The sequence below is a fragment of the Quercus lobata genome, chromosome 1 (genome assembly GCF_001633185.2).
Source record: "Quercus lobata isolate SW786 chromosome 1, ValleyOak3.0 Primary Assembly, whole genome shotgun sequence".
NCBI lineage: Eukaryota > Viridiplantae > Streptophyta > Magnoliopsida > Fagales > Fagaceae > Quercus > Quercus lobata.
The window spans coordinates 30,272,402-30,344,490 of record NC_044904.1 but is presented as its reverse complement, the minus strand read 5'-3'; the positions used below and the strand labels follow the sequence as shown (position 1 = coordinate 30,344,490).

Here is a 72,089-nt window from a genome sequence, read left to right as displayed (position 1 = left end):
CTTGTTATTCGATTTGGCCCATCTCTCACTTGCACACCATTCCTATTGAGAGATGTGGATTTTTGTATGCCCTTGTGACTAATGCTCCTATGTGTTTTCCGTCTCTTTTCATTCGTTCTTTAGTTGAGATTCATAGGAGTAGTTCTAAGTCACATGGTCTTTTCTTCCTTGCTTTTATCCAAAGGATTTTGTTACATTTAGGATTAGAGGATTTTCCTGCATCTGAACTTGTCCATATCATCGTTCCCATAGGTGCCACCTTTTTTAGGCAAAGAGCAGCTCAGATGAAAGTTAGCTCTAAATAGGGATGGCAATTTTTGCCCGACCCGTGGATACCCGGCCCGGTCCGATTAAAAATATGGTCGGGTTTGGGTTTTTTAAAAAAAACCCGAAGCGGGTCCGAGTTTTTACAAAAACCCGACCCGACCCGCTTAAAACTGAAATTACCAAAAAAAAAACCCTAGTATATATATAAACTTATAAACCCTAAATTATTCTCTCATTTCACTCAGCCAACTACCCTAGCCGCCCCTCCCACTCTCACTCACTCTCCTCTCCTCTCCTCTCCCAATCGTAGTCGTCGGCCATGCCTACTTCAGGGAAAGCAGTAGCAGCTTTGGGCGGTCCTTCTTGTTGTCTCCAAACCTGAGCATTATCGTTTATAGTGTGGAGCATCGACGATGATTTGTTGGAGATTTCACGGATGGGGTTCTTGAAGTCGTCGAAGTTGTTGAAGAAGTGAAAGTCTTTGCCGGAGGGTACGCCGTGAGAGGAGGCGGAGAGCTTAGACAGTGAGGAGGCTAGGGTTTGGGCCTTGTCGGCTTCGGCTTCGGCTTCGTCACGGTGGTGGTGATGCTCATTCGTCATCTTGAAATTTTGATTTTGATTCTTGGATGATAGATTTAGATTTGGTTGTTAAGATTTGATGTTCCTTGCATGTGCCTGTTTTAGATTTTGATTTCAAATGTATTTGGTTTCTGTGAATAGTTTGATTTTAGCCAGAATAGGTGCTGATCAAGAGGCAGGTTTCCTTTTGTTTTCCAGTCCACCTGTGGACTTGCTTAAGACCTTAGAGGATGATTGTAATGGAGTTTATTTCAACGGACTTTGTACTGATTTGGATGTAGTTGTTTAGTTTAATGATATTGTCGTTTTTAACCCAAAAAAAATAGTTTGATTTCAAATGTATTTGGTTTGTGAATAGGAAATTTGAATGGGTTTGGTGGATTTGATTTGAGATTTACTTGGATTTGTTGTTTGTGTTGCTGTGATTCTTTTTTCTCAGAAAACAATAATTTTTTTTTTTTTTTTTTATTGAGCCACTGTTTTCAGGGCCCTGGCTGGGCGGGGCCTGTGGAGCCCGCGGGGCCCGACGGGGCGGGTTTGGGCCCCGAGAAAAAAATCCATTTAATAAACGGGTTGGGTCCGAGCCGCGGATCCTAATCCGCGGGTCGGGTCCGGGTATGTAAAAACTCGGCCCGAACCCGACCCGTTGCCATCCGTAGCTCTAAACGCCCTAGAGTAGAGTCTTCCTCAAGTGCAACATCTGAGCCTCCTTCTATAACTGAGGAGTTTGTCGACTTCCGTTGTTGATCCTCCACCTTCTTCTTCGAGTGATTCATTCATTCGGAGTATGTTGGATACTGTCATGACCGTTCAGGTGGCACATGGACAGCTTTTGGTGGATGTGCTCATGGAGCTTCAAGTCTTGCGTACAGATTTGGCAAGTGCTCGGCGGTCTTGTCCACCACCTTCTTTTGATGATGAGCCTTAATTGTCCTTTGGAAATTTGTCACAAAAAGGGGGAGTACATATTGATGGAGATAGGGGGAGTTTTGTTAGATTGTATCTAGGAGTTTTATGGTGTATATTTTTTTTTGGCTCATGATGTATTTTTTTTGGTCTTGATGTATTTATTTTTATGGGTTGTATATGTTAGGGGGAGACACTTTGTTTTATATTTCTTTTATTGTTTCTTGTTTCACACGTGCTACATTGATTATTGATTTATATTACGAGGTTATTCATGGTATACGTCTTTTATTTTTTGCTTTGTGAAATCAAGAATTTTATTTTGTTTTACTTGTATTTTTCACACACGCGTTTAAGTGTTTGTTGAGTGTTTCATGAATATACAAGTTTATTCATTCGTGCTGTTGTCTGCACTGGCAACTGATAAATAGTAGTTAGGTTGAATTGTTTTTAGGCATGTTAATTTTTAAATGGGCTGTTTGTAACTTTTCAGTTTTGTTATATGTATTGTCATGGATTGCCAAAGGGGGAGTTTGTTAGGTTCTAAGACTTTAGGAACTAAATGTATTAGAACTTCAATGTGTATTGTGTTGGCAAACTGTGATCAAAACTTAAAGTCTAGATTTAGGCTGCTTAAAGTGTGTTTATGTGTAAAGTTGGAATTGAGTGATTGCAGAATTTACTGGACTAAATCTGTAAGGCTCGATTGATCAAAAATTAGACTCGATCGATCGAACCTCGTGCATATTGTTTTTTCTATAGAATTTCCAACTCGGCCTAAGCCCATATGACGTGTAGGATTTTATGTTTTGCTTTAAGTATAAAAGGAAAAACCCTAACCACGTTTTAGAGGTTGTTGATATGCTATGTGTGTGAATCTTCTGTGAGATCTAGTTTACATTCATATACACTTAGGGTTATCAAGATCAAGATTGATGTCAAGAACTTGGTGATCTCTTCAGTTCAAGAGCTTAAAGAAAAACACAAGTAGGAGAACTTGTGGTTGCTATGGATCAAAGAAAGAAGTAGTCCGTGGACTCGGAGCTGTCACGTGGTTGTGGTAGTAAGTTTTTTACTCGAGGTAGCAATAGGATGTTAGTGGTCTAAATCTTATTGTACAAACTTCAATTCTTTCATAGTGGATCTGTTTTACCTTGAGGATAGCTAGGTTAAATCATTTCCAGGTTTTTTACCGGTTTGGTTTTCCTAGGTTATCATATCGTGTGTTATTTATATTTCCGCACTATTTACATGATATAATTTGAATGTGTTTAACCTAGATCTTATTAATGAACTTGTTAATTAACTTGGCTTAATATTAGGTTAAACAACTTTTGGTTAAGGGATCTAAAAACGTACACTATTAAAAGTATGAATAGTAATGTTGGCACTCATATAGCTAAAGAGATTGGTAGTCCTCTATTAATTGATGCTCCTAAGAGTGGATTAGCTTAGGGTCCTTTCCTTCGTATAAGGGTGGATATTAAAGATGTGGGAGAAGGTTGGGTCTTTTTCAAATACAAAAGGTTACCTATATTTTGTTACCGCTGTGGTATACTAGGTCATTAGGATTGTGAATGTAAATAAATTATTAAAGGTTGTCTGTCTCCGGATGACGATGGATTTCAATTTGGTCCCTAGCTTCGTGCTTAAGCTCCAAAGATTAATCATAAGAAGAATGATTTTCAACAATCCAGATTGAGAGATGATGATGTTGTTGATTTCACTACCACTAGAGAGAATGAATCTGAATTGATTTTTTCCTCACCCAGCTGCCAATTGATTTGGTGGCTGGAAAAATTGATGAGCTAAAAAAAATTGATGAGTTGGCAGGTATACAGCAACTGGATGGCCCCACCCAAAATTCCACTGAGCGAGATAATTCCAAATCCAACAAATCAAAAGAAAGCCCTACTATTGAGCCTGCAACCTTTCCTGCTAAATTCAAAACACCTGTATCCCTTCTGTCGAAATTCAAAATACCTGATAACTCTATCCCCACTCCAAATTTAACTCCTAAAACACCAGAATATCCCCTCATAGATATCCCAGATTCTCCCAATGATCCTTTGGTTGTTATTTCGGATAAGCATAATCTGATTCCACCTATAGATTTTTCAAATAGGACGGACTCAGCCACAACAAAGCTAGATAGCTCTAAGTGTAGTAAGGGGAAAGCGTTGACAGATATGGATAACAACAATTCAAATGAGGATAATTCAAATATGGATATGGAGATGGATAGTATGTCCAATTATATTGGGGATTGGCTAGGCCAAAAAGAACATGCACTGAGATCATGGAAACATATTCTTCAAAGTTCCAATTTTCAAACTTCTGTCGAGAATTTGCCTAACCTTCTACACGCGGGTAAGCAACCTTCATCAACCTCGTCTTCTTTGAACTCTTCAATTCACAAAAAAAAAAAAAAAAAAAAAAAGCTATCTGTTTAGATAGTTTGAATGTTTCATAAACATTTGTTGGGGGTAATCTTCCACCCCCTCTCCAACATGAAGATTTTAAGCCTTAACTGTCGAGGGCTTGGGATCCTAGAGGTACGTAGTAGAATTGTAGAAGAACTCCACTGTTTGGTGAGAGAAAAATGTCCCAATTTTTTTTTTTTTTTTTATTATATAAAACTTGTTTGGATATGGATGGTTTTTTCGCAGATTAATGAAAAAATTGGAATTGACAGCTGATTTTACGGTATCCAGAATTGGATCTAGTGGTGGCTTGGCCCTCCTTTGGGCGGATAGTGTGGATTTAGATATCCTAATTTTTTCCTCACATCACATTGATGCTATAATAAATCAAGAGGGCGTTGTTTGATGCTTTTCTGGTTTTTATGGACATCCCGATGTTAGGAATGTTATAAGCATATGGATAATAATTGTTGTATTGAGATGTAGTTAGTTAGTTAGTTAGTTAGTTACAATTCCAAGCATGTTAATCACATTTAGCACATGTTGGAATTATTAATGCACATGGGGAATAATAGAACCAATAGGATAAGGCCATGTAGGCCAATGAGATTAGAGCTAGTCTCTTATAAATACATGATTGTAATTCAACATTGGATCAATGAAGAATAAACCAATTTGTTAGTGCATTAGTGCATCTCTCTCTCTCTCTCTCTGTCTCTCTCTCTTTTAATCTCTCTATTTCTCTATGGAGGGTGACTACTTCGAATTAAGTCAATTTCCCTACAATCCCCATCCATTCTCCTACAATTCCCATCAATCCCCATTAGGAACCACCGGGTTCCTAACAAGTGGTATCATAGCCGTTGATTTGGAGACGAGCAATTGTGATCAAAGAAAACATTTGAAAGAAATACAACAAATGTTGAACAAAGCCTTAGAAGAAGTCAAGGATATTTCAAAGAAGATGAAGGCCTTGGCTGAATCTAACATGGCCATGAAGGAAGAACTTTCAAGAGTGCAGGAGGATCTTGAGAATATGTCCGAAGAAGAGTTACAGCTTCTTGAAGGAACAAGTGAAAAGTTTCAGGTTCTTAACAGTGAAGATGCAAATGACAGTGAAGATGTGGCTGAACTTGCCCATGTTTTTGAAGATTCATGTGATAATCTTTGTTGTTCATTAAGCAAAAGTCCTAAGAAGCTCAAAGAACAAACAGTGGTTCTTGAGAATAGTAAACCGACTGTGTTTAGTGAACAAAGAAAATTGAATAATAGTTCCTTCGTGGGTTGTCATTTTGGTATAACTCCAACATTCTTTGTCAATGCGGATCACTTAGAGATCGAAATCACACCGGGTGCTTGTGGTCCATTACATGTGAAGGAGATTTGTCCAAAGGTGAGAAATTCTGAACCTTGTGATATAGTTGGTACTATGGAAATGTTTTGGATTGATATGTACTTCCCATTCACCAACCATTCATTTGAACACCCCTTGGCATTGAGAATGATGTGTGGGTGTGGAATATTGGCTACGTGGAAAGGTATAAAATGTTTCAAGTTCCTTGGTGCTTTGGCTATGGTCTACGCAAAAAAGGAAGATGATGTATACTACGGACAACAAAGAATGATAGAATTCGGTCTTATTGGTCCAGAGGGATACACTCTCGTATGTGATGGTGTACTAGTAAATTTTCTTGTTGGGATTGTTGTGCATGGCTTCAATCATCCAACAAATCAAAGGTCAAGGCTCTGTTGGGAGTGTTCATTTGCTGGTCTAATTCGAAATCAAACCTGTTTACTCAAATTTTGGGCTATGATTAATTGCTTTGGAGTTGTTGGCGTGTTCAGTGGTTAAGATGCCTTGAGTTTTTGGTGTAGTGGCCGATCACCCCTCATGAAGATTACAACAACACCTTGTGGGCAAGGTGTTTTCAAGGGGAGGGAAATGTTAGGAATGCTATAAGCATATGGATAATAATTGTTGTATTGAGATTTAGTTAGTTAGTTACAATTCCAAGCATGTTAATCACATTTAGCACATGTTGGAATTATTAATGCCCATGAGGAATAATAGAATCAATAGGATAAGGCCATGTGGGCCAATGAGATTAGAGCTAATCTCATATAAATACATGATTGTAATTCAACATTGGATCAATGAAGAATAAACCAATTTGTTAGTGCATTAGTGCATCTCTCTCTCTCTCTCTCTCTATGGAGGGTGACTACCTCGAATTAAGTCAATTTCCCTACAATCCCCATCCGTTCTCCTACAATTCCCATCAATCCCCATTAAGAACTCCTAACACCTGAAACGTCAAGCAGAGGAGAATCTTGGTATTTATGCATCAACTCCATGCATCTATCTCTTTTCCTTAGCTTTTATTAGGTGATTTCAACAAAATTTTGCATCCTGATGAGTATTGGGATAATGGATCTCGGCCTTGTAATCAAATTGCTAAGCTCACAAAGGTTGTGGATGATTGTTTATGGCTAGATGACTTGGGATATAGTGGAGATTGGCTTTGCTTTTTTGCCTAAGTATTAGTTTTTGCAAGGTGTCATTAGTTGTTTTTGTTTTTTTGTTTTTAATTTCTTTTCACCGTATACCTTTACGATGTAATCATGTTGTCATAGTTTTGGCTAGTGCTGTAAAGGAGGAAGAAGAGGCCATTGTTTGGTTAGAAGAATGCCCATCTTTTCTCTTCTTCATTATACAACATGATTTTTCATAAATAAAGTCTATTATTGTTTTTGCTAAAAAAAATAAAAAATAAAAAATTCAAATAAATTATTTCTAATGACACAGACAAAAGATTAAAAAAAGACAATGCCCACTTGATATAAGAATAGGGTCTGCTTTAAGCCTAGGCTTAAGGCCCCCAACGAGTCCATTAAAAAAAGGCCCCAATATTAATATAATAACTAATTGTTTTATTTTATTTTTTAAAAACTTAAATAGTTTTTTTTTGAGAAGAAAAAAGAACTTAAATAGTTTGTATGCCCTTTCATCCACATCTAAGAAAGGCCCTAAAATATTGGGCCATAAAAGTATAACCCAATTGAAACTCTAATTTAAAAAAAAAAAAAAAATTGTAAGTGGATCTAATCATCATTGACTATTAATTTTCATTAAAAGCTCGAAAAAATATAATTTTTATAAACTAATCTCTCACATGGTAGATTGTTAACATTAGCCACTTAATCTCCTACTATATGACTACTCACTAGACAATATATGTAAATATATTCAAATGCATGTTTTATTTACAAAATTTTATTAATAATAATGTTACCGTTGTTTCTGTGCAAAGAGAATTTTTAAAATTAGAAATGATAAAATTTTATTTAAGATTGATTATGTAACAAAAAGATTAAGACTAGATATTACTAATAAAAAAAGAGATGTAAAAAAAACCTTAATACAAAACTTAAAATTTTAATTTCAAGAAGTAAGAAAAATAATTTTTTTACATCTAGTTAACTAATGATATAGTTAAATAATATTATTTAATTAAAATTTAGACATAAAAAAAGATCTCACTTAATTTATCGCCTTTGAGATCAAACTCCATTGAATCGGTCCTAACACAATATAAAGTCTCTTATTTTATGTCTTTGTTTATAACTATTTATGTATTTGTTTATCATTTGAGATTTGTTGGGTCTATGGTGTTAATAGGAGAATTACATATAAAAGATCAAGGGTCAACCTTAGGCTTAGGTCATGGCCTAGGGGCCCTCATCAAATAAAGGCCCCAAAATTATAATATAAACAATTCACCGACTTTAATATTAGTTTTTTATTTTTTATTTTTAGAGAGTTTTAACTTATAGTGTTTGCTCATGATAATATCTCTTTATTATCAGATCAAAATACCAATCTGTTTTTATTGTAGGTAGAGATTAAACCCTATATCTTTTATTCAACCATCAGAAATACCACTTCAAATAATTGGAATTCACACTATGGTAGTTTGTTGAGTAAGCATGCAATCTGTTTGTTTGTTTTTTTTTTTGGGGTGGAACAGTGTTACATTACAGAGGGAATTGACTTGAGTTTTTATTGGTAGTTTGGTACACAATTTTTTGGGCCTTCTAATGTGTGGACTGAGAGCCTACAATTCAACCTAATGAAACCAATTATTGCCCCTGCAATTTGGGTCTTTTTCTACGGAGGTCCACTAAAAAAAACTAGGAGATTTTGATGGTCAAACATGTAATATAATAATTATTGATGTTTGGAAAGGACTATGTATATTTATATTCCGAATACATGTTATAGAATTTATTGAAAATATTTTTTATAATTATTTCTTCAGAAAATTATTTTACAAATTAAAATTGTTAAAATCCTACCTAAAATCAAATTTATCAAAAAATATCAAGTGAATTAGTCATATTATTAATTGAAAATGAGATGTTAGCAAATTTAAATACAAAAGAGTTAAATATTAATTTTACATCTAAAAAAAGTAAGAAGATTGGGTTTTAAATAAAAAATTACTCCATGAAATATATATATATATATATATATATTTATATATATTAATAGCTAAAGTTGAGAGAAAATTCAAATAAATTCTAAATTAGAGTTTAATTTTGCGTCATGTGTTTGTATGTCAAGTGAATTATTAGGTGCAAAAATCAAAGAGTCTAAATTCAATTATATTCTAAATTGAATTTTAATTGGAGTCAAATTTTGCGTTATATGTCCTATTTAATTTTTGTGACAAATGAATTATTGGGTGAAAAGACTGAAGAGTTTAGATCCACTAAGATTCTAAATTATATATATATATATATATATATATATATATATATATATATATATAATAATAGGTATAGTTAAGAGAAAATCTAATTAGATTTTAAAGTGGAATTAAATTAGAGTCTAATTTTAAGCCATGTGTCCCATCTAATCTAAATTTTTAAATTTTTGTGCCAAGTGAGTTAATTCAATGTAAAAATTGGATTTCAATTAGAATTTAATTTTGTGCCATGTGTCCCATCTAATCTAAGTTTTTTAATTTTTGTGTCAAATGGGTTAGTTTATTGTAAAAAACGAGGAGTCCAATATAAGTAAACCATAAAAAATATAATTTTTGAATGATTTTATATTTATGAGTTTTTTTTTTTTTTTTTTTTTTTTTTTTTTGTATAACTAAAAACAATTAAAGTTTATAAGTCATATATGAGTGTATATCATATCATATTATATATAATAAAAGTTGGGCTTAGACGCCGTGGTTGCGCCAAGTGGCAGCACCAAACTGAAGAAATTTTGTTGGATTTTTAGATTTTAAAAAGAAAAAATGGATATAATTTTTTTTTCTTATCTTCTTATTCTAAAATTTCTAAGTTGATAAAAATCTTAATTTAATTACAAACCAAATTCTTTTCTTCATCTATTTCTTCTTAATTTGATTACAATCCAAAATCTTCATCTTCATCTAATCATTTTTTTTTTTATTTTTAATTACTACACCTATTGCTACACGTAAAAAAAAAAAAAAAAAAAAAAAACGTGATATTGAAAAGCTTCTTAATTTGATTACAATCCAAAATCTTTATCTTCATCTAATCCTTTTTTTTTTTTTTTCATTTAAATTAATACACCTATTTGCTACACGTAAAAAAAAAAAAAAAAAAAAAAAAAAAAAAAAAAAAAAAAACAAAAACAAAAACGTGATATTGAAAAGTTGAATCCAAGAGAAATTGAGATAAGCTAAAACTCTAAGTCTACTAAATGGATATAATTTTTTTCCTTATCTTTTTCTCCTATTATTTCTAAGTTGATAAAAATCTTAATTTAACTACAATCCAAATTCTTTTCTTTATCTCTATTTCTTTTAATTTGATTACAATCCAAAATCTTCATCTTCATCTAATCCTTTTTTTTCTTTTAAATTACTACATCTATTGCTACACGTATATATAAATAAATAACTAAAACAGCAACGTGATATTTAATTGAGTTAACATGATTATTTTTATACCTCCACAAATTAAGTTTGAATCCAAGAGAAATTGAGTTAAACTAAAACTCTACTAAGTCTACTCTACTCTACTATTTAAGAATTAATTATTAGTATTATTTGTATTTGTTAAACGGAAGCCTCAGTGGATGATGTATTTACTTTTGGAATCTTTAGTCACACGCATCTATAGTATTGGAGGTGTTTTTGTAAATGATTTGAAGCTTGATTTTTAGCTGTCATTAGAGAGTATGTCATCGTCTCATGGTAATGTATATTAGATTCTTTTAGATTTGTAGTACTTCCACAGAAAGCAGCATCCAGTATGCTATCTCTTGGCATCAATAATGATGAATATCTTTTAATTTATGGAATTTTTATTTTGGTCAAAATTTTTTCATTGAATCTATTTGGGATGGAACTCATCTACCATATGAAATTAGGAGATTTATGTGAGAAGATATATCTTCAATTTTTTTTTTGAGTATCTATTTAATAATTTCTTAAATTATATGATTTTTTTTTAAAAAATTTTAGATAATGCAATTCAACTTGATTATTGATATAATTTTTTGATTTGGTGTTCTTAATTGACTAAGCAGATTATTTCCTCACTTATGGCCACATTAAAATGGCTATAACTGGTAATTTATAGGTAAACGTTTACATTGCAATCTAAATACTTACATTTTTGTAATTTATATAATTTGTTTTTGGTCATTTATACAAGAAATTTATATATGATTAGCACTTCTGCTACTATGCATACATGTTAGCAAGTATAATGGAAATATTTTCAAGTGCTATATATATATATATATAATTACAATTTTACTACCTAAGAGCTTTTAGAAATTTAAAACTTATCATAATTTTTAAAAATATTTTATAATATCTTTTTTGCAAAAAAAAAAAAAAAAAGTTACATAATATACATTTTCCATGCAACTTAATTTTTTAAAATATTTTTACTATTTTTTTATTGGATTTGATTATATTATCAAAAAATATATTTTTTTAGATAGAAACAACACAACCTAATTATTTTTATCAACTTTCTCAAAAAAAATTATATAGTTATTCTTATCAACTTTTTCTCTATTGTTTTATTAATTTTTTAGATAAATACAAAAGCTTAATTGTAGACATGAAATTTTTTAGGTTTTTCTTTATTCTTATCTTCTCCTTTTGTAATATATCTTCTTCTTTGTGAAATAAAAATCATGCCAAATTGTGAATCCCCAAATCCCCAAGGAAACGCCTCTTCCTCTAGCTACAAAAGTATGTATTTCTTTTCTTTTCTTTTCCATTTTTTTTTTCACAAAGCTGCATTCTAATTCATGAGTAAGGAGCAATAAATTCAATGATAATAATAAATAGAGCATTTGGTAAATCTATAAATGTTATTTTCTATGGGTGTATGTCTTTGGTACGTGTATACATATATATTGCGTCTTATATTGTTTATAGGACCTTTTGTTTTCTATACTTTGTGTTGTCTTACTCTTATTATGAGCTAGAAACCTAGAATTTGCATTTTATGAATTTGGAAGGACAAATTTTTAAACTCTTTTAAGAAATGTAGATTCATATGTTGGCTTACTTTCTAAATCATGAGTTATTCTCTTTTGATAAATAATTCTCATATATATATATATATATATATATAGAGAGAGAGAGAGAGAGAGAGAGAGAGAGAGAGAGAAATACACACATGTTGTGGTGGTTACCTAATGATGTACAATATAATTTATTCAAACACACTATATTTATTATGTATTAGGATAATTAATTTAGAGTTTCAAGTTTCTCACTACTTAATTAGTAGAGTATTTCATAAATAAACCCCATTTTTTTACATTCAATTCTAATTAAAATAAGTTTTCATTTTTTATAATCTATATTTAACATCAAAATATATATTTTAATTTATTTATGATTTTTTATCTAAGACATTTAATTCACATGTGATTTTTTTTATTAAACCGTGCATCGCACGGGCATAATACTAGTATATATTAATTGCCAAAATTAAGAGAAAATCTAATTAAATTCTAAATTGGAGTCTAATTTTGCGCCATGTGTCTCATCTAATTTTTAAATTTGTGTTTCAAGTGAATTATTAGGTGTAAAAATTAAAGAGTCTAAATTCAATTAAATTCTAAATTGAATTTTAATTGGAGTTCAATTTTGTGCATGTGTTCCATCTAATTTTTTAATTTTTGTCTCAAGTAAATTATTGAATGCAAAATCAGAAGAGTCTAGATCTAATTGGATTTTAAATTATATAATATATATATATATATATATATATACACGTATATATATATATATATACTAGTTGCTAACCCGTGCGATGCACGGGATAATTAAACAAAATTTATACACATTCACTTTTATTGGTACAATCATTTGAAAATAATTCTAACTAATACCCAAATGTAAGGGACACATTGACTTACTATTTAAAGTAGTCTTCTGAAGAATTTACACATATTGTGCAACTGAGCCTTAATTTCTCATCAACAATAAAAACATGGAAATTCAAAACATGGAAAGAAAATAAAAATTACAACAATTAATTCCATTATCTTTCATGCTATACTTTGTAATTGTACGGAATTAAGTCAACTCAATTTAAGTAGTTGTAATAAAATTGGCTTCTACTATTCTCTATTCTATAAAGATATGAACATATTGGATTTCTCAAACAATTACCGGTATTGCAATAAAATAATTTATTATTGAAAATAAGAAAAAAAAGAAAATCTGTCTATAGCTTAAGAAACACAATATAATAAAATTAAAAAGACAAAATTTTCGGAGGACAAAATATTATAGATAATTTTAGAAACAGGTTATACACTTAAAAGGGTTAGTAATTTATAGCACTTACCCCCCACTATTAGTATACAGATACCAAGTGCGATTGTCGTAACCCTTTGAAAGAACCTTCCCCAATTGGACCCTATCAAAAAAAAAAAACACCCAATTAACAAAATTGATCCAAAAGGGTCTAAAAAGCACACAAAATCAATTCAAAAAACAAAAATATGAGACAAAGTAATTACTTTCCACTGCTAATGAAATCGTCTTTTGTATTGCTGTTCCAAACTGCAACACTTATCTCTCTAAGGCCTTTAATTAACGAAAACACAAACTTTTCTTGGAATACCGGAGTATTATGACCATCTATACACACACACAAAAAAAACAAAATCAGCATAACTCACTATAACTCTATAGAAGCCTCAAAAATATAAAGAGAAATTAAAGGGGTTGAATTTGATATTTACGTTTGGAGAGAGAGAGTTTGCAGAAACTGTGGCTTTATATTTCTTAACTTGAGAGAGGGGTAAGGTTGCTAGGGTTTTGAGGGTAAGGTTGCTAGGGTTTTGAGGTGTTATAATGTTTTTATTTTTATTTTTTAAATATTGTGCTGACGTGGAAAATTGTGGTGCCAGCAGAGGCTTCGGTTTTATATATATATATATATATATAGATAATTGTGATTGTTTTTAAATATATCTGTGCATATGCATTAGATTACACACTAGTATATATTAATAGGTAAAACTGAGAGAAAATCTAATTAGATTTCAAATTAGAATTCAATTAGAGTCTAATTTTGTGCCACATGTCCCATCTAATTTAAGCTTTTAATTTTTTGTGTCAAGTGAGTTAATTCAATGTAAAAATTAGATTTCAATTAGAGTTTAATTTTGCACCACATGTCTCATTTAATCTAAAATTTTTAGTTTTTATGCCAAGTGAGTTAATTTAGTGTAGAAAATGAGGAGCCCAACATAAATAAATCATGAAAAAAAAAAAACAAAATTATGTATCTAACCCTATATACAAAATTAGAAGAAAAGAGAGTTTGAATGTTTTTATATTTCTGAGCCACTTTTTTTTTTTTGTGTAACAAAAAAGATTCAATTTTATAAGTTGTTTATGTAATAAATCATGACTATGTACGGTCTATTACTAATTAGAGAAAATTCAATTAGAATCAAAATTGAAATTTTCTTTTGTTAGCTTTTTATAGAAATTAAATTATTTAGATTTTTAGTGTTATTTTTTCTTTAAACTAATTAGCATATTTTTTATATTGTTTTTTTCCAGATATTTTGAATCCAAAGATCTTGAACCTAAAAAATTATATTAAGATGAATGATACCATGCACCCATTCTCATTCAATCTAGGAGATACTATTAGAGCAATCTATTCTTAATATTTTGTGTTGTATTGATAAGAATTTCAAGTACAATAATTGTGAACTGGTATTGTATACGTAGTATTAATAATGATTTTCAAAATTATATACATAATAGTAATGTAATAAGAAACTTGACGTAACTAATATTATAAAAATTGCAAGGAAAAACCATTTTAGTACCTTTAAAGCTAACATCAATAGCACTACTTTAATTTATCATTTCCTTGCGTAAACATGAGTTAGATACTAGTCTATATATAAAATAATAAGTGAAGCAGAGAGAAACTCAAATTGCAATTCCAAATTAAAACTCTAATTTTGTGCCATGTGTCTACAAATTATGTCATCATAATTATCTTTCTAATTGTTCAATTAAAATCTGAAATTGAAGTTTAATTTTGTTTCATTTGGCTAAATGTATGTGGGTCATTCTCATTAAAATCACTTCTATGTATCGGGTCAAGCTTTTTTTTTTATTGATTTTGCTGTCAAACGTGAAAACCAAAGAGCCTATTTTTATACCCGATGAAATCACTTATTTCACAAGAGACGGGGAGGGAGAGAGTCATAAGACACTATGAAGGAGAGATTGAGGACCACCACCAGGTCAGACCATCTCCCACCTTCAACCTAGCCTCTTGCCACCGATATATATTGCCTAAACCACTACTGATACAGGTATCTTTAAACAATAAAAATTGGTATCAAATATGATTTAGGTTTTGTTATTTTGGCTTGATTTTTATTAATTTAGGTATTTGAATGTCAATAGAGCTCAAACTTTCCCGTGCAAGTCGTATCTATCACCCTTCGGTAACTCATCTCTCTCTCTCATTCTCCATATACATGGATACCTACTATTTCTCTCTCTCTCTCTCTCTCTCTCTCTCTCTCTCTCTCTCTCTAAAAAGATGAGTATTGGAATTTCAGGAACCTCTGGAGGGAAAAATCATAGTGAAATCTTCTTCTTCCATTTCTCACTATGGTGTTCGTCTCATTGTCAATGGATCCGTCAATTTGCAGTGCGTTTGAATCAGTCCTCCGTTTGGTTTCCTAGAAAAAATGATGAAAAATATTGTTTTTAAACGAGATTCGTATTTTTTTTCCTTATTTCTCCGCAACCAAACAGAGCTATTTCTCTTTTCGTTTCTCTATCATAGTAAAATCTCAACTGGAATGCTTTTGTTTGTTTAAAGATTCGTGGAGGATCGGCTGGAATTATTGAGTCCTTATATGGTGTTGTCAAGCCTATCTCCATTTTGTAAGTTCAATCTTTGAGAAGCCCTAATTTTGCAAAGTTCATATTTTGAAAGCATAACTCAATTATACCTTTCAGTTTATGTGACTTCTGGTTCTTATATAATGTGTAATTGCAGTTTCTATGTTTGTTCTTGGTCTAAGTTAATTGTGTTTGTGATGTAATAAACTATTAATATTAATAGCTATTCCATTGAGCTACTTAGTTGATTGTTTCTTTCATGATAGTTAACTTTTATGTTTGCCTCATATGGAGATTTGTACAGATAATTTGTTTTCTCTTACTTCGAAACAGAAACAAGAGTACAGAGGTTAGACCTTCCGGGAAGATTGGTTCAGGTACAACAGAGGTACTACATCTCCAGAGAACTATTCTTTTTTTTTTTTTTACAATTCTTTACTTTGAAATTGATAAATTACCAATTGTCACAAAAGTTTAAACGGTTAGGAAATGGAAAATTTAATTACTTGACCATTATTTTCACACTCTCTCTTACATATGAACCATATTCTCTCTTGATAATTGGGGTCCAACATGAGATTTTTTACAATTTTTAAATGAGTAGTAGAGTGGAGACAGGGTTCGAACTTAAGACCATGATGAATTATTGATTATCCCAAAAACTTAAGTTATTAGGACATTGTGAATTTAGTTGTCTGATTAATATTCTACCAGACACAATATTATGATTTCAAAAATGGTGCAGGAGCAGCACTACTGATGAAACAGTTTAACTTTAAGGTCTTCTTTAATTGGCCTTTTCTATAGTTTATCTCTAGAAATGTGCAATGTTGTATCCTTGGGTATTGGGACTCAAGTATTAGTTATAAGTCTCCTAGGTTCTGCTATGGAAGTTCTCTCCTCATGTGTGATGCGAACTTCCCTTTTTACTCCCATCATGAATTTTGAATGCTTCTGTATAATTCTAAAATTTACTTAGGTAACATATTTTCTAGCTTAAATGTTCTGTTAGCCTCTCATAAAAAAAATAATAATTAAAGGGTTGAGTTACTTTTCTTCCCCTATCTGGTTTACGTCTTTAGTATCCTTATCTTTTCCACTCTCTTTCAAAGTCATGCTAAATGCATTTTGGTTTTGATCTTTGGTTTAGTTTGTTATTTGTTACAAATTTGTGAAATGCAAATTCCTCTTGTATCCTCTGTAATTTATAATTGTTCATGTATTGTGGCAGATACCATTTTCCATGTTTTTGAGACAGCCAGGAAAAGAAAACCTAGAAAGATTTTATGAGACCTGTAGGGGCCTTTTTTGTGTATGGTGTATTGGGCTGCCTCCTGCGGTAATGGGCTGGGCTGCCTCCTGCGGTGATGGGCCCGAATATTTCTAAGTAAGGGAGTTGGGGCCGGTCTAATTGTAACTCAACTTGGGTCGGTTTGTGCACAAACTTATGCCTTGTTTGCTAGGAGTAAACTTACGGCAAGCAGAACTGCTGCAGACGAGTTACGGCAGACAGATATAATAATAACCAAAACAGAGTATTCTGACTATTTAAATAAATGGCTATGTATTCCCTACTCATAAAGCATGATTACAGTCATAATGATATCAATCACAGAGAAAAATGAAGAAAATAATACTAACTAATCAAATGGGCATAAAGTAAGTTTTAAACTTAGTCTGCCGCAGTAAAGCCAAAGAGGAGAGAACGCCTCTTCTCAATGCAAATAATCCCCTAGGAAAAAGATCCTTCCGTGGGGGATTAATGGCTTTGAGGGAGTCAGACCTGAATGGTTATTGCCCAAAAAGGAGGAGTCCTTGTTTACGTTTTGGAAGAAAGTAAGATTTGAAGGGGAGAGAGGGAAACCGATCTATTGGTGCATGCCCATTGAACTAACTCTCCTTTTTCCTTAGTTTCCTTTCTTTTCTTCTCTGTTTTCTTTCTTATCTTTTTTCTTTTCTTCTTGCTCTGTTTTTCTTTTCACTCTGTAAAATACTCTGTTTTTCGATCGATTTTACAGGGCATGGCAAGAGCCTTTTTATAGTGCCTACCATGACCAAGGTTTTACCATTTTGCCCCTTAACCGCCTCTGTCTGGTCTGGACGTACTTGCCGACCACCAGAGGTGTGTGCCACTCACTCTTGCTAGATAGAAGAAGGTTTCATTTCTCCCTCTATCGCAGCACTTCTTTCCTGCCATGGTATAAATGCTCTCTCTCTCTCCACTCTCAAGGCATGTACCTAACGGTTCTCCCTCAAACTTGCCTCTTTTGGGTGGTCTGTCATCCCAGCAGGACGTCCCTCCCAAAAGGGCTTTGGGCAGGAGCTGTAAATAGACCTTTTCCCCTCTCCCCACCACCAAACCATACCCCCTTTACCTCTTACCTCTGGCCCATGGCCCCACCATGTCCTATATTGGCTGGGTACAGGTTGGTGGTGCCTGGGTCTTGCGCGTGCTTCCCTTTCAGATATGTTCAAGAGTCTGCCTGCTGCTCATGCGTCTGCCGTGATCTGGAGACTCTTCGTCTGCGTTTATTGACCCTTCATGTGGGCTTTTCTTTGGTTTCCCGCTCCATTCAGGAGCTAGGCTTCGTATGATGATGGGCCTTACATTTCTTTGGCCTACTTTTGATTTTCTTTATCGCCTACTACGTTGAACTATTATTCCTGCTGTAATAATTTAATCTTGCTGGACTTCTTTTTGGGCTAGCCGTTCATCCCTTTTCTCAGTGGCCTGTTATGGGCACTGTTTTCCTTTTACTCATAGGCTCCTATGTCCCTTTGGGCATCCATGGCCCGATTGCTTTCTTTGGGCTTCCTTGGCCCGTTTGCTAATTCCACACTCCCAAGGGCTTTTTACTAACTTCATTGGGCTTCCCCGGCCCAATAACCTTATTATTATCTTTGGGGTTCATGGGCCTGCCATAAACCCTTTACTCTCTTAGTTTGCATTGCCTTGGGCCTGCGGCGGCCCTTTCTCTCTTTTTTACCTCATACATTGCCCATGGGATACTATTTCTTTCTTTCCTGGCTTCTTTGAGCCCGCTTGCCTCTTCAAGACCCATTTATTTATTTGTTGGGCCTGTGATCCATTATTCCTGCCGCTTGGGCCTAATGGGTTTTTTGCTATTTATCTTTGTCAATTCTTTGCAGCCCTCATTATTGGGCTTTTCTGTCTGCCTGGGCATCCACAAATGGCCCTCAACAAGACCTTCCATGGAGCCAATATCAGTGCTCAGGTGAGTGTTTTTGTCTTAATAGAATCTCTGTAGGTTCACCTTTGTGTTTCTCTCTTTTTTCTCCCTTATTTAGGCATTGTTTTTCTTATACATTTAAGTGACAGTGGATGATTAACAACACTTTTGATAGTATCTGGTAACTGTAGATATAATAAGAGGATACCTACATAAAACATTATCTGCAACAGTGGTGTTCATAGTCGAAAGTGATAAAGGTATGATTCAGTCTTACTCTTTCTTTTATGTTATCTAGATAATAAAATTAAATGTTTGTCCTTTTGTTTTTTCATGCATTTAAAAGCCACATACTTGAATCTACTTCGGCATGATATTATATATATATATATATATGTATGTATGTATGTATGTATTGTATATATATGTATATATGTATATATGTATATGTATATGTATGTATGTATGTATGTACTTTTTTTTTTCTTACAAATAGCTCCGTTAAGTGCCTAATCTTAAATAAAAATAATGTGAATAACTAAACTCATGGTCAATCACTTCAGGTGTTGGATGACAGTGTGATTTGCACATAAGCATGAAAACAACTTGGATCTTGGGTACAATCATTTTCGCTTTGCATCCACTTAATTAACTAATTAGATAGAATAGTTATGAAAATCACAATTTCCTCTCATTCCATTGTCTAATTTTTGTTGTTTGAGCATTTAATTCCTGATTTTTTTTTGAATAATCCTTAATAGGTTGTTGCTGTTGCACTAAAGTGTGAAACAACCTAGGCACAATTTGACAACATGGCCACCAGGTAATGCCTTAGGCCGTGTAATATCTAATATTATCATTTTCATCATTTGCCATTTCCTCTATTATAGTGAATTGAAAAATTACATGAGTTTGCCTTTGTCTTCCTTGGTTCCCTCATCTTCTCAATTGGCAAAAGATAATGATTTTGCATTTATTAGAATATTAAATCTACACTTTCAAATTTAGCTTTCTATTAAGCACTATTCACCCCAGTTTGGATGTTATACTTATTTCTCATTTTCTTCAATGTCCTTGCAATGAATTAATTATTGCTCCTTTTTTTTTCCCTCTAATCTAGGTGCTCCTAGAACTCTTTTTGGTCTAAATTTCTACACAGATCTGCCAATTTGGTATGTCAAGACTTCATTTACACATTCTTCCTTTTTTATCTAAATTTCAATAACTATTACATGAACCATGTATGAGATAGAAAATTCTTAGCTCGATTGTGGAGCTTGGGTGATTTAGATATTGTCAAAAAGGCAATTGAAAGGCTTGAGTTTTTTGTTATGAAAACTAACGAACAACCCAAATACCATCTAGAGTCACAAAACTAACAAACCAGATAACACTGACCATAAAACATCTTTATGTTCTTTAACTATCAACTTAAGAATAAAAATTCTGATGATAAGCCTAGGAAATTAAATTATGAAAATAAGTTAAAAAAAAATTCACAATGGACTGTTTAGGTAGCACACTAGGAAGGTCTAATTGCACTAGAAGGAGGCCAGTAATAAAATTTTCAATTGTACTCCACCTTAGTTTTGACAATTTAACCTTCCATTATTGTATTGATAATTGCAATTTGGATAGCCAATTTTTCATCAGTAATATAATTTAACATGAATTAGCGCATTGTAGATCCAGAAGGTATCCCAAATGCCTAAAAGTCGCTAAGGATGGGATAAAGAGAAAGCTCATGGCATCCAGGAAAAAAGAAAACATTATTGGAAATTTTTAGTTTAAATTATTTGGTTTATGACATTGTCTATAACTATTTTATGTGGTTTATTACATTGTCAAGAACTATTTTATGATTTCTGAATATTGAAATGGTAATCTAAAAAATCAATATATTCATATTAGTTTAATGGATCACATGACCTATGAGCAAGGTTTTAGTAAGTTCACTAACAAGCTTGTGTAATATTTGATAGCGTGTGCATCCTTTATTACTGGTTTTGGTATACTAAACTTTGGCTGAAACAAAAAGACTTAGGTTACGCAGCACAACAAAGGTTCACTATTATATGCTTGAAAAAAATTGATGATTATTGATTTTTTTTTTTTATGGGTGATTATTAAAGCTTAATTTTGCTCACCAGAGGGCTTAGATATAGTCAACTAATTTTGATAATTTCATTTTCCTAACCTTTTGTATATTTTTTTACTTGCTTAAATTGCATGACATGTGTTCAAAATATTTTTCATTGCATACAAAAAATGATTGAAATTCAGTTGGATCTCAATTAGTTGAACCAACTAATAACCACTTATTTTTTTAAGAGGTATTTTTTTTTTACCCTATCCCTTCAACATTTACGTAATTTAGTTGTCTACATATTATTGGATGAAAATGGTCTTAGTCAATGGATTATGAAATTTTAGAGAATGTTTAGGATGTCAACCGATTAATAGCTAAAAAAAGGTAAAATAATAATAATTAAATTTCATGTACGGATTTAATCTTTTGAAGGATTGAGAAGAATTATCAAAGAAACAAGATAATGAAATTACTTTCGTTGTGTACATATGTAATGTGAAAATATTTTTTAATCTTCTTAAGTACATTCTCATATTTTATTATAAAATATAATTATCCATTTGCCTATCAAAATTCATGTATATTCAATTAAAAAGTCTAAAAACACATTATTATCATTTATTGTAATTTAATATGATCCTATGAATCTTTAAAAATCATTTTATTATAAATAGGGAATGAAATATTAGAACACTATTTCAAACCAAAAAGAAAAATATGAATACTTTACAAAATCTTCCAAATGACATGTTGGTGGAAATATTTTCAGAGGTGGGAAATGATTCAGCAACACTATAATTGGGAAATATCAAGTTAAGGTATAACAAAACAAATTTGATAGCTTGTGTAATATTTGATAGCGTGTGCATCCTTTATTACTGGTTTTGGTATACTAAACTTTGGCTGAAACAAAAAGACTTAGGTTATGCAGCACAACAAAGGTTCATTATTATATGCTTGAAAAAAATTGATGATTATTGATTTTTTTTTATGGGTGATTATTAAAGCTTAATTTTGCTCACCAGAGGGCTTAGATATAGTCAACTAATTTTGATAATTTCATTTTCCTAACCTTTTGTATATTTTTTTACTTGCTTAAATTGCATGACATGTGTTCAAAATATTTTTCATTGCATACAAAAAATGATTGAAATTCAGTTGGATCTCAATTAGTTGAACCAACTAATAACCACTTATTTTTTTAAGAGGTATTTTTTTTTACCCTATCCCTTCAACATTTACGTAATTTAGTTGTCTACATATTATTGGATGAAAATGGTCTTAGTCAATGGATTATGAAATTTTAGAGAATGTTTAGGATGTCAACCGATTAGTAGCTAAAAAAAGGTAAAATAATAATAATTAAATTTCATGTACAGATTTAATCTTTTGAAGGATTGAGAAGAATTATCAAAGAAACAAGATAATGAAATTACTTTCGTTGTGTACATATGTAATGTGAAAATATTTTTTAATCTTCTTAAGTACATTCTCATATTTTATTATAAAATATAATTATCCATTTGCCTATCAAAATTCATGTATATTCAATTAAAAAGTCTAAAAACACATTATTATCATTTATTGTAATTTAATATGATCCTATGAATCTTTAAAAATCATTTTATTATAAATAGGGAATGAAATATTAGAACACTATTTCAAACCAAAAAGAAAAATATGAATACTTTACAAAATCTTCCAAATGACATGTTAGTGGAAATATTTTCAGAGGTGGGAAATGATTCAGCAACACTATAATTGGGAAATATCAAGTTAAGGTATAACAAAACAAATTTTTCAGTGTATATATACTAATTATTTCCCTATATATAAGTTATGAAATCTATTAATTCAATTCTTTCCTTTTTCTTAATCAGATGCAAAAGCTTCAACAAATTAACAAAAAACAGATTAGTACTCCAAAGAATTGGACTCACTCCATATTTCAGTCACCCAACCCTACTAGATAACAAAGCAAAAAAATTGATATTTTTCATGTTATGAAGCAAAGAATCCCCATGCACTACTCATAATGGGTACAAAAAAATACTTCCTGAATGAAGAAGTCGTTGAAGGAAAAATATTGATTGAAGAAGCTGTTGCATGTGGTGATTTTATTGAAACATATATTCATGGAGTCATGCTGCTTTGTGAATCGAATCCTAAAGGCATAAGTAACCTTTTGAAAGTTTTGAATGATGAACATGGAAATCATAGGCTTCTAAAATGCCAAAGAATACTTCGACTACTTGTTGCAAGAACCGCCATGTATCAAAGTCCAAACTTTCAAGCTTGCCAAAAATCTAAAATGGAACATTGGAACCGTGATGAGCCGTATCCTTATGGTTATGAAGAATTTGTGGTTCCGTGCAAGAGATGCTTGATCGACCTTGAAATGTTTAAGTTGGTGAATAGGTTTATTTAAGTTTGACAATATATATATATATATATATATATATATATTAATGTCCCTTTATATATTTTTAATAATAAAATGCAATATTCTCTTCTTCTTTTTTTCATTGTAGCATCACTTAAATAATAAAATGCAATATTCGCTTTTTTTTTATTCACTATTTTATCTAATGCTATCCTCCGTATGATAAACCAAAAAAGAAAAAAAGAAAAAAAAAAGAAGAAGACCAATTGCATACTTAAATAATAAAATCCAATATATTTTTTTTCAATTGTTTTATCTAATTCTATCCTCCATGTGATAAACCCAAAAAAACAAAAAAAATTGACCAACATTATAACTACAATTAACCATTCCACACGGTTACATACTAGTCTATATATATATATATATATATATATATATATATATAAAACCGAAACCTCTGCTGGTACCACAATTTTTCACGTCAGCACAATATTTAAAAAATAAAAAATAAAAATAAAAACATTATAACACCTTAAAACCCTAGTAACCTTACCCCTCTCTCAAGTTAAGAAATATAAAGTCACAGTTTCTGCAAACTCTCTCTCTCCAAACGTAAATATCAAATTCAACCCCTTTAATTTCTCTTTATATTTTTGAGGCTTCTATAGAGTTATAGTGAGTTATGCTGATTTTGTTTTTTGTGTGTGTGTGTATAGATGGTCATAATACTCCGGTATTCCAAGAGAAGTTTGTGTTTTCGTTAATTGAAGGCCTTAGAGAGATAAGTGTTGCAGTTTGGAACATCAATACAAAAGACGATTTCATTGGCAGCGGAAAGTAATTACTTTGTCTCATATTTTTGTTTTTTGAATTGATTTTGTGTGCTTTTTAGACCTTTTTGGATCAATTTTGTTAATTGGGTGTTTTTTTTTTTTATAGGGTCCAATTGGGGAAGGTTCTTTCAAAGGGTTACGATGACCGCACTTGGTGTCTGTATAGTGGGGGGTAAGTGTTATAAATTACTAACCCTTTTAAGTGTATAATCTGTTTCTAAAATTATCTATAATATTTTGTCCTCTGAAAATTTTATCTCTTTAATTTTAGTATATTGTGTTTCTTAAGCTATAGACAGACTTTCTTTGTTTCTTATTTTCAATAATAAATCATTTTATTACAATACCGGTAATTGTTTGAAAAATCCAATATGTTCATATCTCTATAGAATAGAGAATAGTAGAAGCCAATTTTATTACAACTACTTAAATTGAGTTGACTTAATTCCATACAATAACAAAATATAGCATGAAAGATAATGGAATTAATTGTTGTAATTTTTATTTTCTTTCCATGTTTTTATAGTTGATGAGAAATTAAGGCTCAGTTGCACAATATGTGTAAATTCTTCAGAAAGCTACTTTAAATAGTAAGTCAATGTGTCTCTTACATTTGGGTATTAGTTAGAATTATTTTCAAATGATTGTACCAATAAAAGTGAATGTCTATAAATTTTGTTTAATTATCTCATGCATCGCACGGGTTAGCGACTAGTTTAAATAATAAAGAAACCTTACTTAAAATTAATGGCTTATTGCAAATTGAGCCGGCCATGTGTAAGAGGGATTGACTGCAAATAGCTTTTGTAGCAGTTAACCATTAATGCTCCAAGGCCTAGCAGCTGGGTCCGAGTTTGTTGTAGATAAAATGAGAGTTCTACCAAACGTTATATTATCAAATCTCACTGTCACAATAAATAGATCACTTTAAACAAGTAGATTGAAGTAAAGAGGGGAGTGGAGTACAAGGTTCCCTGATGTATGGGGCAAGTAATTTTTTCAACTTGTTTTACAAACGATATTGACTATCAGAATTGCATTTTGTGGCATCAAATTGACTAGACACTCATTTTAGTACCTCTAAAGCTAACATCAATAGCACTACTTTAATTTATCATTTCCATGCGTAAACATGAGTTACATACTAGTCTATATATATATATATATATATATATATACCTAAAAGCTGAAGCATAGTATTTATTGTTACTATGCTCCAGTTAAGCCACATCAGCATCATATCATCATTTATTTTCTTTCTTTCTTTTTTATTTTTTGTTTTACCGATTGCCATTTATTGAGTCTCTTTTTAAATTTAGGTGTTACTTTATCTCCATATCCATCGTGCGTCTCTCCATTAAGTCAGACTCTTGAGATGCCACTATTATATGGAATTCTTATAGTCACCGATACTTTATCTCCAAATCTATCGTGTGTTTCTCCATTAACCCAAACTCTTGAGATGCCGCTATTATATGGAATTTTTATAGTCACCGATAGATTGCAATCTCCTCACCTCTCAAAATTTTTTTTTTTCCTAATAAATTTTCAATTGTTCTCTAGTTACAAATTGATCGGTATGGCCTTCAATGCGATAGTTTCTTGAGTGTTTTTTCCGTTCTTTTGGTCATGGCTCAAGTTAGTCTTCCAAAACCCAATCAAATGAGTGCAAGAGACAGATAATGACTCTAGAGCTTGCAAACAAAACTGAAGCATATGAGAGGTGAACATTGGTAGCCTAGGTCCAAAGGGTATAAACTGAAAATAAGTTCTGTTATTTGTATTATTCTTTTTATTTTTATTTTTTTTAATTCCCATCTCATTATTAGGAAGGCTGAGTTTTCATGGTCTTAAAACTATTAAAAAATATATTTTTTCTTGTTTTAAAATTTATTTGAGTTGGGCATTTGATCAAGTTTGTTATAAATTATTTTATGGTTGCCCTTCTCTTAACAATAGGAATGTTACTCTCAATATGTTTGCTACAATGTATGATAATTAACTTCAATGTGATGTTTTTATTTTGGTCTTTGTTTTATAGTAAGAGTGTTATTCATTTTCATCAAAGAGATTGTATGATCAAGACTCGCAATCATTGGAGGTTTTTTAATCTATTGAAGGTCATACTAATCAATTGGTAACCATTCTTTTCTTAGAACATTTTGAAGGAAAGAGGAATAAATTTGTTGCTTTTCTTGGGTGGTGCTTGATAATTTTCTTTTTATGGTTCAATACACATCAGCTATATTAGATTTTCATTTCCTTATACTAATAATTTGTTGTTTATTGTTTAATTTGACTATTTGGTGTCCCAGAAATTGTGGGAAAATGGAAGAGAAAAGAGAGTAGAGTTTGAATCTTTTTTTTTTTTTTTTTTTTTTTTTTTTTTTTTTTGTGTATGGAACTTGGGATGTAATAGTTTATTTATTTTTTTTTAAATCTTAATCTTTTAAAGGAAACTCTAATTCTTCAATGTACATCAGTTTAAGTAGATTGTTGTGTTGTGGCTAGAATTTTTGTGTTTGGGACCTTAGTTGGCCTGTTTGGTTGACGAACAACTTTGGGGATTATTTAGCTTATGAGAAATTTTTTGGTATTTTAGGAGTGAGGAAATTCAAAGAATTGAGTTATTTTTAAATTCCACTAGTATCTAGCTTTATGCTAACTGTTGTGTGGATAGAAAAATTAATTGGTTCTTGATTTTTCGATACCTATCTATAAGTGTACATGAACATTAATTGGGTTTTTAGTTTTAGATTTTGAATTATGCTATTTTTTCAACAACTTGATTTTCTTTTTAGAATTTTCTCTTCTTGAATATCTAGAATACTATGTACATGAGTTTTAGACAAATCTTAACAAAACTATTTCTTTTGGATTTTACTATTTCTTTCCTTATTAAACACAACATGATATAGTTGATATGTTCCAATGAAGGCAAAAGCAATTGCTATTTTTGGGCATAGCAATTGATACAATCTGATAACTTCCTGTAACCATTTGAAATTCATAACCTGGAATGTTAATAGATATCTTCTCTGAGGTAAGAACAATTGGCCGAGTTAGCAAGTTTGCCACCAACTTTGACCATGTTATGGCAATACAAGTGACTCACTTACTTACAATTTGTATACGCTCTATTTTGATTTTCTGTGGAAATTCAAAACAATGACAATTGAGTGATTTGTATATGGACACATTGATAAATGTCTGTAGTAGACAAGGGTGGAATCAATGGCACATTACTATTTGAGAATTTGGTCTTTGATGGAAATTGATATAAGTGAGGGTCTATTAAATTTGATCATTTTGCTGAAGTAAGGTTTGTTTAATATGTATTTTATTTATTTACCTTATTGTAAATAAGTTTATGTACGTTATGATTCTAACCTATAAAACTTCGCTCTACTTTTTTTTTGTTTTTTGGGTAGTCTTATTCTTTTTTGTTGGCAACTAACTAGACATCACTTTTAGGAATTAAGGATTTAGCAACTGGTACGAAGGTTGCACCTCAAAATTTAGAAGAATTAAAATATGATACAATCTCATCATGGGAAGAAAAATAGAAATCTAATGTTGTGTTGGCATGTCCCTCCATTATTGGGTTACAAATATCATATCTATAAAAAATAAAAATAAATAAAGCCCAAAATAATATAATGATATATTTGTAGAGATAGAGAGTTGGAAAATAATTTTAGAAATAGTTCAATTTTTTAGGAGAAAACTATCTTCAATAAATTTTAGAGAATAAATTATGAATTGTATCATATTACAAAATACATATTCTCACATATTGCGTGAGTTTGTGACTAGTTTAAATAATAAAGAAACCTTACTTAAAATTAATGGCTTATTGCAAATTGAGCCGGCCATGTGTAAGAGGGAGTGACTGCAAATAGCTTTTGTAGCAGCTAACCATTAATGCTCCAAGGCCTAGCAGCTGGGTCCGAGTTTGTTGTAGATAAAATGAGAGTTCTACCAAACATTATATTATCAAATCTCACTGTCACAATAAATAGATCACTTTAAACAAGTAGATTGAAGTAAAGAGGGGAGTGGAGTACAAGGTTCCCTGATATATGGGGCAAAGTCATTTTTTCAACTTGCTTTACAAACGATATTGACTATCAGGATTGCATTTTGTGACACTCTTATTTTCTTTGTGAGTCAATTGTTAAACCTGGGCAAAGCAGAAGGCTCATTTCTATAAAAATCCTAGAGTCTCAAACAAGCAAAAAGCACTCTCTACACAAAAATGAGGCTTTTCCCACTTTTACCAATGGGTACAATTCTTGTAATTCTGTGTGTTTCCAATATTCACATGGCCTTTGCTCAAAATGAAAACCAATTCATCTACAATGGCTTCCTTCAAGCCAGGCTGCATCTTGATGGATCTGCTAAAATTACCAGCAATGGCCTACTGCTGCTAACCAATACCGTAAACATTTCACACCCGCAAGTTGGTCACGCTTTCTTCCAATTTCCTTTCAAATTCAACACAACTTCCTCAGGTTTAAGTCCATCTCTCTCATTTTCTACAAACTTTGTATTTGCCATTGTTCCACAAGTGCCAAATGTTGGAGGTTCCGGCATGGCCTTCACCATCAGTCCATCCAGTAACTTCACCAACGCTGAAGGAAATCAGTATCTAGGACTCTTCAATTCTTCAAATGAAGGCCTTACTTCAAACCACATTTTGGCCATCGAGCTTGACCCTACTCTGAATCCAGAATTTGGAGATATTGATCAAAATCATGTGGGAATCGATGTAAATAGCCTGAACTCAACTGATTCAGCTTCTGCAATGTATTTTTCCAATAAAGAAGGGAAAAATATAAGCCTGGAGCTCAAGAGTGGGAATCCAATGCATCTTTGGATAGACTATGATGAGGCAGAAAAGTTACTTTGTGTAACACTAGCCCCGAATGGAATCCCAAAACCAAACCAGCCTCTCATGTCAAAGTCCATTGATCTGTCTCAGTATCTCTTGGAATCTATGTATGTCGGTTTCTCAGCAGCAACTGGTATACTTGTTCCAAGTAACCACTACGTTCTAGGATGGAGCTTTAATAAAAGTGGACAAGCACAAAGCCTTGATGTTTCCAAGCTTCCTTCACTTCCTCGACAAAGGAAAGCAAAAGAGATATCAGGACTAATGATCATGGTTTTGCTCATAGCAGTAGCACTTGTACTGATAACAATCACTGGAACTGCTTACAATTCAAGGAGGAAGAAATTTGAAGAAATACGTGAAGACTGGGAAAAGGAGTATGGTCCTCACAGATTCACCTATAAGAATCTCTACAAGGCAACCAAAGGTTTCTCAGACAAAGAGCTTCTTGGAGCAGGAGGTTTTGGAAAGGTTTATAGAGGAATACTTCCTTCTTCCAATACACAAATCGCAGTCAAGAAAGTCTCCCATGATTCCAAACAAGGGATGAAAGAATTTGTGGCTGAGATTATTAGCATGGGAAGGCTGAGGCACAGAAACTTGGTCCAGCTCCTGGGATATTGCCGGCGAAGAGGAGAACTCCTCTTGGTCTATGATTATATGCCCAACGGAAGCCTTGACAAGTTCTTATATAGCAATGAAAAGCCAAACCTTAACTGGATTCAACGGTTTCGGATCCTGAAAGGAGTAGCTTCTGGCCTTCTCTACCTCCATGAAGAGTGGGAACAGATTGTTCTACACAGAGATGTAAAAGCAAGTAATGTTCTATTAGATGCTGAATTAAATGGAAGGCTAGGAGATTTTGGCCTTGCCAGATTATACGACCACGGTACCAATCCTCAAACCACCCATGTGGTTGGGACAGTGGGTTATTTGGCTCCAGAGCTTACTAGAACAGGAAGGGCAACCACTTGCACTGATGTGTTTTCTTTTGGGGCTTTCATGCTTGAGGTGGCTTGTGGAAGGAGGCCTATAGAGCTACAAGGACTGCCTGAAGAGGTTGTTTTGGTTGATTACGTCTTTCTGTGCTGGGGAAAAGGAGCCATCCTTGATGCTAGTGATCCTAGATTGGAAGGTAATTATGTGGTGGAGGAAATGGAATTGGTTTTGAAACTAGGCCTGTTTTGCTCACACTTAGTGCCAGAAGCTAGGCCTAGCATGAGGCAAGTGGTGCAGTTTTTGGATGGCAATGCTAAGCTGCCAGAACTACCAAATGACAAAGCTTGTTTTGGTACATCTACAAGTAATGAAGCGTCTGATTTCTTGTTGTCATTTCCCTCATCTTTTAGCATAGCTTCTGCCCCTTCCTGTTCTAGCATTGATTCAATCCTCAGAAGTGGTCGTTGAATTAGTAGTATATTGTGCTATGGGTTGAATAGATCATGGATCAATGCTTGGGACCAAATCAGCAAGTGGCAAATACAAAACACCGATTGCTTGGTGTGGTGGGAATAGAAAATAGAAACTTTTGAAGAATGTGATGTATATAGTTGCTTTCTCTAGTGTAGAAACTGTTATGGCAGTCTTCTTTCTTTATTTTTTTTTTTTTTGATAAATTTTAGTAGTCTAACTTAAGCTCTAAGTAGTGCCACAATAAGATCAATTTAGTTGTTGCAAGCTTTATAGATCAATATTTACAGAACCATATTTATTTAGTATTTAAGAAGGCATCATCCATAAATCAATCAAATGTTTAGTTTTAAATTATGTAGTCACATACCCATCTTGCGTGGGAATATGTGCTTTTTTTTTTTTTTTTTGATATAATTTGTATATTAAGATTTGCCATTTTGAAAAAGTAAACTCATTTAGTCAAAGAGGTATTATAGCACCTAATATTTTTCTCTTATGAGTTCCCCCTGTTTATCATTCTCTCTCTCTCTCTCCAAATGCAACATGTTCTTTAGGTATTCCTTTATAAATGTTTCTTTCTATTAACTACTTTTATCTTTTTAATTTTTTTTAAATCTTAAAATTTTTAATTTTTTAAATAGAGTTTTAATCTATGGTTTCTGTTTATGATGATTGTATTTTCTATCATTAGATTAAGATACCAATTGGTTTTTAGTATAGATGGGGATTGAACCCCAAATCTCTTATTCAATTATTTTTATCTTCTTTTTGATGAGAAAACTATTTTTATCTTAGTTACTCTTTATTTGCATATTTTGGGTGTTTTTGGTTTTTTTATACATACATTCATACACACACACACATATATATTTTACATATGTCATATATTTCTAACTTGAATCATACTCAGTTATGTTTTCCTTGATTTTCTTCCACGCAACTGAATTTTCTAAGCTTCAAATTTATTATTTCAATCTCAAATCCCCAAATTCAAAATAAGTAAATATTAACCCAAACTAAAATCAAACTAAAGTTATAAGAGGGAGAGAGAGAGGATTTGTGATGAGGAATTAAGAAACATAACAGCAAAATGCATCAACCTAAAGAAGAACTATCAAAAACATTAAAACTAATCAACCCAAAGTAGAGTTGTAAGAAAAAATAAACAAAAAAACCATAAGAAAGGAGAACATAAAAAAGAAAAATAGTAATTAACTTTTTTTTTTTTTTGAGAAACGAATTTTTTTTTTTGGGTTGATAAAACATGTATTAAATGGGAGAGAGAGGTACACAGAAAAGGAGCTATACTTGATGCTAGTGATCCTAGATTGGAAGGCAACTATGTGGTGGAGGAAAGGGAATTGGACTAGAAAAATGCCAGCAACTAGGCCTAGCATGAGGCAAGCGATGCAGTTTTATGGATAGCAATGCTGATATGCCGGAATTACCACAATGGCAATCCTTGTTTTTGTAACTTTACAAGTGTTGAAGCATCTGAGATCTTATTGCCAATTCTTTCAGCATTTGGCAAGGGTTCTACGCCTTCCTTCCTACCATTGATTTAATCCTCAAAAGTGGTAGTTGAATTACTTGCATTTCATACTATGGGTAGATTAGATCATGGATCAATGCTTGGGCTCAAATTACATCAATACTATACACACAACAAATTTCACAATTTTTTTTTTTTTTTTTTAAACAACTTGTTGAGTATGTAAATTGTGATTGGTGCAACATCACTTTCATTGGAATCACCGTTGACATCACTTTTATTATAGATCAATCATTATCAGTCATCTTAATATGTGTGAAAAATATTGTAAAATTTGTTGTGCCATTACACTAAATGATCAAATTAACCAGTGACAGACAAAAAGCTTAGAGATTGCTGCTTGGGTTGTGTAGAGAAGAGGGAAAAAAAAAAAAAAAAAAAAAAAAAGGAACTTGCGAGGAATATGATTTATACTGTTTCTTTCTCTTAATATTGAAACTGATATTAGGTAGGTAGTAGTCTATTGAAGCTTAGTATAACAATAAGATTAATTTCGTTGTTACAAGCTTTATAGTTTATAGATCAATATTTATGTTGTATATTGCAGAAACTAGATTGGATGGCTCATCAAATTGCATAAACTAATTCAATCTTCTTCGTTTATTTTATTTTTTATTTTTTGTTAAATTGGGTGGCTCATCCAAAACTTTTAGAATACTGACAACCTATAGCCAATAATCACTATGTATGAAAATCAAGGGAGTCAATCTTGTACCGAAGGCTGTACTAATTTGACCAATGGAATGATATATTTTGGTACTAGTCAATAACGGTGTACTGTTTCGGGTTTACCATTATTTTTTATTTATATATATATATATATATATATATATTATAATAAATATAAAAATTTATCATAAAATATTATCTCAATTCATAAAAATTATTCATTGTTTTAGACTTTAACATCAATTAAAAAAAAAAAAACACAATATAAAAAATAGAAAGCTTAATTATTCATTGCATGCTAAGAAAATAAATAATACTAATAAGTTAATGCAAGTAAGTTACCATTCTGCCCTTACAAAAATTCAAAAATTACCAAACTTATAAAAAAAAAAAAAACTTTTTTTTTCTTGTACTGATCAGTAATGCTCGAAATCAGCCGGTATAGTTGGTATTTAAACTGATACGAAATGTTGGCGTTTTGATACCGGTATATGTACCAGTTTAGTACAAACTGGCCGGTATCGGTACAGTATCTACCACTTTGATGAAAATTATTATTTTTCCACAAAAAAATGTTTGTATGGTTATAATGAGTTGCAGTCATGTAAGGGCCGTTAAAATAAAAAGAAAAAAAAAATTTATAGAGAGAAGGAGAGAGTGGTAGCAAGGGTTTATGTGATTTGGCTTGATGACATACGTTCACATTAAAATTCCTTGATGGCTATTATTACTATTCTAAATTGTGTTTTACAGTGAACCCTAAGAAAGGTATATATAGGAGCTAAAGTGTCCTTGGGAGAATCTCTTGATTGGATTAAAATCAAGGATAATTAATCTTTCTTGATTTTAGTCAATCAAGGATATTAACATGTGCTAAATGTGATATGCATGATACACTACATCCCCCTCAAACTCAAGGTAGAAGCATAATGATGACTTGAGTTTGAAATGCAAGCTTGTGAAGATGCCCTAAAAATGACCACAATTGACCATATTGAATGTAGAATGGGACAAGCACAATGTAGAATAAATTATGCAAAATGTTGGCGATGGCAACAAATAAACGACGATGGATGAATGCTAGAAGAGAACTGCAAGAACCTAAGAACGACTGCACTAGTGACCAAAGAGTGGTTGCTATGGCCGGAGGATGACTACATTGGTGGCTTAAGGAATATTGGCAGAAGATGACATTGTGACAAAGCTTGTGGCTGAGTTGAAGAATTTCACATAGTTTGAGTGCAAAAAGAATGAGTGATGGGCCAAGTTGTGAGACTTTGGAGCCTCAAGTAGGAAAATAGAGGACAAAATTGAAATTTATGTGAAAAAAAACAGTGTAGAAAAATTCTCTATTCTAAGAAAAAGAATGTCTTGACAATGATGATCAAATGTGGTTAACACCTAAATCGAGTGATGGTTGGCGGTGAAATGCTTGAAATCTAGTGAAGAACACAAAAAAGTGAATTTGGTACCATGTTAAAATAAAACAAAAATAATAAAAAGTTATAGATTTAGAAGGAGAGCAAAACATACCTTTACGTGGTATTGCCAAATGGCTTACATCCGCAATAGAAAGCTTGTAGTGACTACATTTTTTCTCTACTTAATTTTATTTTATTGTGGACCATAAATAGGATATAAATAGGAACTAAAATATGCTTAGGAGAATTCTTTAATTGGACTAAAATCAACAACAATTAATGTTTCTTAATTTTTTTTTTTTTTGAGAAACAATGTTTCTTAATTTTAGTTAATAAAGGATTTTTTTTTTTTTTTTGAGATATAAAAGATGGAGATGGAGTCAATAAAGGATACTAACATGTACTAAAGTCTAAATGTTTTTTATTTTATTTTATTTTGGAGAAGATACTAAAGTCTAAATGTGATTTGCATGATACTAAATTTGATTTGCGTGATACACTAATAAGGGCATAGAAAGGAGTTGATGAATAGTATCTTGAAAAAATTTTCTTTCTTTTTATTTATTTATTTTTAAGAAAAAAGCTTTATTTAATAGGAACCCAACCTCTAAACTTGCATATTCTCTGAACGTATTCATTACAATGGCACACCTTGAAGGATCATTGCTCTTAGGTATTTAAGCATCCTTGAGACTTAGAAGAATGGTCTCCCTCTCTCTCTCTCTGAGTTTGTGTTTATTGAATGCATATGCACGCATGTGCTAAGTTCTTTTTATTTTTTTATTTTTTATTTTTAAGATAGAATTTCTACTCTAACCTAATCTAAGTGTATATGTGTGTAAAACTCCCTCCTGGAGACTTGAACCCCAGCTCTTGCCCCTCACACCCCATAAACATTTATACTTATAGAGTGATCACCACACCAAGGGTGTGCGGTGGGTACTTGTGCTAAGTTCATAAGTCATAACAAAACTAATAAACCTATTGGAAATGAGAAATTTGCAAATATAGTACTCAAATTTCTACTTTACTGTGGTTGTGTTTGGATGACAACATTTGGATTTAGATTTGAAATTCATTGATTTAAAATGCCTTGATTTGAAATATTTTGATTTTAAAATTCCTTGTTTGGGTCTTTTTAAACAAAGAAGAATTTGAAATTCCATTGTTTGGATATCTAAATTTGGATTTGGATTTGGATTTAAGATCAATAAAATATATATTTTTAATTATTATTTTTCTTAATCCTTCTACATTTTAATTTTAGTAATATTTTTAATAAATACATGAGGTAATATTAATAATTCAATCGACAAGATAATAACTAAATATCTTTAGTCATAAACAACTAAAAAAATATTTTGCCAATTATTGACAACTAAAATTTTTATATCAACTAGAGAAAAAACCCAAATGACAGTTTTTTTAATAAAATTCAAAATCTCAAACTAAAAAATTACTCTTCAATTTCACTTCTTAATGGTTCTCTCACAAAGTACTTCCTACGCGAACATATTCCAACAAGCATAACAAAAAACTCCACTAGCAAAGGCAAAAATCTCATCACCCCTCCTCATATACTTCAATCTCCTCTCTTTTACGTTTTCGTTGAATGGATATATCTCTTCCATCATTGGTCATTTTTGTCTTTGTTCATTTTTCAAAATACAAACAATAAGAATCTATAACTTAAAAAAGGGTTATCAAAGAAAAGCCATGAAATCACACCAAACAAATCAATGCAATTGCAACTACAAATATGAATAATAAATAATTAACACAACTAAAGGTAAGCAGCCCAGTGACAGCTTCGTCAGCTTCAATCCATGCAAAGTAAAAGAAGGGAACACCCTCGATTTTTGGGGAATCTTGTTCCTTGAACTCCGAAATTCTGCTATATTTAATATTTTCGTAGCTGCTACAAATTTACTTTCAAAGATTATTAGGACAAACAAAGTCAATATCAAGTGGCTACTTGTCATTTTACTTTCTTGAAAGTTGGAATAAATCACTGCATATTTCTTCCTAGTTGACTCTGAACAAAATGACTAGGTACATAAGTACATTGCTCTTGATCCGGGTAAATGTATTCCAATATTGTCATTAGTAGTGATGGAAGAAATAATTGTCCACAAGGACACAATTGGACAATGAGTTTATTACCAAATATCAGAAGAAAAAGTACTTACATTTTGTTCATGCACGGATGGTGCATCAAATATGAATTTTGAAATCTACAAGTAATGTATAATCTGATAAGTAAATTATTCCCTCTCACACATACACACCCAATGCTTCTCTAGGGGTCCAAAGATTATTGAAGAATAGAAAATAAAGTATGGAAGGGAAAAATGTAAGAAGGAATTAATAAATGAACTACAATATGATAGTACCAATTGCATGCACAGAAGGGAAATTTATCACAAAATGGAAAACTTATAGAACATGAGACCATAACCCGATAATTTGAGCAAAATATTAATTGCTTCCTCCTTTCCCCATTACACTAATAAAACCTATGAAACACGGGTGCGTTTCAGGACTCAAGTGCGGGGGCGGGTGCGGGACTCGACAATTTTTGAAAAAGTAGGACGCGGGTGCGGCGGGACTCGACGATTAAAAAATTATTAAAAATATTTATATTTATATTTTTTTTATATATTTTTACTATTAAAATATTCTTAAAAAACACATTACTATGCCTTGATTCACAAAACAAAGAAAGAAGAAGGCAAGAAACACATTACTATGCCTCTGAGGTGGGAATTTAAATACGATATCTCTAATTATTTAATAATTTGTTTTTATTAAAAATCACTTAGAAACTTATATTTTCTCCCAAAAAAAAAAAAAATTTACAATTTGATACCCCTCTACCTTTTTCACGTTGGAGCTTTTGTACCGTTACTTTACGCAATAAGAAAACAAAAACAAAAAAAAAATAAATAAATAAACAAAAAAAATGGCTATGGCTTGGTTGTACCGGCGATCACTTCCTTCTCCACCTGCAATTGATTTCGCTTCTTCTGAAGACCGATTTCGGCCTGTTTCGGTCACCGGTTGATACGACCCGATATGGCCGATATGACCCGATTCTGGCAGAATCAGGCCAGTTTAGCGATGAATCCGAAGAAAAAAAAAAAAAAAACTCAGACGCGACAACGACGCACGGGCAACTGCGTCCATGCTTTCTAGGATAAAACACAAACCCATTATTTTATTCTTAAAAGTGCAGCTTCTAAGTCCTAATATACATAAATCTTCAGTCAGCTAGCTCTTACACAATGTAAGTCCATTGTACCAGAGGCATTTTCAAACCTCTTACCTCTTAACAATTCAACTACGTACCTTTTCCCGCCCTTCAAAGTTTCTTCCCAATCCAGATAATTAGAACAACTTAACAAACTCTACGTGCTTTTTTTTTTTTTTTACTTACTGGTTGTGATTGCCTTTGTTGAGTTTCAAAGCATAATTTTCCCACAAGTTTTCCCCATCAGCCATCGAGAAGGGAAAGCAACTCTCATGCACAGAATTCCCAGCATTGGAATTAGAAGGGGAAGAACCATCATTATTACCTTGTAGTCTCACAGTCTCTGGCTCTTGTTCATTCATTTCACAATAAGCCCCACCTTGTTTGAAAGATGACAAGGGGTGGACTTTAAAGCACAAATGTTGGGGGAACCTCCACATTCCCACTTCCATTTAAGCTCACTCCTTGTTTCCCTAGTGAACAAAATTACCTCAAGTTCTTCAAGTGGTGGATGGCTTAGTGAAAATGACTTCAACAAGGATAGGCTTGATCTTTTTTATTGGTTGTTAGCTGCACTCAGCCTCATCAACTTCTTTAATTACCTTTTCTGCTCTAAATGGTAATCTTATAATCCATCTCTATCATCCACTACTCCACCACAAGACTATAACAAGGAAGTGTGATTTTAGCTAGAATTCATTGGTCACACAGACAAGTTGGCTGGTAACCCCAATTACAATTGTCAGTATTAATCTTTAATCTATTACCATCAATCAATATGTCTAAAACAGACAAAAGAAATACACCTCAAAGCTATTAAATAAATTAGACCCAGCTCATTCTTGAACCATTAGAAATGCATTTGTGAAAAGATTTTAACAAGTACAAAAACTCAAATGAGAAAGTAGCAAAATTCTGTTCCAAAGGTTCAAAGAGATTTTATACTTTCAAGTAGATTGTACATGTGCAACCTTCATATTTAAGGTTACCTTTGAATTCTAATTACCAGCATAAAATGAGAAGGTAGCAAAATTATGTTCCTAACCCAGAAGGCAGCTTAGAAAAGGAATTCAATGTTGACCGATACCATAAGCCTATTTAGGAAAATCAAATTTGAAAGAGAGCAATTGAGATCAAGACTGGACTTTTGGCAAGCCAAGTCAAATCTGATTAATCTCAATATTTAAGACCAGGCTCAAGTTTCTACTCTGAATATATATTATGCTGAGTAATCTTGTGGATATTGTGGTTACACAGGAGTCAAAGTGGTACATGCATGAAGGAAAAAATGTGTTCTACAAGGGAAACATTACTAATGATCAAGTCTTTGACAGGCAGGTACAATGTACACAGTCAGCAACATAGGCAACTTGGTAACATGATGATAATCTGGTGGTATATAGAGAAAGAAGACATAAAACTGATGAGGTACGAAAGAATTGGAAATAAGCACCGATAGCTATAAAGGGAATATTTAACAAGTGATGGACAAATGATGATACAAGTTTTGAAGCTAAAGCAACAAATGGAATGAAAAAAATTTATGGGATGTATAAGCATTCACTATGACAGTAGTCCTCACTTTCCATCATCACAATATCATTGGTTCAAATGAATATTCTCTCACTTATTACTTCACAACTCATATTGAAGCATTTCATCAAACACATAATTTGCATTACAAACCCACAAATGAAAATAAAAATAGAAAATAAAAACAAACCCAAAACATATCATTGAAAATACCATGAAACAAGATGCACAAACAAATCAAACAAAACCCACAAACAATCAAATTAAACCCAAACAAACCCACAAATAAATCAAATAAAACCCACCGGAAAAACCCACATCCCTTTTGAATTTAGATTTAGTAGAAAGAGAGAATTAGAGAGGTTAAAGAGGAAGATAAGAGTTGAGAGAACAAACCTATAGTTGCCTTGCCGAGAGAGAGGGGGAAGAAGAGTTTGTGAGTTACGGCTAGGAAGAGAGACACGGAGAGCCCAGAGAGAAACAGTGTGCGTGAGAGTGAGAGATTTCTAAATTCCTGGGTTTTTGAGGGTATTTCAAATCCATGGATTTGGACCCTGAAATCCAAGATGTATTTGGGCCAAATCCAAATCTAATTCTTTTAAGTTATCTAAACAAAGGATTTAGATTTGGACCCGCTCAAATCCAAATCCAAATTCATGTCATCCAAATCCAAATACAGTACTAAAATTTCTACTTTACTGCAAGAAATCGGGAGTGCAGACAACAACAACTAAGATGTAAAATAGAGCAATGATTATGATAAAAATGAGAAATACTTCACTGTTTTGAGAATGACAGCAATACAGGATATAAATAGGTCCGGCCATTTTCAAAAAGCATGTAAATAGCAAAGTATATAGTAACTTAGTAAAGGTGGCCATTCATGTCCACATGTTGACAGGATCGGATCCAAGTGGGGACTCGGGTCCCTCCTGGACTCGAAAGTTTTTTTTTAATAGTTTAATTTTCAGTAAAAGAATTAAAAATAAAATTATAATTGAGCCCCCCTTACTTTGTAGCTTAGGCTCCCTCCAAAATCATGAATCATCAACGTAACCCATGTAAATTAAAAAAAAAAAAATGTAAAAAAACAATAGTATTTTGTATATTAAAAAATAATATTGTTTTGTGTCTTTTGTTTTTGTTGGTAGATAATTGCATCTTAATATATTAAGAAACAATGATTTTTGTGTATTTGAATTTTTTTGATTTTTGATTTTTTTTTTTCCACTTATCTCTGCCCCTCCCTAGCTTGAAATCTTGTGTCTGTCCCTGCATGTTGGGTTTGTGGTATGTCGACTTATGAGTATTCAATTATAAGGGACGAACATGACACGTTTACTAAATAAATTACAATTCCTCCACCATAAAACGATCCGTTTATTAAAGGGGTTAGTTGTATCAACTCATTTATCAAATTTTATGAAAGAGAAAAAAAAAATACAATTTTTTGTATTAATCCAGTTGATCTGGGCTATAAAAAAAAAAAAAAAAACAAACAAATAGGGAGGTGAGGTGAGATTGAGGTTTGAGAGTGTGAGGCAGCAATGGGACGTGGGAGAATGCAACTAGGAAAGAAAATAAGTTTATACGCCTAGGGTTTTGAAGGGTATATTACTAAAATGACATTTGGTTAAATGAATTAGACAGATTTCGTGTGTAGTATACGGAATGTTAGATGTTGCTTAGGAATAAGTCTAGTGCCACACATTGTGGCATAACAAATACCACAACTCACCCATGTGACGAGTTGTGATTAGTGGAAAGGTGATGGTAACTCTCCACCAACCATAACTCGTCACATGGGTGAGTTGTGACAATTGTTGTACCACAATGTGTGGCACTAGACTTATTCATTGCTTAGAGTCAATAGTGGCAGCTAACATGATTACTCCTAGCTGCTGGGTCAAAGTTTGTTGCTGATTGATAGATGAGATTTCTACCTAACATTAATTGTCCAATTGACGCAATACATAGAATTCATACTAGCTGATAGAAATAGAGAAGGAGGCGGACTAACAAGATTCCCTTGTGTACGCACCAAGAAACATTTTTTCATCATACTTTAAAAAAAACATGGATGACCAGGATTGCATTTTTCTTAAGTTCACACTAGAGCTTCTTTTCCAATCACAGTTCCTACTTGACTAGACACACCATTTTCTTTGTGAGTCAATTATTCTGTTATCCCATAACTATAATAACACAGATATTGTTGTTAAACTTGGACAAAGAAGAAGACATATATCTCTGAGTCAAGTGACTCTTAATCAAGCCAAAACCCCTCTCTTCAGAAAAATGGGCGTTTTTCAACTTTTCCCAATGGCTACAATCCTTGTATCACTTCATTTCCAGATAATTTTCTATGTTTCCAATATTCCCCTGGCCTTTGCTCAAAATGAAAACCAATTCATCTACAATGGCTTCCTTCAAGCCAAGCTGCATCTTGATGGATCTGCTAAAATTACCAGCAATGGCCTACTGCTGCTAACCAATACCGTAAACAATTCATACCCGCAAGTTGGTCACGCTTTCTTCCAATTTCCTTTAAAATTCAACACAACTTCCTCAGGTTTAAGTCCATCTCTCTCATTTTCTACAAACTTTGTATTCGCCATTGTTCCACAAGTGCCAAATGTTGGAGGTCACGGCATGGCCTTCACCATCAGTCCATCAAGTAACTTCACCAACGTTGCAGGAAATCAGTATCTAGGACTCTTCAATTCTTCAAATGAAGGCCTTACTTCAAACCACATTTTGGCCATCGAGCTTGACACTGCTCTGAATCCAGAATTTGGAGATATTGATAGAAATCATGTGGGAATCGATGTGAATAGCCTGAACTCAACTGATTCAGCTTCTGCAATGTATTTTTCCAATAAAGAAGGGAAAAATATAAGCTTGGAGCTCACAAGTGGGAATCCAACGCAACTTTGGATAGACTATGATGAGGCAGAAAAGTTACTGAGTGTAACACTAGCCCCGAACGGAATCCCAAAACCAAACCAGCCTCTCATGTCAAAGTCCATTGATCTGTCTCAATATCTCTTGGAATCTATGTATGTTGGTTTCTCTGCAGCAACTGGTACACTTATTCCAAGTAACCACTACGTTCTAGGATGGAGCTTTAATAAAAGTGGACAAGCACAAAGCCTTGATGTTTCGAAGCTTCCTTCACTTCCTCGACAAAGGAAAGCAAAAGAGATACCCAGACTAATGATCATGGTTTTTCTCATAGCAGTGATGCTTTTGCTGATAACAATCACTGGAGCTGCTTACATTATAAGAAGGAGGAAATATGAAGAAACACGTGAAGATTGGGAAAGGGAGTATGGTCCTCACCGGTTCATCTATAAGAATCTCTACAAAGCAACCAAGGGTTTCTCAGACAACGAGCTTCTTGGAGCAGGAGGTTTTGGAAAGGTTTATAGAGGAATACTTCCTTCTTCCAATGTACAAATTGCAGTTAAGAGAGTCTCCCATAATTCGAAACAAGGGATGAAGGAATTTGTAGCTGAGATTATTAGCATGGGAAGACTGAGGCACAGGAACTTGGTCCAGCTCCTGGGATATTGCCGGCGAAGAGGAGAACTCCTCTTGGTCTATGATTATATGTCCAACGGAAGCCTTGACAAGTTCTTATATAGCAATGAAAAACCAAACCTTAGCTGGTTTCAACGATTTCGAATCATCAAAGGTGTAGCATCTGGCCTTCTTTACCTCCATGAAGAATGGGAACAGGTTGTTCTACACAGAGATGTAAAAGCGAGTAATGTTCTATTAGATGCTGAATTGAATGGAAGGCTAGGTGATTTTGGCCTTGCCAGATTATATGACCATGGTACGAATCCCCAAACCACCCATGTGGTTGGAACTGTAGGTTATTTGGCTCCAGAGATTATTAGAACAAGAAGGGCAACCACTTGCACTGATGTGTTTTCTTTTGGGGCTTTCATGCTTGAGGTGGCATGTGGAAGGCGGCCTGTAGGGCAACAAGGACTAACCGAAGACATAATTTTGGTTGATTGGGTGTTTGAGTGCTGGAGAAGAGGAGCTATCCTTGATGCTAGTGATCCTAGATTGGAAGGTAATTATGTGGGGGAGGAAATGGAATTGGTTTTGAAATTAGGCCTGCTTTGCTCACACTCAGTGCCAACAGCTAGGCCTAACATGAGGCAAGTGATGCAATTTTTGGATGGCAATGCCAATCTACCAGAATTACCAGATGGAAGTACTTGTTTTGGTACACTTAACGGTAATGAAGAGCATGATTTCTTATTGCCTCTTCCTTCATCATCTGGCAAGGGTTCTGCTTCTTCCTTGTCTAGCACTGATTCAATCCTCATAAATGGTCGCTGAATAAGTTTGTTTCATGCTATGGGTCATATAGACCGTGGATTAAGGTTGGGACCAAATCAACTGGTGGCAAATAGAAAGCCAACTGATTGCTTGGGGGTGGAGAGAAGAGAAAAGTGTAAATTTTGAAGAATATGATGTATACAGTTTGTTTGGCTTAATATAGAAACTTCATTTAGTTAGTAGTCTACTTATCCTCTAACCGGTACTAAAATAAGATTGATTCCGATGTAACAAGTTCTATAGATCAATATTTACGTAGGGAATTGCAGAAACTAGATTAGGTGTCTCATTAAATTTCAGCTTACTAAAAGCCCATAGCCAGCGATTGCTATCCTTTAAGAAGGCATCATCCATGAATATAAAAATCATCTATTTTTAAATTAACTAGTCACTAACCTACAAAAATGTGCGGAACAGTTTTGCATGAATGTATGATATATATACACTTGATGAAACAATTTCTCAATTGTCGAAGTCAAAATAATCACTCTCTCAGGGAATCAAAAGGTAAGAAAGGGAAATTTTCTATTCCTAAATAACATTTATTAATAAAATGTATTGCATCATCCCAAATACACTACTAGTAATTATTCTCCAATCCATATATGAGCATACATTTTATAGGAATTAGGGAAATGAGGGGAAAAATGGCTATTTAGCCTTAATTTTGGAATGTAGCCAAACAGTACCCTTTCAAACTTTGTAGTAAAATACCCTTATTTTGGAACTAAATATTGTTGATGTCGAGTTTTGCCTGGACATTAGCAATGTCAAGTTATATGCGTATTTTGCCACTTAGATTTTTTTGAAATTTGTGTAGAGTTCCACATAAAATATGCATAGAACTCGACATTGATAACGTCGAGTTCTAGGCAAAACTCGACATTAGCAATCTTGAGTTCTAAAACATGGTTATTTTGCTACATAGTTTGAAAAAGAGGCTATTTGGCTACATAGTTCAAACATTAAAGGTAAATAGCCATTTTCCCCTGAATGAGGGATGATACTCCACTCTTTAATATGTCCTGTCACATGTAATGGTTAGCCACACACACAAGAATTTTATTTTTTGATCTTTTTCCAAGCAACCAAACAACAATGATCAAATAAAAGAAGCATGAGAGAAACCAAATAAACAAAAGTAGAATTAAGCACCAACATAAGCAAAAGAATAAATAACCAAAATATAGTCATGGAGAACATGTCATTGATATATCATATAAAACTTGTCTCATACACCAAAAACATTAGACCATTGCATAGTTGATTATAGTTATAACAATAAAGCATGATTACATACATTTACAAACAGTTTACTCAATAGGAATTGTTAAGCCATGCCGTCTAGGTAACATTTCCATTTAACTTCTCATCTCCAACCACCTTTAAAATTCAGTGGTTACCTTTGCTTCCTGCCCAACACAATAGCATGGATTTTATTTTATTTTTCTTGTAGGCATATGTTAAATTTTTTTATTCACTTACCAGCACCACTATGGAGTGTCTATAAAACTACTTTGTAGCAGAGCTTCTCTAGTTCTCCAAAACCTTTTACATGTTGCTTACCATCTCCAAACTTCTGGATATATTTCTAATTGGCTTTTTTTTTTGGCCAAGTTTTTGTTGAAGACCCTGATCATCAAGATAAAAATACAATATAACCAAAAAATAAAAGAGAGAGAGAGAGAGAGAGAGAGAGATTTGACTGGAATAAAAGTCAGAGGAGAAAAGCTCCCATCTTCCTTCTCAATACAAAGCAACACCACATTACTTGACACACAAAATTTAGCAATGGTGGAGAGAAATATGCATCATAGAGCCTCCAGATTTGTTGATTTTCCTTGAACAACAATAAAGTGAAAATATTCAATACGACATGTTAATGCATACAGATTACAAATTTTAAAAAAATGACATTTTAATCAAAACAGAAAGTTCTGCATGTAAAGTGGAAGCAAATTAATATTCATAGTTTTACTTGTCTAAAACAAATCCCAAATTGTGAGCTTCTTGAATATATAAGAAAGCCATGTACAATTGCAGGCAAGCTCTATAAAAAAGAAGTAAGCATGATTATACTAATACATATAGAAATTGTTTTTGTGTGAAAACTAAATTAAGAATTAGTAAACTAAAAAGGGTACTGTGTCAAATTTTATATCAAGTCCAAATAAATAAAAAATAAACTAAAAATTTAAGGTGGAATAATAAATCATACAATTGATCATCCTTCAATGTTTGTAATCTTAAATATCTCTACAGGCCTTCATCAATTATTGACCTACTAAATATCAAGAAGAAAGTAATACAACTTAATATAGAATTGTAGATATGTGAATGCAGAAGCAACGTTTATTTCATGTCAGCTGGGCAGAGCAACATGCTTTCATCCCCTTGAGAACATTTTTAACAAACAATACAAGCATCACTCTAATAAAAATTTAATGAATCTCATGATAGTCTTGAATGTCATAACACTAAGAAAGATAACAAGTACCTAACAATACCTGACAGAACTCTTAGTTGCATCCAAATCAAAGTTTTCCAGTGATACCATCAAGCATATCAATTTGCTCAACAATCGGCTCTACTTGTACAGTTGTACATTAATCCACAAATAACAACCATTCAAAAGAATCCGAAGGAAAAAAAAAAAAAAAAAAAAATCAAATCTAGTCTGAATACTGAAATTTAATTAAACCATAATTATCAATCTAATCACCGTCAATTTTGATTTCAAAATTTTTGGTTTTTTTTTTTTCCTCCCCCCTTAAAATTCAACAAGAATAAACCTTATACACTAAGATAGCTAAGTTAATTGAAATTCAAATACTTGCAATCTTCAAGATAATAAACAGTGAACAGTAATAAATGTACCGATAATGATCTGAACACTCTCCTCATAGTGCATTCTAAAGAAAGATTATTAATAGGATCAACATTTCCATGAACTATTAAGGTTCTTACGATTAAGGCCATGAATTCAGATTGCAACTTGTTTCATAAGACAATAACAAAGGAAACAGCATTAGAAATCCTACAAACCCCACTTCACACAAGTCCGTGAATAGTATGTATAATTTTAGTAGTCTTCTATATCTTATTTCAGTGTTACCTTGAGATTTTGAACACAATGAAGGCACAACTGGCTGGTTTTTTTTTTTTTTGAAGGAGCATCAAATCCTTAATATCCAAATGCCACTGTCCAAATAAATTTCTTGTGAAGTATATGTTTTGACTGCTTCTAATAGATCAAATTGAAATAAGAGTTTGATCTGAACCATTGAAGTAACAAATAGTTGCTCACAGGTGCCTATAGCAAGAAAAAGCAACCTTCCCAAGATCTTGTACGCACAAGTATCTTTCACATGGAAAATTTTAATTTCTAGAATTTTCTTTTGTTCATTTCAAGCGATGCCAAGGTCCTATACACTTTTCTAAAATGGTGTGCTAAGGAATAGTAGAGATATCATTCCGTCCTTTGTGTGTATGAATTCAAGAAGGGATTTAAACAACCATTTTTCCTGCTCGACTGCTCATACTGACCATGTCTGGATTAAGAGAAATATATATAGGTAGCATAAGACAAAAACTTTGCAGACAAAAACATTGGATGTGAATTTTGACAAAATCATCATTAGATTATATTTTTTTTCTTATATTCTTCATGCTTGCAAAATTTCCAAAAAATCAAATATCAATAACTATATATGACATCAATCAAATGTTTAAATTTCAAATTTTTATAGTTTAAAATTATGCATAGAAAATAAGTTTATGAATCGAATAGTAAATAATATTCGATAGATACGAAATTTGACATGCATGTTAAGAACATAAAGAATATGTAATCTAACGGTTGCATTTTCAAAATATGTAATCATATTAATTTTTTTAATACAAGTTATAGTCATTAGCTACAACCAAGTTTGTAGCTAAACTTTGTTCAAAAAAGAATATTTCTTCTATTACTTATTTATGTTTGTGTTCATTGTTTATGAAAAACTGCACTTTCTATCGTTCTAGTTTTGAATGAAATGTTATTCATAAAAAAAAGTTTGAGAGATAATATCTTAGGAGATTCTATTTGAGGTCTTAATATAACATATATGGATGCCATTCAACCAAAAAGTTTAAGTTTATGAGTTTGGGCAAATTATATCTATGATATATCTAATAACAAAAGCCTTATAATTAATTTTTTAGGCCTCCTATTTTGCTATCTCATCCACCACATCATACACTTTTTTTTTCCTTTATATTTTCTCTCTATTTTTTTATTTGAATAAATTAAATATAGATAATATAAATTGTTCAGTTCACCACCTCAAATTCATTTTTTTCAAACTCAATTACTTTGTGAAAGTCACGATGGCATAGAAAGGGGGTTGATTAAGTAGTATTAATTTTTTTTTTTTTTTTCTCCAATGAAAGTCTCCATGGCATAAAATGACAATCGATCTCAATGTGTTTAGTCTGTTCATGAAAGATATTATTGTGAGCAATATAAATGACACTCTGGTTGTCATAATAAAGAGGAGTAGTAGAGGATGTGGATACACCTAAGTCTTTGAGAAGCCATCGTAGCCAAAGGAGCTCAGATGTGGTACCAGTAAGGGCACGATATTCTGCTTCTGTACTGGAGCGGGTCACATGAGTTTGTTTCTTGCTTTGCCAAGAAATCAAAGAAGAACCAAGAAGAAAGCAGTAACCACTGGTGGACCTACGATCAGTGGGATCTCCTACCAAATCAGCATCAGAATATGCATGGAGAACAAGAGGAGATTCAGCAAAGTAGAAAAGACCATGGAAGAGAGGGCCATTTAGGTATCGAAGAATGCGCAGAACAGTAGTATAGTGAGTCGATCTTAGAGCAGACAAATACTGGCTCACCTGGTGAACAACATAGGAAATGTCTAGATGAGTGACAGTGAGATAAACTAGGCTGCTAACCAAGCGTCTTTAAAGAGATGGATTAGACAATGGTTTCCCTCCTAAGGGAGTTAGATGCACATTAAGCTTAATTGAAGTTTCAACAGTCTTGCTATCAGTAAGTCCAACTCGAGACAAGAGTTCAAAGGCATACTTGGCTTGAGTAATATAAAGTCCGTCTATAGAATGAGTGATTTCAAGACACAAGAAGTACCTGAGATGTCCAAGATCTTTCATTTCAAACTGCTGACTAAGAAAATTCTTGAGTTCTTGAATGCTACTAAGACCATCACTAATTATGATCATATCATCCACATACAAGAGAAGTAAAATGGTGTCTTTGTTAGTGCGTTAAAGAAATAAGGCAAAATCATAATGACTGGCCATGTAACCCAAGCGAGAGATGGTAGAGCTGAATTTGGCAAACCAAGCTTGTGGAGCTTGTTTAAGGCCATAAATTGCACGTTGAAGGTGACAAACCTTGTTTGATTCAACAGAAAGACCAGGAGGAGATTACATATAAACTTCTTCACTTAAATCACCATTAAGGAATACATTTTTGACATCCATCTGAAAAAGTCTCATTTACTGGAAATAGCAATAGCTAAGAGGGCACAAATAGATGAGATATGAGCAACTGGAGTAAATGTTTCTTCACAATCAATCTCATACTCCTGTGTAAAATATTTTGCAATAAGACGAGCTTTGTAGCGCTCAATGGACCCATCAAAGCAAGTCTTAATCTTGTAGATTCACATACAACCAACCACAGATTTCCCAAGGGGGAGAGTCACCAAATCCCAAGTATGATTTTTAGATAATGCATCAAGTTCCTCTTTCATTACAATCTACCATAAATGGTCAGTGGAAGCCTCACGATAGGTGTGAGGCTCGTGCAGTGTAACAAGGGCAATGTAACAATGATAGTCAAGTAAATGTGCAGGAATGGATTTTACCCGTGTTGAGTGACGAGGTGGAATGTCTTGTGAAAGATCTTTAGGTGGAGCAGGAGCAGGGGACCCAAGCTTAAGGTTGGGTAGCTCATCTTCGACCTGTTCATCTTCGACTTGTTCATTAAAGGGTGAACTAGGAAAGGGATCAAAGATATCTGGTGGTTGGATAGAGAAGTCTATAGGAGAATCAGGAATAGCCTTAGGAAGATCAGGAGTAGCTACAGAAAGAATATGTGCCTCATTTGGAAAAAGATCTAAGAAAAAAAAGGAAGATAGGGAGGCATGGAAGTGAGAGAGCTCGACAAAGGAGCGATGTTCCCAAAAGAAAACATTGCGAGAGATACGAAGACGATGATAGATAGGATCATAACACCGATACCCCTTTTGAGTTTCACCATAGCCAAGAAATCAACAAAGCCTTGACTGAGGCTCGAGTTTGTTATACTTATGTGGCTGAAGAAGAACGAAACAAGTAGAGCCGAAGGAGGTGATAATTTGGAGGTGACCCAAAAAGACGTTCATATGAAGTTTAATTTTGGATAACAGGACTTGGAATGCGATTAATAGAATGTATAGCATGAAGAGCAGCTTCGTCCCAAAAAGTAGTAGGAACTTTGGCAGAGAGAATGAGAGCATGAACAGTGTCAAGAATATGACGAAGTTTTCATTCGGCTCTACTATTTTGCTGAGAGGTACCTTGACAAGTTAGTTAATGAATAATGCCATAGGAATGCAAAACAGCTTGGAAAGCATATTGAGTATACTCAAGGGCTTTATCAGATCGAACATTTTTGATATGTTTGGAAAATTAAGTTTCAACAATTTTTGCAAAATTAGAATATACTTGCAATAATTCAGAACAATATTTCATATGAAAAATCCAACTATAGTGAGAGTAATCATCAACAAAGACAACAAAATATCAAGATCCACCAATATTAGAGACAAAGGAATGCCCCCAAACATCAGAATGAATAAGGTCAAAGATATCAGTGGATATTGATTCACTAGTATTGAAAGGAAAAACTGGTTGTTTTCCTAACTGACATGAAACATAATCAAAATTTTCTGTAGACACTAAACCTAACAAACCTCTAGAAGCTAATTGTTGTACCCGAAAGGAAGATGCATGACCAAGTCGAGCATGCCAAAGTACAAGGGAAGGAATAGAAGAAATTGCAGCAGCTGCAGCAACAGAAACAGGAGAAACAAGTGGAAGACGAAGGTTGTCAATGAGAAACATACGCCCTACTCTAGGATTGATCCCAAGCTCCTGTCCCGTCCTCGGATCTTGCACAATACACCTAGAATAGTCAAAGATAATACGATAACTCAACTCAGCTAATTGGCCCACAGAAAATAAATTGTATGAAAGGTTAGGAGCATTGAAGACCCCAAGAACCAAGAGGTTGGAGGTCGAAACGGAACCTATATTATGACCAGACATTGTAGAACCATTTGCTATGCGAATATTAAGAGGGTGTAGTGCAGGTTTAAGTTCAAAAAATAAGGATGACTGAGGTGTCATATGATTACAACAAGCAGAATCCATAAGCCAAGAGGAAGGAGACATACTAGATAAAGCTGAGAGAGAAGAGGAATAAGATGCATTACCAACCATACGAATGACGTTAGCGATAATGTTTTTAAGGTCATTTGTGGACATGGTGAAAATGCGTCCTAAAGACTTAGACTGTGTAGAGACGGAAGCCATTAGTTGGACACTCTCTGTGTTAGTAACAGTAGCAGCAGAAATTAAAACAGCTAATTTGTTACAATGATAACAAGTCCTAATATTGTAGCCAAAATATTTGCAAAAATTGCAAAAGCGTTTGTTGGATTGTCAGCGACAATTATTGCAACAAGAAGAAGACCTGTCATTATTCTTCATTTAGAGGCAAAATATGTAAAAATGGACCGCAAAAATGAAATCTACGTGAAAAACTGGATAAGGAGCACCTAGACAGCAAAAAGTCAACTATGGCACAAAGTCAACGGTCAACTACTGCGGCAGTTAACGATCATGTAGGCAGGATGACCTCATCAAATTTCTAGGGTTGACGTGTCAAGTGATGACATCTCGGATGACGTTTGCAAGATTCCTAGTGGCACGTGGGCTGGACACACTGATCTTCAAGTGGGGCGTGAGGGCACGTGAAGCGTCCGTTGATGCCGATTCCTTACCGACGCGGTAGATCAGAGGAGGACGATTTGGATGGTTGTAGCGGCGTTAATATTGGAGCAACATTGAAGGCGCATGGATAGTCTTCACTGAAACTTTGACCGGCGCATGGAGGCGCATGGTTGGTCAGATGGGAATGATTTCAGCGACGTTGAGTAGATTGATTTAGGATCTACATAATGGTATCTCTGGTGTCATAATCAGAGGTCACAATTGACAGACCCGAGAAGGCAGTGGTCTTTTAGCAGCAGAGAGAGTGCTTTTGGTGGTAAAGTTTCAGCCTTGGGGACCTCTGACGGCGGTGGAGCAGTCGGGAGAGGACGTAGAAAGCTTACTGACCGGAGAAGTTGAGGCAACGAAGAATACCAACAAAGACAAGACTGCAAGATACAAGAAAAGGTTAGAGCATTGGCTCTGATACCATGTCAAATATTAGCTATGATATATTTCATATTGAATATGCTTGAATATATGCGGAAGAAAGAAGTATAAAATAGGAACATAAGAACACAAGGCTTCCGTGGTTCAGCCTTACGGCCTACGTCCACGGAGGAATCCCTTAAGGACTACATCTTTATTATATAAGAGTATAATACAAAACCTGTATTATAATGAACCATAACATGAGTATATATAGTAGACTAAACCTTAAACTAATAGACTTGTAATACAAGTAGGAGACCTGACTTACACACAAAGTAGAATTAGGCTTGGGCCTACACTAATGGGCTAATATATCTTTAACACTCCCTCTCAAACTCAAGATGGAAGCTTCATGAAATCTTGAGATTTGATAAGAGTGAGAAAATCCCTTGAATGAATTTTGGCTTTGTGATAGTGGTTTGAGGAAGACAATGGTCTTGTAGTGTTGATGTGACTTCTAATGGTGGCATGACTATATCGGAGAGTTTTGACGACAGTAGTGGAAAGCCAAAGAAGATGAATGTAGCGAAGAAACACCGAGGAAGACAGAGATTGTTCTTAAACACACTATAAGGACAGAAAACCATGGCCATAGGAAGGTGGCTCTGATACCGTGTTAGAAATATTGAATGCAATAGTATTGTATTTCATTGTTAAAGAATGTACATGAGAGCCTTTATATAGGAGGCATATATGTGCAGTACAAGAGTGTAGTACAAGCATGTGTGTTATACAAATAATTTAAGTGGGCCTAATGCTTACAACACTATACACGTTAACACTTATATTGTGTTATCGTTGTGGTATACTAGGTCATCAGGATCATGAATATAAAAGAAATTACTAAAGGTTGTTTATCTCCAGATGACGATGGATTTCAATTTGGTCCCTGGCTTCGTGCTTTGGCTCCAAATATTAATCAAAAGAAGAATGGTTTTCAACAATCTAGATTGAGAGATGATGATGTTGATGATTTCATCACCACTAGAGAGGACAAATTTGAACCAATTTTTCCCCCACTGTGCTGCCAATTGACAATCACTTTGATGGCTAGAAAAAATTGATGAGTTGACAGGTTTACAGTAACAAGATGGCCCCACCTAAAATTCCACTAAGCAAGAAAATTCCAAATCCAACAAATAAAAAGAAAGCTCTACTATTGAGCCTTTAACCCTTCCTGTTCCTGCTAAATTCAAAACACCTGTATCCCCTCCGTCAAAATTCAAAATACCTGATAACTCTATCCCCACTCCAAATTTAACTCCTAAAGCACCAGAACATCCACATAGATTCTCCCAATGACCCTTTGGCGAATAAGCATAATCTAATTCCAGTTGCAAAATTTTCAAATAGGACAGACCCAGCCACAAAGGAAAGCGTTGACAGATATGGATAACAACAATTCAAAAGAGGATAATTCAAATATGGATATGGAGATGGATCGTATGTCCAATTATACTGAGGATTGGCTGCGCCGGCCAAAAAGAACTTGCACTGAGATCATGGAAACGTATTCTTTAGAGTTCCAATTTTCAAACTTCTATCAAGAATTTGCCTAAGCTTTAACACGTGGGTAAGCGACCTTCATCAGCCTTGTCTTCTTTGAACTCTTCAATTCAGCCCAAAAAAAAAAAAAAGCTATTTGTTCAGATAGTTTGAATGTTTCTCAAACATTTGTTGGGGGTAATCTTCCACCCCCTCTCCAACATGAAGATTTTAAGTCTTAACTGTTGAGGGCTTGGGATCCCAAAGGTACGTAGTAGAATTGTAGAAAAACTCCACTATTTGGCAAGAGAAAAATGTCCCAAAATTCTTTTTTTGTCTGAAACTCGTTTGGATATGGATGATTTGTTCGTAGATTAAAGAAAAAATTGGAATTAATAGCTGGTTTTGCAATATCCAAAATTGGATCTAGTGGTGGCTTGGCCCTCCTTTGGGCGGATAGTGTGGATTTGGATATCCTAATTTTTTCCTCACATCACATTGATGCTATAATAAATCAAGAGGGCATTGTTTGATGCTTTACTGGTTTTTATGGACATCCTAAAACATCAAGAAGAGGAGAATCTTGGGATTTATGAGTCAACTCCATGCATCTATCTCTTTTCCTTGGCTTTTATTAGGTGATTAATGAAATTTTGCATTCTGATGAGTATTGAAGTAATGGATCCCGGCCTTGTAATCAAATTGCTAAGTTCACAAAGGCTGTGGATGATTGTTTATGGCTAGATGACTTGGCAGTTAGTGGAGATTGGCTTTGCTTTTTTGTCTAAGTATTAGTTTTTGCAAGGTGTCATTACGTGTAGTTTTGTTTATGTTTATGTTTTTTTTTTTTTTTTTAAATTTCTTTTCACCGTATACCTTTACAATGTAATCATGCTGTCTCAGCTTTGGCTAGTGCCGTAAAGGAGGAAGAAGAGACCATTGTTTGGTTAGAAGAATGCCCATCTTTTCTCTTCTTCATTGTATAACAGATTTTTCATAAATAAAGTCTACTATTGTTTTTGCTAAAAAAATAAAAAATAAAAAATTCAAATAAATTATTTCTAATGACACAGACAAAAGATTAAAAAAGACAATACCCACTTAATGTAAGAATAGGGTTTGCTTAAAGCCTAGGCTTAAAGGCCCCAATATTAATATAATAACTAATTGTTTTCCTTTATTTTTTTAAAACTTAAGTAGTTTTTTTTTTTTTTTTTTTTTTTTTTTTTTTTTTTTTTTAAACTTAAATAGTTTGTATGCCCTTTCTTCCACATCTAAGAAAGGCCCTAAAATATTGGGCCATAAAAGTATAACCCAATTGAAACTCTAATTTAAAAAAAAAAAATATATGTAAGTGGATCTAATCATCATTGACTATTAATTTTCATTAAAAGCTCGAGAATTTAATTTTTGTAAACTAATCTCTCACATGGTAGATTGTTAACATTAGTCACTTAATCTCCTACTATATGACTACACACTAGACTCTCTCTCTCTCTCTCTCTCTCTCTCTCTCTCAATATATGTAAATATATTCAAATGCATGTATTATTTACAAAATTTTATTAATAATGCTGTTACCGTTGTTTATGTGTAAAGAGAATTTTAAAATTAGAAATGACAAAATTTTATTTAAGATTGATTATGTTACAAAAAGATTAAGACTAGATATTACTAATTAAAAAGAGATGTATAAAAAACCTTAATACAAAACTTAAATTTTAATTTCAAGAAGTAAGAAAAATATTTTTTTTTACATCTAGTTAACTAATGATATAAAAGTTTAATAATATTATTTAATTAAAATTTAGACATAAAAAAGGATCTCACTTAATTTATCGCCTTTGGCATCAAACTCCATTGAATGGATCCTAACACAATATAAAGTCTCTTATTTTATGTCTTTGTTTATAACTATTTGTGTATTTGTTTATCATTTGAGATCTGTTAGGTCTATGATGTTAATAGGAGAATTACATATAAAAGACCAAGGGTCAACCTTAGGCTTAGGTCTTGCCTAGGGGCCCTCATCAAATAAAGGCCCCAAAATTATAAAATAAACAATTCACCAACTTTAATATTAGTTTTTTATTATTTTTTTTAGAGAGTTTTAACCTATAGTGTTGCTTCTGATGATAATTCTTTATCATCAGATCAAAATACCAATCGGTTTTTATTGTAGGCAGAGATTAAACCCCATCTCTTCTATTCAACTATAAGAAATTTTACCAATTGTCAAATAATTGGAATCCACACTATGGTAGTTTGTTGAGTTAGCATGCAATCTGTTTTTTTGTTTTTTGTTTTTTTTTTTTTTTTTTGGGTGGAACAGTGTTACATTACAGGGGGAATTGACTTGAGTTTATATTGGTAGTTTGGTACACAATTTTTTGGGCCTTCTAATGTGTGGACTGAGAGCCTACAATTCAACCTAATGAAACCTATTATTGCCCCTGCAATTTGGGTCTTTTTCTACGGAGGTCCACTAAAAAAAACTAGGAGATTTTGATGGTCAAACATGTAATATAATAATTATTGATGATTGGAAAGGACTATGTATATTTATATTCCAAATACATGTTATAGAACTTATTGAAAATATTTGTTATAATTATTTCTTTAGAAAATTATTTTACAAATTAAAATTGTTAAAATCCTTCATAAAATCAAATTTATCACAGAAATATCAAGTGAATTAGTCATATTATTAATTGAAAATGAGATGTTAGCAAATTTTAAATACAAAAGAGTTAAATATTAATTTTACATCTAAAAAAGTAAGAAGATTGGGTTTTAAATAAAAAATTACTCCATGAAATATATATATATATTTATATATATATTTACAGAACCATATTTATGCCGTATTTAAGAAGGCATCATCCATAAATCAATCAAATGTTTATTTTTAAATTATTTAGTCACAGACCCATCTTGCGTGGGAACATGTGTTTTTTTTTTTTTTTTTTTTTGGTAATGAGATATAAGATATAAATTTTTTTATGAAAATTTTTTAGAGCATAATATATTAAGATTTGCCATTTTGAAAAAGTAAACTCATTTAGTCAAAGAGGTGTTACAGCACTCAACATTTTTCTCTTATGAGTTACCCCTGTTTATCATACTCTCTCTTTCTCGCTCCAAATGCAACATGTTCTTTAGGTATATTTTTTTTTGTCTTTGGATCTTTCTATTAATTACTTTAACATTTTTTTTATAGAGTTTTAACGTACGGTGTCCACTTCTGATGTTTGTGTTTAGTAGCGATGCCAGGAACTTTTTGTAGGGGGGCCAAGCTAAATGTAACAAAATTCTTAAAGTTTATTTATTTATTTATTTATTTTTAATTTAAATGGAAGATCCAAACAAGTAATTTATGCCATAAAAATTAAAAACGAATCATTTATAAATTATAAAGGAGCCATTCAAGTTTTTTTTTTTTTTTTTTGCTTGATAATTTTGATAGTTAGAATGGGAAAAGAAAGATTCAAGCTCTAGATGTAATGGACACATCAAGAAATACCAACAAAATAAAACCAAATAAAGTTTGAAATAAGATAATAATAAAAAATATAAATACATCACTCAGTATATACAACTCTATATTATATATATATATATATATATATATAATTTAAGTTATAAACTCAACCATACCATTTCTATATATAACATAATAATATATTATAAACAAATACACAAACATCAATTCACCTTCCGCCACATTTTTTAAGTGTTGTACAGCACATAAAAAGTTACTTTCTTTTTAACCACACATTCAGCTAGTAGCTTTCGCTCAAGTCTCAGAGCTCAAATCCTGGCTTGGAATGGGCGAGCCAGTAAAGAAGCCACTATCACACCTAGCCAACTAGAACCAAGTCAATGTTCTAGCACTTTCATGCCTCCACTGTAAGATTCTTTAAAAAACCTTCTCCTCTCTTACTATGTGTGTGTTAAAAATACTTAGTATTCTTCCCAAAAAAAAAAAAAAGAAGCTAGTAGCTTAGTTATCTTCCCCCCAAACATAACTCACAATAAAAAAGAATGACAGTACATAATAGCAAAAACAGAGCGAGATACTAATGGTTGCCTTTGGAATTAATTGGAGCAGGAGCGTGGAGCCGAGGAAATGACATTCGTGGATGCACACAACATAATTGTATGTGTGGGGATGTAAAATCTATTCCCCGAGGAGTTTGCACAGATTCTCACTCGTACTATTTAAACAACATACATATAAGAAAACAAAAAGGGAAAAACACTCCATAATGGGAAACTCAAGCAATTGATCTCTCTAAACTCATGTATTACAACTTCAAGTTAGGTATTATAATAGATAACTCTCACGTTCCTATGGTGTTATCTTTACTCTCTATCTCTCTCCCTGGTAGATTTTTCTTATCTCTGTTTCTTTCTCCACTTTTTTTCCGATCTTTCCTCTTTTACCACTCTCCTCCTTTTATAGCTTCAATCCTTGTTCTTATCACTACAGCTGTCTTGTTGCCTGCCAGAGCCTTAGGGATATTTTCTTCAACTTTATCGGATTCCTCCCCTCCCTTACCCTAGAACTCTGACTTTTGGGGGTTGTTGGTATTGTTCAAGTTGTCTCACTTGTATTTTAATGCAGCAGAGGTGAGGTAAGAGCCCCATCATTAATGCAGAGGTAAAGATCTTTAACCTTCTTGCATGTTTTAGAAATTTCTCGTGGTTCTAGGAATATCCTGGAAATCACGCGTGGATCACTTGTGCACCGTACCTCAGGTAAGGTGGCACCTTACCATCTCCGCGGGAACTAATCTTTTGTGTGACTCATTTTTTCCATGGTACTTAGGATGACCTAGCTTTCCTCCTTTCAGGGTTTATTACCCATTGAGCCTTCCTTTCAAAACATATGTTAGGCCCAATTCTTTCTCGTGCCCCAATTGCTTCTTGGGTTGGTTTGTTCGAGAGGTGACTGTTCCACTCCCTACAGTATGATATAGATTTTTTTTTGTTTTTGTTTTTTGTTTTTGGATTTGGAATATGTTAAAAGGAGATTTGGGGCTTTGCTAATATTTGGAGAGCTATAGGTTGAGGAATGGGCCAATGGTGAATTTTTTTTTTGTTAGGCTTTTTGTACCAGATTCATGTTTTTTTTCTTTGGTTCTTTTTTTACCAATTTAATTTGAAAAGTGTTATGTACACAATATTTTCACATTACTTTCACAATATTTTACATTTATTGGACTAGTTCAAAAATTTTAGATGCCAATTTTAAATTTTGAGAGTCAATTTTAAAATTTGGAGGGACCGGTGAATAAATTTACATGTAATTTTAGTAATTTATAAATTTTCTTTTACTAGCTCTAATGGATAATTCAAAAGGCTAGGGGGAGCCATGACCCCCCCCCCCCTAGCCCCAATGTGGCTCCGCCCTTGATTGTGCTTTTATCATCTGACTAAGATACCGATAAATTTTTAGTATATGCGGGGATTGAACCCTAGATCTCTTATTCAACTATTTTTTATCTTAGTCACTCTTTCTTTTGGGTTTTTTTTTTTTTTTTTGGTTTATATATATATATATATATATATATATTTTTTTTTTTTTTTACATATGTCATATATTTCTAACTTGAGTCATACTTGGTTATGTTTTCCTAGATTTTCTTCCACACAACTGAATTTTTTCTAAGCTTCAAATTTATTATTTTGATTTCAAATCCCCAAATCCAAAATAAGTAAATATAACCCAAACTAAAATCAAACTACAGTTATAAGAGGGAGAGAGAGGATTTGTGATGAGGAATTAAGAAACACAACAGCAACATGCATCAACCTAAAGAAGAACTATCAAAAACATTAAAACTAATCAACCCAAAGTAGAGTTGTAAGAAAGAATAAACAAAAAAAACCATAAGAAATGAGAACATAAAAAAGAAAAATAGTAATTAACTTCTTTTTTTGTTGATAAAGCATGTATTGAATGGGAGAGAGGTGCACAGAAAAGGAGCTATACCTGATGCTAGTGATCCTAGATTGGAAGGCAACTATGTGGTGGAGGAAAGGGAATTGGACTTGAAAAATGCCAGTAGCTAGGCCTAGCATGAGACAAGCGATGCAATTTTATGGATAGCAATGTTGATATGCCGGAATTACCACAATGGCATGCTTATTTTGGTAACTTTACAAGTGTTCAAGCATCTGAGATCTTATTGCCAATTCTTTCAGCATTTGGCAAGGGTTCTACGCCTTCCTTCCTACCATTGATTCAATCCTCAAAAGTGGTAATTGAATTACTAGCATTTCATACTATGGGTAGATTAGATCATGGATCAATGCTTGGGATCAAATTACTGTTGGGTCCCAAATAATATTATCACAAATATTAGCAATTCAAAATAGAAATCACACACAAGAACACAAATATTTATGTGGAAAACCCTTTCCCTTTGAAGGGAAAAACCACGGGACAAACTTCGAATAATTTCACTATTATCAAATCAATTACAATAATTCTTGTGTATGCCTCACAGCTAAAGAAAAAAAATCTCTCTTATTTTTCTTTGCTCTCACACACACAAATTATCTTTCTCAAAGGCGACAATCCTTTTTCTTTTCTTTTTCACTTTGCGGCACCCACCTTTTTTTTCACTGTGCAGCACACTTCTTTTCTTCTTTTCACTTATCTCTATATATATGTGAAACACACATCCCAAGCTTTATATAAAAGCTCCTGCCACTGCCTGCCATTCTCCTAATTACATTAGGAATAGAAGTTTTATTCATGTAGACCACTTCACCTATTTCCACTTGCAATAGATGTCTAAGTGGGCTGGACTATGGTGCATGTGCACCTAACAATCTCCCCCTCCAGCCCACCAATGGGAGGAGATCTTCATTCTATCTCTTCAATTCAATTTTTAGTCAAGCCAACACAAGACTTGATCTTCTTCATTATCTTCACCAATACTGAGAACACCTCATCAACGTCAATCCCTTTCATTCTCAAATAATTAATCTCGTATTGGATATCCTTAATCCAATCTCTTGGCTCCCCCTCGTTAGAAGCCCAATTATTCTGGAAGCTAACAGTTTGATGTTCTCCAGTAGTCCTCTTCTCATGAGGTTCAACAATTTCTAGTGGAGGATATTGCTCCCCCTACTCAAGCCCTGTAGGATCTTTCACTTCATCGTCATCCCATGTAGCCTTAGCATCTTCATATTTTTCATCACTTACCACTTCCTCTTCTGAAGCACTATTAGGCAATGAGAATTTCACCCTCTTAGTTTCAACACCATTAATCCCAACATTTATCTTTGGAGTTTTCTCAAAATTTTTAATCTCATTGAACTTCTTCTTACAGGTCTTCACATGAGTCCTGTACAAACCGCAACATGCATGTCCTCTTGCAACAACCAATGGCCCTTTAGTAGGTTTCCATCTTCCATTACCAAGGTAGTTACAATAACCCGCTCGATCCATGGCCAATGTAGAAAACACATTCATCCTTAAATCTGGAACATGTTGCACATCCTTCAACATCATAGTGCTACTGACATTGGTTTCAATGCACACATCACCAATTCCCACAATTTTTGAGTAACTAGAATTACCCATCTTCACTATACCAAAGTCTCCTGCTTTGTATGTGGTAAACAACCCTTTCGTAGGGATTATATGGTGGGCGGCTGTAGAATCAACAACCCATTCAACATCATTATTAGTAACATGCTCACACTTTTGCTCTTCAATAGCAAGCACCATAACATCCTCATCAATCACAGAAGCTGTAGTATTTTTCTCACTATCATTCTTTTCATATTTTCCTTTATTTTGTTCCTTATTCCAATGCCAACAATCTCTTCTTAAGTGACCATTTTTCCCACAATGGAAGCATTCTCTAGTTTCCTTGAACTAAGATCTATCTCTTGATTGTGACCTACCATTGAATTTTCGATCCTTAGGTCCTCTGCTTCTACCTCTACTCTTGTTCTCTGTGACAAAAGCTTGATCTTGTGCATTGTCTATATTTGCATCTCTCTTGCGAACCTCTTCACTTAAAATCAAATTTCGAATATCATCATATTTGAGTTTGCTTTTCCCTACATAATTACTCACCACCATTCTCATGGCTTCTCAATTGTTTGGTAAAAAAGCCAAAAGTATCAATGCATGAACCTCATCATCAAATTCAATTCCCACCGTGGATAATTGATTTGTGATTGTATTTTGCACTACAGGAGTGCTTTCTGCCTTCTTCAGATTAAATAACTTCTTCATCAGATACACCTTGTTATTAGCCGACGACTTTTCATACATGCTAGACAAAGCCTTCATCAAATCCACTGTTGTCTTTTCTTTCACAACATTGTGCACAATTGATCTTGACAGAGATAATTGAATAACTCCCAATACCTGTCTAACAAAAAGGTTCCAGTCTTCATCCTTCATAGTTTTAGGTTTCGTCCCCAAAAGAAGCAGATGAAATTTCTTCCCATAGAAATAATCTTCAATCTGCATCCTCCAATATGCAAAGTCTGTTCCATCAAATTTCTTAATTCTTGAACCCTTGCCTTCTTCTCCAGCCATTGCTTCCACTCTAACCATAGCTCTGATACCACTTGTTGGGTCCTGAATAATATTATCACAAATATTAGCAATCCAAAATAGCAATCACACACAAGAACACAAATATTTACGTGGAAAACCCTTTTTCTTTGAAGGGAAAAACTACGGGACAAACTTCGAATAATTTCACTATTATCAAATCAATTACAATAATTCTTGTGTATGCCTCACGGCTAAAGAAAAAAAAAATCTCTCTTATTTTTCTTTGCTCTCAAACACACAAATTATCTTTCTCAAAGGTGAGAATCATTTTTCTTTTCTTTTTCACTATGCGGCACCCACCATTTTTTTCATTGTGTGGCACACCTCTTTATGTGAAACACACGTCCCAAGCTTTATATATAAGCTCATGCCACTGCTTGCCACTCTCCTAATTACATTAGGAATAGAAGTTTTATTCATTTGGACCACTTCACCTATTTCCACTTGCAATAAAAGTCTAAGTGGGCTGGACTATGGTGCATGTGCACCCAACAATTACATCAATACTACATACACAACAAATTTCACATTTTTTTTTTACAATTTGTTGAGTAGGTAGATTGTGATTGGTGCAATATCACTTTCATTGGATCCACCATTGACATCACTTTTATTATTGATCAATCATAATCAATTATCTTAACACGTGTGAAAAATATTGTAAAATTTGTTGTGTCATTACACGTATTGATCAAATTAACCAGTGACAGACAAAAAGCTTAGAGATTGCTGCTTGGGTTGTGTAGAGAAGAGGGAGAAAAAAAAAAGAAAAAAGAAAAAAGAAAAAAAAGAGAGGCACTTGCGAAGAATATGATTTATACTATTTCTTTATCTTAGTATTGAAATTGATATTAGGTAGGTAGTAGTCTATTGAAGCTTAGTACAACAATAAGATTAATTTCGTTGTTACAAGCTTTATAGTTTATAGATCAATATTTATGTTGTGTATTGCAGAAACTAGATTGGATGGCTCATCAAATTGCAGAAACTAGTTCAATCTTCTTCGTTTATTTATTTATTTATTTTTTGTTAAATTGGGTGGCCCATCCAAAATTTTTAGAATACTGACAACCTACAGCCAATAATCACTATGTATGAAAATTAAGAGAGTCAATCTTGTATCAGAGGCTGTACCAGTTTGACCAGTGGAACGATATATTTTGGTACTAGTCAATATTAGTGTACCGTTTCAGGTTTACCATTATTTTTTATATTTATAAATGTATATTATAATAAATATAAAAATTTATCATAAAATATTATCTCAATTCAGAACAAATTATTCATGGTTTTAGACTTTAACATCAATTAAAAGGAAAAAAAAAAAAACACAATATAAAAAATAGAAAGCTTAATTATTCATTGCATGCTAAGAAAATAAATAATACTAATAAGTTAGTACAAGTATGTTACCATACTACCCTTACAAAAATTCAAAAATTACAAAACTAAAATAAAAAAATAAAAAAACTTTTTTACCGGCCGGTATTTAAACCGGTACGAAACATTGGCGTTTCGATACTAGTATACGTACTGGTACGGTACATACCGGCCGATATTGGTACGGTATCGACTACCATGATCAAAATTATTATTTGCTTCCACAAAAAATGTCTTTATGGTTATAATGAGTTGCAGTCATGTAAGGGCGGTTAAAATAAAAAGAAAAAAAAAAGTTTTATAGAGAGAAGGAGAGAGTGGAAGCAAGGGTTTATGTGATTTGGCTTGATGACATACGTTCACATTAAAAAATCCTTGGTGGCTATTATTGCTATTCTAAATTGTGTTTTACAGTGAACCCTAAGAAAGGTATATATAGGAGCTAAAGTGGCCTTGGGAGAATCTCTTGATTGGATTAAAATCAAGGACAATTAACGTTTCTTGATTTTTAGTCAATCAAGGATATTAACATATGCTAAATGTGATATGCATGATACACTGCATCCCCTTCAAACTCAAGGTAGAAGATGACTTGAGTTTGAAATGTAAGCTTGTGAAGATGCCCTAAAAATGACCATGATTGACCATATTGAATGTAGAATGGGCCAGGCACAATGTATAATAAATTATGCAAAATGTTGACGATGGCAATAAACGACGATGGATGAATGCTAGAAGAGATCTGCAAGAGCCTAAGAACGATTGCACTAGTGAGCAAAGAGTGGTTGCTATGGTCGGAGGATGACTACATTGGTGGCTTAAGGAATATTGGCAGAAGATGACATTGTGACAAAGCATGTGATTGAGTTGACCAATTTCACATAGTTTGAGTGCAAAAAGAATGAGTGATGGGCCAAGTTGTGAGACTTTGGAGCCTCAAGTAGGAAAATAAAGCACAAAATTGAAATTTATGTGAAAAAAATAGTGTAGAAAAATTCTCTATTATGAGAAAAAGAATGTCTAGACAATGATGATCAAATGTGGTTAACACCTAAATCGAGTGATGGTTGGCAGTGAAATGCTTGAAATCTAGTGAAGAACACAAAAAAGTGAATTTGGTACCATGTTAAAATAAAATAAAAATAATAAAAAGTTTTAGATTTAGAAGGAGAGCAAAACATGCTTTTACGTGGTATGGCCAAATGGCTTACATCCGTAATAGAAAGCCTGTAGTGACTACATTTTTTCTCTACATAATTTTATTTTATCATGGACCATAAATGGGATATAAATAAGAACTAAAATATACTTAAGAGAATTCTTTAATTGGACTAAAATCAACAAGAATTAATGTTTCTTAAATTTTTTTTTTTTTTGGAGAAACAATGTTTCTTAATTTTAGTTAATAAAGGATATATTTTATTTTGAGATATAAAAGATAAAGTCAATAAAGTATACTAACATGTACTAAAGTCTAAATGTTTTTTTTTTTTTTTTTGGAGAAGATACTAAAGTCTAAATGTGATTTGCATGATACTAAATTTGATTTGCGTGATACACTAATAAGGGCATAGAAAGGAGTTGATGAATAGTATCTTAAAAATTTTTCTTTCTTTTTATTTATTTATTTGTAAGAAAAAAGCTTTATTTAATAGGAACCCAACCTCGAAACTTGCATATTCTCTGAACGTATTCAATACAATGGCACACCTTGAAGGATCATTGCTCTTAGGTATTCAAGCATCCTTGAGACTTAGAAGAATGGTCTCCCTGTCTCTCTCTATGAGTTTGTGTTTATTTTCACACATGTAAGCGCATGTGCTAAGTTTATAAGTCATAACAAAACTGATAAACCTATTGGAAATGAGAAATTTGCAGATACAGTACTAAAATTTCTACTTTACGACGGTTGTGTTTGGATGGTTACATTTGGATTTGGATTTAGATTTGAAATCCATTGATTTAAAATGACTTGATTTGAAATCCTTTGATTTTAAAATTCCTTGTTTGGGTCTTTTTAAACAAAGAAGGATTTGAAATTCATCATTTCAAATTCCATTGTTTGGATATCTAAATTTGGATTTGGATTTAACAATAAAATATATTTTTTAATTATTATTTTTCTAAATCCTTCTACATTTTAATTTTAGTAACATTTTTAATAAATTCATGAGGTAATATTAATAATCCAATTGACAAGATAATAACTAAATATCTTTAGTCAAAAACAACTAAAAAAATATTTTGCCAATTATTGACAACTAAAATTTTTATATCAACTAGAGAAAAAACCCAAATGATGGATTTTTTTCATAAAATTCAAAATTTCAAACTAAAAAATTATTCTTCAATTTCACTTCTTAATGGTTCTCTCACAAAGTACTTCCTACGCGAGCATATTCCAACAAGCATAACAAAAAAACTCCACTAGCAAAGGCAAAAATCTCATTGCCTCTTCCTCATATACTTCAGTCTCCTCTCTTTTACGTTTTCGTTGAATGGATGTATCTCTTCTATCATTGGTCATTTTTGTCTCTATTCATTTTTCAAAATACAAACAATAAGAATCTATAACTAAAAAAAAAGGCTATCAAAGAAAATCCATGAAATCACACCAAACAAATCAATGCAATTGCAACTACAAATATGAATAATAAATAATTAACACAACTAAAGGTAAGCAGCCCAGTGACAGCTTGGTCAGCTTGGGCAGCAAAGTAAAGGATGGGAACACCCTCGTTTTTTCTGGAATCTTGTTCCTTGAACTCCGAAATTCTGCTATATTTAATATTTTCGTAGCTGCTACAAATTTACTTTCAAAGATTATTAGGACAAACAAAGTCAATATCAAGTGGCTACTTGTCATTTTACTTTCTTGAAAGTTGGAATAAATCACTGTATATTTCTTCCTTGTTGACTCTGAACAAAATGACTAGGTACGTAAGTACATTGCTCTTGATCCGGGTAAATGTATTCCAATATTGTCATTAGTAGTGATGGAAGAAATAATTGTCCACAAGGACACAATTGGATAATGAGTTTATTACCAAATGTCAGAAGAAAAAGTACTTACATTTTGTTCATGCACGGATGGTGTATCAAATATGAATTTTGAAATCTACAAGTAATGTATAATCTGATAAGTAAATTATTTTATCTCACACATACACAACCAATGCTTCTCTAGGGTTCCAAAGATTATTGAAGAATAGAAAATAAAGTATGGAAGGGAAAGATGTAAGAAGGAATTAATAAATGAACTACAATATGATAGTACCAATTGCATGCACAGAAGGGAAATTTATCACAAAATGGAAAACATACAGAACATTGAGACCATAACCCGATAATTTGAGCAAAATATTAATAGCTTCCACCTTTCCCCATTACACTGATAAAACACAAACCCATTATTTTATTCTTAAATGTGCAGCTTCTAAGTCTTAATATACATAAATCTTCAGTCAGCTAGTTCTTACACAATGTAAGTCCATTGTACCAGAGGCATTTTCAAACCTCTTACCTCTTAACAATTCAACTACGTACCTTTTCCCGCCCTTCAAAGTTTCTTCCCAATCCAGATAATTAGAACAACTTAACAAACTCTACGTGCTTTTTTTTTTTTTTTTTTTAACTTACTGGTTGTGATTGCCTTTGTTGAGTTTCAAAGCATAATTTTTCCACGAGTTTTCCCCATCAACCATCAAGAAGGGAAAGCATCTCTCATGCACAGAATTCCCAGCATTGGAAATTTGGAATTAGAAGGGGAAGAACCATCATTATTACCTTGTAGTCTAACAGTCTCTGGCTCTTGTTCATTCATTTCACAATAAGCCCCACCTTGATTGTATAGGGAAGACTCATTGAAAGATGACAAGGGGTGGACTTTAAAGCACAAATGTTGGGGGAACCTCCACATTCCCACTTCTATTTAAGCTCACTCCTTGTTTCCCTAGTGAACAAAATTACCTCAAGTTCTTCAAGTGGTGGATGGCTTAGTGAAAATGACTTCAACAAGGATAGGCTTGATCTTTTTTATTGGTTGTTAGCTGCACTCAGCCTCATCAACTTCTTTAATTACCTTTTCTGCTCTAAATGGAACTCTTATAATCCATCTCTATCATCCACTACTCCACCACAAGACTATAACAAGGAAGTGTGATTTTAGCTAGAGTTCATTGGTCACACACACAAGTTGGCTGGTAACCCCATCAATATGACCAAAACAGACAAAAGAAATACACCTCAAAGCTATTAAATAAATTAATCTTTAATCTATTAATCTATTAATCTTTTATCTTTAATCTATTACCATCAATCAATATGACCAAAACAGACAAAAGAAATACACCTCAAAGCTATTAAATAAATTAGACCCAGCTCATTCTTGAACTATTAGAAATGCATTTTTTAAAAGATTTTAACGAGTACAAAAAACTCAAATGAGAAGATAGCAAAATTCTGTTCCAAAGGTTCAAAGAGATTTTATACTTTCAAGTAGATTGTGCATGTGCAACCTTTATATTTAAGGTTACCTTTGAATTCTAATTACCAGCATAAAATGAGAAGGTAGCAAAATTATGTTCCTAACCCAGAAGGCAGCTTAGAAAAGGAATTCGATGTTGACCGATACCATAAGCCTATTTAGGAAAATCAAATTTGAAAGAGAGCAATTGAGATCAAGACTGGACTTTTGGCCAGCCAAGTCAAATCTGATTAGTCTCAATATTTAAGACCAGGTTCAAGTTTCTACTCTGAATATATATTATGCTTAGTAATCTTGTGGATATTGTGGCTCCACAGGAGTCAAAGTGGTACATGCATGAAGGAAAAAATGTGTTCTGACAGTTTTTAGACCCCTTAAACAATTGACTAAACCTAGGTAATTAGCCAAGTTGTTACTTAGTCCAATTAAACAAGTCTAGGTTAACACAAAATAAAAGATCAAATCATGCAAAGCAGCGGAAAATAAATAACACAAGATATGATAACCCAGGAAACCAAACCGGTAAAAACCTGGGGAGGATTTGACCTAACTATCCTCAAGGTAAACTTGAATCCACTATCTTGAAGAATCGAAGTTCATACAATAAGACTTACAAGCCCCCACGCTCGACTTCTTATTGCTACCAACTAGTAGAACTTACTGACACGACCACGTGTAAGCTCCGAATCCACGGACTCCTTCTTTCTTGGATTCCCACCAGCTACAAGCACACCCGCTTGTGTATTCTTTAAGCTTTAATGGCAGCAATTGAATTGATCATCAAGGTGTAGATAAATCTTCTCCTTGAAAACCCTAAGCTTGTGTAAAGGAAAGCTCTTCTAGATCTCACAAGAGATTTACACAAACCGCAAATATGAGCAACCCTAAAACGTGGTTAGGGTTTGCCTTTTATAATTAGGACAAATAAGAAACCCTAAAAACGTTTTAAAACAAATAGGACTGAGTTGGACGAATCTGCAGAAAAGCATTCTGTCCGAGCTTCGATCGGTCGAGCCTAAGCTTTGATCGATCGAGCCAGGCCGAAAGGCACAATGTCTCCTGCTTTAACTCGATTCCAACTTTACATTGACACACAACTTTGAGCTAGCTTAAAACACTTCTAAACACATTGTTTTGATCATGGTTTGCCAACAATACACATTAGAGTTCTAAATACATAAAATCCTAAACTTTAGAACCTAACAAACTTCCCCTTTGGCAATCCGTGACAAAACACAACTTAGAAGCTCAAAGTTTACAAAATGAAAAGCCTTTTACAAAATAATGCTCATAAACCAAATTCAATCCTAACTACTATCCATCAGTTGCAAAAGTAGATAGCAGCTCAATTGAATCAACTTGTATATTTCCTGAAACACTAAACAAAATGCATAACCGCATGTGTGGAAATAATACAAGTAAACAAAATAACTTCTTGATTTCAAACAACACACAAATAAAGACATATATCAATGAATAACTCATAAATATAAATCAATAAGCAGTTTGAAACAAGAAACAAATAAAGTACCAACAAAACATAAAACTCCCCCTAACATGAATATCCCATCAAAAACAAGGTAAGAGCTAAAAATGTTAAGTACACAGTGAAGCACCTAGATACAATCTAAAACTCCACAAGCTCCAACCAAAAAACAAATAAACTCCCCCTGAAAACAAAAACCCTACAAAGTACTCCCCCTTTTTGTGACGGAATGCCAAAGGGCAAAGAAGATATCCATCATCAAAAGGGAGGTGGTCTAAACTGCGCCAACTCCGCACGCAAGGCACGGATCTCATCAAGTACGTCCACCAAAATCTGTCCTTGAGCCGCCTGAAACGGTCAAGACATGATCCAACGTGCGACGAATGTCTGAATCATCCGAAGCAGTCGGTGGAGGAACATCAGCATCAGCATCAGTAGCAGCACCTAAAGTCTCAGAGCAGCTGTAGAAGGAGGAGGGGGAACACCACTAGATGACGCACCTCTAGGACAGAAGGAGCAACTCTCAACTGAGCAGCCCTCTGACGAAGAAAGGTGGCACCTATGGGAGCAATCACATGAACAGGCTCACCAGACGAAAAACCATCTAGACCTAAGTAGAGCAAAATCCTATGAATGAAAATAGGATGAATCAGTGCATGCCCTACGGCAGAACTCCTATAAACCTCGTTCAAAGAACGAAGGAACAAGTGAGGAAAACTGATAGACGCTCCAGAAGTAAAGCGTACAAAAACACACATCGCTCTAAAGGGATGGTGTGGAAGTGAGAGATAGGCCACAAGGAATGACACGCAATCCTAAAGAAGAGATAGGCCGTCTCGGTAAGCTCAGCGGACGTGATCCGAGGATCAGAACCCCACTGGATAGATGACCCAGTGATGTAAGACATGACAACGTCTAATGAGGGTGACTCATCATAGGGATAGTCAGCATCCCGAACAACCGGAGAGCCTAGCCAGGGGTAATAGTGAACTCTACACCTCGTATCCAACTCCTAACTAGGGTGTTGGAATCATAGATGTGGCAAGAAAGGTTCGAGTAGAACTCTCTAATCAGGGCGGTCGGGGGTGGATGATCTATTTCTACGAGAGGCAACCAACCTCTAGACTCAAAATTGGCCCTAATGGCCGGATCAAGTGCATCTAACACAACAGCTCGCTCAGACCAGATTTTACGCTTATAGTTCAAAGTGTCATAGGCTTCTCTACACTTATCATTCTTAAACAACTCAACTCTAGTGGGAGACTCAGAGGAAGTGGAAGTGGATGTGGTCCTATGGGCTCTAGTTTTCCTAGGCATGGTGCTAAGATAAGGATCAAAACACAGAGCGAAAGAACAAAAAAAAAAAAACACAAAACCAAAACCAATGGCAGACTGCAAGTTAGCACAAAAACAGAATATAGAATAAAAATCTATATGATGCATGAACAAGTTTAAATGTCATGATGCATGTTCTAATGCAGTGAATTAAGTCCAAAAGGTTCAAATTACAAAATTGGCTTGATCATTAAGGTTTTTAACACAAAAACCCAAAAATTTGAAAAATCACTTGATTAATTTGAAAAATATTGACGAATTGATCATTACACAGGATATAATAACAAAAATAATGATCAAATACATCAATTAGATAAGCCAATTTTGTCAATTTAAGCCAATTTGACAAAATCCCCAATTCGGATCAAATTCAAACCCTAGAATTTTCAATTTTCCAAAAACCACAAAATTGATCAAATTAAACTATAGGGAACATCATTATAACATCATAGCACAAAAACCCATTGATCAATTACACAAGAATAGGTTCGAATCATCAAAAACCCCAATATGTTTGAAAGTGCCGAAAATACCCATGATAATGCATGAAAAATGCATGAAATCAATAAATAAACTTGAAAAAGAAGGGCAAAAGGGACTTACTGGCTTCTAAGGACAAAAACCTTGCAAAAATCTTGAAGGAAAATGACAAAAAAATGGATGGTGGAGCCTAGAGCCAACGCAGAGAGAGAGAAAAGCAAAGAACTATTTGAAAAGTGCCTTTGAAAAAGTCTAATTCTGCTTTTTTTAAAAACCTGATTCACGAGTTTTGATCGGTCGAAAATCAGCCTCGACCGGTCGAAACAGACAGAGACTCCCTCTCTCAAATTTTAAAAATTTTAAAAATTTCGATCGGTCGAAAAACAGAATGGACCGATCGAATCAGGCAGAGGCTCACCATATTTTTAAGGAAAAACACAATTTTTGAAAAACAAGATGACTTAACTCAAAGCATTGAAATTTAAGAACAAAAATGCATGAGTATGAGATGATATGATTTTCCAATCAAGAATTTTAAGCCCAAAATTCCCAAAAACAAAATTTCTTATATTCTCCACAAATTTTCAAGCAACGAATTTAGTTTGCACATAATTCAAAGTAATTGCAATAACTTGGTTGGTCAGACCATAAACACACACAATAACATGTACAATGTTTAACAAAGAGTAACTTGTGTAGTGTGTGCGACTAGCAAAGACTTGAGATACATGTGAGGTGATATGTGAATAGCAATCAATCACAAAGTCTACAAAATTCATCACAAAGAATTTAAAAGAGACTATCACCTAAAGAGTTACATCATATAACTCCCACATCTCTTAGATCATAAGCTTGCAATCATGTAAGTTTATTGTATTTATGTCTCATAATATACATTCCAATTTTAAGTTATGTGAGTTTGGCATCAAGCCTAATAGTACACACCAATTAGATTTTAAGAATTAAGCAATTTAACCGAGGCTTCACCTTATATTCTTTTTGTGCATGTGCTACACTTTCTCGAGTACAAAATCTTATGATATGCACTAAGGTGTTCATGATTGGCTAGTGAACAGTGGTGAGATGGTTATTTATGTCTTTCTCTAAAAGTTCAAGTCCAACAATTAAAAACATGTGACTTCAAGATTAAGACATAGTAATAAAAAACCATACAC

General features: G+C 33.2%; 2 protein-coding genes and 1 long non-coding RNA gene across 3 annotated transcripts; 2 read left to right on the top strand and 1 right to left on the bottom strand.

Moving 5' to 3' along the window:
• Window positions 1–28,214: 28,214 nt before the first annotated feature.
• Window positions 28,215–30,703, top strand: LOC115986444 (L-type lectin-domain containing receptor kinase IV.1-like). Its single transcript, XM_031109471.1, has one exon. The coding sequence runs from the start codon at window positions 28,347–28,349 to the stop codon at window positions 30,387–30,389; it is 2,043 nt and encodes a 680-aa protein (XP_030965331.1). The 5' UTR covers window positions 28,215–28,346; the 3' UTR covers window positions 30,390–30,703.
• Window positions 30,704–37,452: 6,749 nt separating this feature from the next.
• Window positions 37,453–39,636, bottom strand: LOC115986439. Its single transcript, XR_004090746.1, has 2 exons — window positions 39,217–39,636; window positions 37,453–38,007 (listed from the first exon to the last, which is right to left on the bottom strand). It is a non-coding gene; the product is annotated as an uncharacterized LOC115986439 (long non-coding RNA).
• Window positions 39,637–41,016: 1,380 nt separating this feature from the next.
• Window positions 41,017–43,366, top strand: LOC115986431 (L-type lectin-domain containing receptor kinase IV.2-like). Its single transcript, XM_031109453.1, has one exon. It carries the CDS (start codon window positions 41,119–41,121, stop codon window positions 43,177–43,179), a length of 2,061 nt encoding a protein of 686 aa, XP_030965313.1. The 5' UTR covers window positions 41,017–41,118; the 3' UTR covers window positions 43,180–43,366.
• Window positions 43,367–72,089: the final 28,723 nt, after the last annotated feature.

Excerpts from the sequence above, each read along its gene's own strand:
- LOC115986431 (XM_031109453.1), top strand. The coding sequence starts at position 41,119 with ATGGGCGTTTTTCAACTTTTCCCAATGGCTACAATCCTTGTATCACTT.
- LOC115986444 (XM_031109471.1), top strand. The coding sequence starts at position 28,347 with ATGAGGCTTTTCCCACTTTTACCAATGGGTACAATTCTTGTAATTCTG.